Genomic DNA, 72,089 nt, shown 5'->3' on the forward strand with positions numbered 1-72,089 from the left:
TGAGTATTTTGGAGTGGGTTTTGGTAGCCTGCTGGAGATGCTCTAACAATCCAAGTATGCAATCAACTGATCCTCCTTCAACTATAAAACTTGACATAACTCCTCTATTATCTCCCGAAACCGGACATGTAACCCAATGGTCGTTTCCCTCGTAATCTTTTTTCCTTTTATGTTTATTTTGGCTAAATCTATGAAACTCGTAGTAAAACATAGAAAATAATAGAATGAAAATATAATTTTTTTGACTTCACGTGAGTATATTTACACAATGAACTTATATGATATAATATGCTTTCAATATAAAGTTTTTATTGTAGGTTTAAATTTATATTTTTCCATAATGAAGTCATAGCTGTATTTTCTACAGTGCAATTGTAGTAAAAATTTTATGGTGGCCTAATCATTGTATTCATGAGATGTAGTAAAATATCATCCTCATTGGATCATGTACGGCTAAGTTATAGATTTATCTAGGTTTATTCTTGTTAAATAGTTTTAAATAATTAAAGGTGTGTAAAAATAGAAAATATGTGTTCTCTGTATAACGTTAGTATTTTATATCTTATGAACACTTAAGGGCATGTTCGGTTAGCCATTCGTAGCTTGGAACGGCCCGGAACATTTCCAGCCCAATATAAAATATCGAATGGTTCCAGACCGTTCCAGCCCATAAACAAATGGGCTCTAACATGGAAACACATATTTTCTGTTTTTACACTATTAACTAAGAAAACTATTTAACAAGTACAAACTTAAAAAAAATATATAACCCAGTCGTACATGATCCAATAAGCATATATTTTTTACTATAGCTCAAACATGTAATGATCAACCGACCATAAAAATTTATCATAATTTGACCAAAGAAACTATAGCTATAAATTAATTACACAAAAGCATAGCTCTAAATTTACAACAAAAACTTTGTACTAGAACAAATCTCATATGTTTCAGACCTCATGTATAAATCCACTTTACTAGTGAAGTTAACTTTTTTTGTTTCAGCTCTATAAATAGCTCTATCGGTGGAGCTAGAGTCATTTTGATAAATTGTTTGGCAAAATAGCTCCACATATAGAGCTCTTTTAAACATACTTTTACCAAACCCAATGCAAAGCCCACTAAAAATAAGGTGAAGCTACTTTTTTTTGCTCCATCCCACCTCAAAACATCTATGAGAGCATAATTTAAGAGGCTTTCTGTGTCAAAACTGTTTTATTTTATCTTGTTTGGCATAAAATAGCTCCTAAAGTCATGAAAAAGTCATGCTAGACAGGACCTCAATGTAGCTTTACTCATGTCGAGTCCAACATAGTTGGATTTCCATTTTACGATTTTCCTATAATTTTAAAGATTCCGCTGAAATAAATATAAAAAAAGAAATATCAGTGAGGAAATTAGCCATGGACTCACGTGTCGATGAGCGAGGAGCTGCGTTTGTGATAGTTTGATAAGTTTATTTAGAAATTTTTGTGATAGTTGAGCAGGTAAAAATACCCTTGTCGCAAGTGCCTGCACATCATTGGACTGTATTCTGTTTGTTTCTCAATCGATTTTTTTCTAACCAGTAAAAAGAGGACACGAATACCAAATGTCCATAGCTGATCCTGAAGCAGCAAAATGCAAACCCTCCAAAAGTCTTCGTAACTTGGTAATAAGTGACACTTTTATGACAAACATCTAATACCTCATCGACACAATGATATAATGACAAATTCAAAAACACTACTAACCTGAAGTCTCAATATGACTATATGATACTTTCGTCAAAAAGATAGATAAAAAAAAAAATGAGTCTAATAATAGGCAAATCGAAAAATTGGATATCATGAATCACATAGTTGGTCATGGCGACTTGGTGAGACATTGAACACACGTCAATATATACATGTGAGCCTGCTTGCTTGGAAGTACTGTTCGCTGATTTATTGTGAGAGAAAAATAATGTTTGTCAGATAAGCTCAAACGGATAGTCTAACAGTCCCTAACTGTAAAGATATTGGTTTCATGGCTGCCTTGTTTAGTTCCTCTCTTAAAGTTTACTTCCTATCCCATCCCACCGGATGTTTGGACATATGTATAGAATATTAAATATAGACTTAAAAATAATTAATTACACAGATTCTGACTATTTCTGCGAGGCGAATCTTTTAAGTTTAATTAGTCTATGATTTGACAATGTGGTGCTACAGTAAAGCTACTGCAAATATATACTAATGATGGATTAATTAGGCTTAATAAATTCATCACACGGAGTAGTGAAAACTTCTGTAATTTATTTTATTATTACTATTCGACTACTCACATGTGACATCCCGATGTGACAGCCGATGTGATACCCGAGACTAAACCGAAAAGATGACGACAATAGCCATAATCAGCAGCTGCCTCCTGGTAGTAATATGTAAGTAAGCACTAATGACAGTGACACGGACTACAACTTGCACATGAATAAGTACCCACTGGCAGCAGCATGCACTGGCATGTAACTCATCCAATTGTATCGCAATTGACTGAGCACTACTATGCATATCAGTCATTCACTCATTTTACGATCTGAAAAGTGCAACACTTAATCAGTCATTGATACAAAGGTGCAACGCGATTCAGTCAATGTTTCTCCCCATTAGAGATTGAAAGTAAGCTACAATTTGAAGATACATTCTACATATATTACTACTATTAGAATTAGATCAGTAGTTTATACTGAAGCTATCTTCAAGAAACTTATACTGAAGGACCATGTTTTCAGATCGGACGACTAATCGCGATTAATCGTGATTAGTCGTCCTTATCGTAACTGCATGCTCGATAAGTTTTGTCGATTCGATCAGGTCGATCAGAAACCTTATCGTCCGATTAGATGCGATTAGTCACGATTAGTCGTCCGATAAGTGTAGCAGGACGATAAGTTGGGCCAGTACAGGAATATTGTATTTAGGCCTGTAGGAAGAATTAGGCCCACCTTAAGCCAGCCAATTAGGGTAAGAAAAGAACAAGAGTGAGTGAGTGAGTGTCCAGGAGGCAGGAGCTCATGTTTGTGGCCAAATCAGGCATCAGCAAGCTGGAATTACATGTAAGTGGCCAAATCACCATGATAATGATTCATTATGCCATGAATTCATATATTTACATCATATATATATAGTATATACATGGTCGATCAGGTTATCTAGGCATAAAGACGACTAAATGTCCGATCAGCCCGATCAAACCGATCAGACCGACTAATCGACCCTGATCGACGACTAATCGTGATTAGTCGTCTGATCGGTGGTCAAACAACTAGATTCGATAATACGATCTGAAAACATGGCTGAAGGTTGGGAGAAAATACAACAACTTATACTGAAATATATAGTTAAGATGCATGACATAATGATACAAACTGAACTAGAACTTAAAAACTTGATTAAAACAAAACTAGAGTTAATCAAAAACTGAACTAAAAACTATACAGAACTTGAAACTACAGTCTATATACTCTGAAACCTGAACTCTAATTGAAAACTTAACTAAAATAAAACTAGAGTGGAATAAAACTAAATTGATAACTAAAGTGAAACTAAAGTTTGGTATTCTGGAACCTGAACTCAAACTGAAAAAGTTAACTAAAACAAAACTAGAGTCAACTAGAAACTAAACTGACAACAATACTGAATCTAAAACAAAACTGAGAACTGAAATGCACATACACACAAATGAAACCTGGAGAAACCAAAACAGGACACAAGCCCCTTCAAATTTTTTTGAGGAAGCTCCTTTTAGCCAATGCCATTGCTGCTGCTAGCCTGCTACGAGTAACATACTGTAGTAGACTTTGTATGAGCTGTGCTGTGCATGGAGGGGGAAGCTCCTTTTAGCCAATGCCCTCCTGGCGTGCTGATGAGCCCCGATGTTAGCTCTTGGCGACCTGCCTCGGGAAGGAATCGCGCGTCATGAATTCGCTGTGCTGCGGCCGGGTGGTAGAGGAGTGAATGCTCCGCGGTTGGAGTACAAACAGCAGGCGTCGCTGCAGCGGCTCTGAGGCAGGATTTTGCAGAGGATTTGCCGGTGGAGGAGTAACTCTTCTGTGGAGGAGTGATGAGAGGGGAGGCGAAACTTACACGCTTCCAATTCCGAGAGCTGCCATCTGCTGGACCCTCCGCGCAGGTCCCAGAGGCATCGCCGAGGAGGATTTGCAGCCTCACGACCATGCATTTTAGGACAGGACGGCGAGGAGCTGGTGGACGGGTCGCCGGACTTCTGTTGTGATGGGTGGGCTCGATCTGCAGCTGCCGGGCTTCGTAGGCTGAGAAACTTGGGTGCGGGGGATGGCCACACGGTGGGGTCGTGGGAAGCGAGCTGCCATGGCTGGCGAGGAGGGGGGCGGTCGAAGGCGAGGGATTCAGGCGCACACACCACGGCGGCGCACGAGGCTAGGAGCAGGGCTAGGAGCCTAAGAGGGTGGTTCTAGTCTGACCGTTTACGTCCACGGAGCATCGGCTGCTGGGTGCCATAGCAATCTCCCTCCTCTCCAGATCCCGGCCACCTGGGGCGTGTTTGTGACGGTGGCTCAGCTGGGCTTTGCGCCCGTGGGCTGCAAGTGCGCGTGTTTGCGCACTTGGCCCAGGTTGCAGCCCGGCTCTGGGTGGCCAAAACTACCCTCTCCGCCTGGCTCCCGAGCGACGCCGCTAGGGTTCGCTTCCCTGGAGCTCGGCTGCGCGCGGCGCTCGCTTGGCGATTTTGGGCAGTTATGGCGGGGCTCGGGGTGGCCGCGGCGGGCTCGCGCGGGAAGATGAAACTTCCTGGTGCCATTTCACACCCTCCCCAACCCTCCTCTATAAGTAGACCCGCAGCGGTCTCACTCCGTTCGTTCTCCTCTCTGAGCTCAATCCACTTCTTCCTCGTGAGAGACCGGTGGCGGCGGCTCACTGTGCGGTGGTGGTGGTGTTCTCCTGTGGCCGACGGTGAACTCCTTCGCCGTTCCGGGTCCTTGTTCGTGTGCTGCTGCCGGGACTCCGAGGAGGCAGTCTTCTACCTCTAATTCGCCTTCTTCTTCCTCTCCGTCCGATCTGCAACCTCTTCTTCCTCTACTATCGGATCTGCAACCTCTAGTTGCAGTTCTCCTTCCTCTGTCGTCACACGACCCCGAGGCTAAGGTGAAATCCTGATTTTTTATGTGTTCTGCTTTATGATGTTCAATCTGCTAGGGTTTGCTTTCAAGATTGTTATTTTACTTTCGTATCTGCTCTGTTTAGGGTAGATCTATGAGTTGGTATTTGCTTGAGGTCTGTGAGATGGTTTCTGTGAGTTTTGATCTGTATCGTTCATTTCTGAGTTGGTATGAATGGTCGATGATGTAGTTCACAGTGTGCACTGGGAGGCATTTTATTTTGCAGCCATGCACAGAACAAATTTATCTTGATTCATGTTGCAAACAAGTTGATGCATAGCAGGGTATGATTAGCTGAACTATTCTTAATTGACATGCATGTAGATGGATCCCTCTTTGCGCCGGGAAATGATGCGTAGGCAGGCTGCTGCTATGACTATTGTGATGATGTCTTTTGTAAGCACTAGGCTAAAAAGGAAAAGTCCTGAACCTGATACTGAGCCTGACCCCTTAACCCCTTGGATTAGAGAGGAAAATGAGCTGCACAGGCAGAGAACACTGGCACTTATTTACAACTCCACTGATGTAGAGTGCATATCCATGCTTAGGATGAGAAGAGCACCTTTTTTTGCTCTCTGTGATTTGCTTAGGCACAGGCAGTTGGTGACAGATAGGGAGGGGGTGTTTGTTGAGGAGCAAGTAGCCATGTTCCTTCATGTGGTTGGTCACAACCAAAGGTTTAGGGTTGTAATACATTCTTTTAGGAGATCTATTGAGACAGTGCACAAGCATTTTCATGTGGTATTGAATGCTGTTGGTCAGCTTAGGACTGAGGTCATTAGGCCACCTAGCACAGCCACTCCTGCCAAGATCCTTGGGAGTCCTAGATGGAATCCATATCTTAAGGTAATTGTTTAGCTTGGGTTCATTATTTGTTCATAATTGTTGGATGCACTTGTATCTCACTGGTATGGTTTATAGGACTGCATTGGTGCCATTGATGGCACCCATGTGCTTGCTAGAGTTCCTAGGAACATGTAGCAAGCTTTCAGGGGTAGGAAAAAGGACCCCACACAGAATGTCATGGTTGTTGTGGACTTTGATCTCAAGTTCACTTATGTATTAGCTGGCTGGGAAGGGTCTGCTCATGATGCACTTATTCTTTCCGATGCCATTGAGAGACAGGATGGATTCACTATGCCCCAAGGTAATTTGCACAAACTACAACCAATTGTTCACCTGATAGGTAATAACATAGAGTCACTTGGAGGCATTTGTATCCCATTGTAGGTAAATATTACTTTGTGGATGCTGGGTATGCATGCAAAAATGGTTTCCTATCTCCATACAGGCGTGTCAGGTACCATTTAAGTGAGTTTGGGTCTAATAGGCCTACCAATGCCCAGGAGCTGTTCAATCTACGACACTCATCACTTAGAGTCACAGTGGAGAGGGCTATAGGTGCACTGAAGAATAGGTTCAGGATTCTTGATAACAAGCCATTTCACAAGTATAAGACCCAAGTAAAGCTTGTCATTGACTGCTGCATCATACACAACTGGATATTGGGGTTTGGTACTGATGAGCATGTCCCTTCTGAGGTAGGGTTTACTGGTACTCTGCCTGACTCAAATGAATCTGATAGCCAAGAACAAGACTCTGCACTCATGGCTGCAAAGAGGGATGCAATCTGCAATGCTATGTGGGAGGGGAGGGACACTCATAGAATTTGACACTTCATTTATGTCAGTTTTGTTTAGTCTACACTGCTATGAACTCTTGTTTGCATTGTGAACATGTAATAATCCATGCTGAGACCTATTTTTAAATTAATTTGTATATTCTTTGGTTTGTCTTTATATTTGCAATGTTGTTTGGCTTTGTTGTGTATATTTTGGGTGCTTTGTTACACTTGGGCCACCCTGACTTGTTAATGGCAAACACAACTATGTCTCCTGTTGAGATTTCTAGGTTTATGGGTGCTGCTGATGTGCTGGAAGAGATGATCAGGAATGGTTCAGATGCTGCTGTTGTAGGTGGTGCTGATGCTGCAGCACCTGCAAATGGTGTTGCAGGTTCTGGTGCAGCTCCAACAGCACCTGATGCTACTGCTGCCCCTACTGGTAGAGGGGGGCAATGAGGTGGAATAACAACACCTCTGGCTTTGTTCTTAGGAGGATGTCCCAACTGTTGAATGATGGTAGCAGACCTGACAAGGTGTTTAAGGACAAGGATGTAAACCTTGTTGCAAAAGCTATGAAGGAGTATTGTGGGGAAGTGGTAAGCCCAACTCAGGTGTACAACCACTTGAGGAAGTGGAGGCAGAAGTGGGCTAGAGTTGTTAAACTGAAGGATCTTAGTGGGGCTTTGTGGGATGCTGATGCCAATACCATCGTGCTTGAGCAGGATCACTACCTTGGCCACTGCAAGGTAGTCCTTGTCTTATTCTCTAGGTTCTAATATTCTGTCTTTGCTGTTGGCTTCTCTAATCCTATGTGTAATTCTGCCAGGACCACCCTAAGGATGCAGAGTTCCTTAACATCCCAATTAGGTTTTACACTGAGATGGAGTCCATCTTTGGGGGAAACCTGGCCACTGGCAAGTTTGTTGTTGGCTCTGATTCCCAGGGACACCATTTTGATAGTTGTGCAGGTAAGGTTGATGGTCCAACACTAACCCAGACCTACAGCAAGACTGAGATAGCTGAGGGTAGCAAAGCCACTGACCTCCCTTCTACTATTGTGGGTGGGAAGAGGAAGAGGGGACACTTCAATGAGGATGAGATGCTCTTGCTGTCTAACATGAGTGATGCTGTGAACAATGTGGCTCTAGCTCTTAGAGAGACAGGGCCTGCCTATGTTGATGGGGATCTGTACTCGGCTGTCATGGAGATAGGGGGATACACTGAAGATGCTTTGATGGCGGCCTACACCTTTCTCCTGGACAACAAGGCTCAGGCCAAAGGCTTTGTGAACATGAGTGATGGACATAAGTCCATCTGGCTAAGGACCTTCCTAGCCAAGAACTACTTTATGTAGTTCCTGTTCATTCTGGTCTACATGTCTAGGAGGGGGTTAAGTGTTGAGATGTATAGTTCTTCCACCTCCCCTGAGCCACTCTCTTCTTCTTTTGACTCCAGCTGGGATGTGGCTGTTGTAGTTCTTTTGTGCAGGCAGGTTGTAGGACTGACTGCTGACCTTTTGGTGAGGATTAGCTAAGAGGGTTGCTAACAATTTGGGCCCTTATATATTGGGCAGAACCTGTTATTGTAAAACACTATTACCAGCCTCTGTTGGCTGTTGTTTATTTCATGCATGTATTCTGTTTACTTTGTGATGTGGAGATAATTGTTTCTGTGCCAATGATGAGTATTACTAAATTCTTTTATGTCATGCTTGTCATCAAAGTATGTGATAGTGAGTTGGCCTACACAAGGTTCATCCTGACTTTTTGTGTGGCCAGCTCACTACACATTCTTCCATGGCATGCATGAGTTCAATTACATACTCTGAGGCTTGGGTTTCATCTTTGGCATGTGATGACAAATAAATGTATGAGGTGGCTAACCTGTTTTCCTTGTGTCATTCATCACATCTGAAGGAACCATAAACTTTACTTAGCAACAATTGGGTCTATGACTCAAGGTGATGGCAAGAAGTTTATGGTCCTCCAGATGCCATGGGTGCCACAAATGTTTGGATTTTCCATTAGAGCTACCAATGATTACTGAGGTGGCTTTACATTTGGCCTATGATGACATACATAACAATCAAAGGTGGCTTTACACTTGTAATTGCTCTTGTTTTGTAAGGCTAGCATTCAGTCATGGTTATCATCAGGACATGAGATACATCCATCCCCAATGCAACAGTTCTTGGTCTGACCACCTGATGGCTGAGGATGGATGTATCTCATGGCCCCATGGTACTCATGAAACAGTTCTTTGGGATCCACAAAGTTGCCACCAGTGAAGATTGTCTTAAGAATAAATTGTGCAAAGTCAATAAGGTCTGAGGCCCCCTTTATGTGCTTATGTCCTAGCCTATGATGTCACATGATGTAGTAATGAAGCACCATATGGTTGCGGCATGGAAGAACTTCCATTTGGTTCAAACCAAACTGGTGTTCTTCAATGCCGCAGTCATAGTTGTTTCAATTTGGTTCTTTATGACTGAGGCTTATTCAGTTCCATTTTAAAGACTAGCAGAATTGAAATCTAAATTGATGTTCGGGATTTTTTGAAGGAACGTGACTTGGTATGTTGTGTACAAGGGGTACAAGCCTGGAGTGTATGCAGACTGGGCTGACTGCAATGCACAGGTTGCTGGTTTTAAGAAGAACTGCTACCAGGGGTTTCCAACAAAGGAAGAGGTAGTAGCCTCTTTCTTAGAGTACATGGGCTGTGATGAAGATGCCATGGAAACCAATCTCTTTCCCAAACAACAAGGCATCACTGAGCCCAAGCAAGTTGTTGGTACAATGAACATCTTCCTTCCTATAGCTATATCTCTGATTGTGCTTTTGGTGGCCATGCTTATGTATGTATCTAAATCTTGTTGCACTTGTCCTGCAAATAAGTAGGTCCTGCAGCTGTTCCATGGTGACCTGGTATATTGTGTACCAAGGTAGGCACCCTGGTGTCTACTCTAACTGGACAGAACTATGTTTGGCACTTGCTGGAGGTGACAATAACTTGTATCAGGCTTTTAAAACAAGGGAGGAAGCTGATGCAGCTTTTCTAGCTTTCAGATTAAGTATTGTATGCTGAACTAAATTAATTGGAATTGGCAATGATGTTAAAACTGAGACCCAATTTAGATGTTGTAACAAGGAACATTTCTGTGTGTGTTATGTTTATTTTGCTGCATCTTTGCATGCTTCAGTTCAAAACATGTGAATTGCTGTATTTTGATCATGGGCCTGGCCGAGTTTCATATGTGCCAAACACAATCTCCAAAAGGTAGTTGAGGTAGTTGCTCTGTTAACCTGGCTCCCAACTGCTCCACAAACACCAGCTACGTTGGGCCAGGCTAGTTTCATACAATGACACAAACAACAGCACTTGCTCCAAACAAGCCTGGCTTGGCTGGGCCTGGGTCTGATGGGCTAGTTAGGCTGGACTGGTACACCCTCACAAACGCGCCCCTGTCTGTTCAGGTGGGCCATTTCTCTGTTGTCTATGTTCCCAATCACCACCCGGGCGCGAGGGGAATTGCTGGAAATGGGCTATTTCTCTGTTGTCTATGTTCCCAATCACCACCCGGGCGCGAGGGGAATTGCTGGAAACGAAGCTACGTCCGTCTGTACTTTTGTGTGTTTGTCTTCTTCTTTTTAATAGTGGGTAGTTCTCCTGCCGGTTCATTTTTTTTTAAAAAAAATAAAGCTACGTCCGTCAAGGCCATTGCCGCCATGCCATATATTTTTGCGCTGGCTGCAAGAGAGAACAATGGATATGCCTTGACAAATTGATTATGTAAGAGTTTTTCTTCCGAAGTCCTAACATTAATTTTTGCCTGCAAATGCAATGTTGCTTTGAGCTCGTGTGAGCATTAGTAGGTGTATTTTAGGAACATGCTAATAATTTCTACCCTGCAAGATATAAACAGATCGTCTACATGCATCAACTAAATTGAATACACTTTCTAATTAGATCATGTTTGGTACATTGCAAATTGCTAAGAAAAAAAATCTGTCTTTGTGCCTGTGGTATTTGCTATTTTCACCTTGGCCCTGATACATCTGAGGCAAGATATGGAGATGAGGAGGCTGCATTACCAGCAACACCAAAGATTGTTCGACTTCTTGCAACAAAGTTATGATCTATGTTGGTTTCCACATCCATGGTACCATCCATGACCTTGACAACATCGGACATCTGAGGGCGTCTTTTGCAATCAATCTGCAAACACCACATTGCGAGCTTCATCACTTGTATTACTTCTTGCTTGTGTACTTGCATATCATTATTATGCTTGTCTATCAACTCTGCTAACTGACCATTCTTCACCCTTTCTTCCAATAAGGTAATGAGATGTGTGCTCTCTTCAGATCTGGAGGTGTCTAAGTTCTTTCTTCCGCTGATGATTTCCATGACCACAATACCAAAGCTATATATATCAGCCTTCTCCGTGATTTGTGACGTCAGCCATTCAGGAGCCAAATACCCAGGTGTGCCTCTCATTCTGGTAATCACTTGGCTCGTATCCCTATCGATGAGCTTGCACAGTCCAAAGTCAGAAAGTTTAGCATTAAAGCTGTCATCTAGCAGGATATTTTGTGGTTTGACATCCAAGTGAGCAATTCTCTTTGTGCACTCCTCATGAAGATAACAGAGCCCCTTAGCTATGTGAGTAATAATCTTGCAACGTGTTCTCCAGTCCAGAAGAGTAGTGTTATTCCCTTGTCGGTTGTAGATCCACTTGTCCAAGGATCCTTTAGGCATAAATTCATAAACCAAGAGCCTGTGTGATCTCTCTGCACAGAAACCAATGAGCCTCACCAGATTGATATGGTGAATGCCACCAATTGTCTGCACCTCTGCCAGAAATTCTCTTTTTCCTTGACCAGTTCGATCCAAATGTTTCACTGCAATTATGTCCTCACCGAACTGCCCCCTGTAAACAGTCCCAAATCCTCCTTCCCCTAGCTTGTCTCTGAAATCCTCAGTTGCTACTTTTAACTGTCGAAATGTGAATCTCATTGGTGTTCCTTGTAGGTCCTCAAACTCTTCCATTTCCTCCATCTCCTGATGTCTGGTTCTTCGTTTACACATGAAGAAAATGGCAATGAAAAGGATCACTAGAAAGATAAAGCCACCTACCGTAGCTAGAATCACAACAACTTGGTTTGCTGAGGATGATCTTGCTGTTGTTGCCCCACGAGGTGATAGCACAAGTGATGGCGATGGTGGTGCTATCTGGATTACAGTTGCAGGAGAAGGTGCTGGTTGAGGACTTACAGTTACTGGTGTAGGTCTTAGATCAACCGAGGGGCAGAAAACGAGCTGGTAGTCGGTCCCCGCTGGACAAGTGAATGTTTTATTATCATCACTGGGATTGGTGTATGCATCCGAGCACTGCGATGTAGAGTTGCCCAGGCAGCGTGGCCCCTTGCTGCACCCTGCCCCTCCCATGAAGTCCATAGGTAGGTTGAAGCCATCGATGACGGAGATATCAAAGAAATCAGACGTTCCGCTATTGACCGTGAACTCTGCAAGCGTAACGGGTGGCTGAGGGCTCAGCTTGCAGGAAAGCACGCCACCGCAATTGCCTGTTTGACATCTCCCGCTGCCGCCTCTAAAGGAGCAGCCGGTGCGCCCCCACAAGCGCCCGGCAGAGGTGCCGGCGGGCACGTTGAGGGTCCATGTCTGCCCAGGGTTGAGCTGTGTGCCACCACCAACTGGCGTGGCAGCTGGCCACACGGTGAAGCTGCAATTGTTGGTGATGGTGAACGTGGCTGCATCATTGGTGGCAGTGAGGAGGAGGATAGGGAGGAGATGAAGAGCTATGGAGGCTTTCACTGCCACTCCCATGTTTGTTCTGTTAGCTGTGACAAGCCTGAAATGAACTTTAAGTCATGGTGGTAGCAGTAGTAGTAGGTAGGACTCTTGTGAGGATAGGGAAACCCTCAACACAAACCAAACTAACAAAATTGTAATTAATACGGAAAACGGGTACAAAATCCCAAAGATTTATAGGGAAAACGGCTGTCGGATTTCATCAGCGGTCTGAAGATTTGAACGGACAGGTGACAGTATTAGCAGGCCCAATAGGTTTCTAGTGCAATAAGTTGTTCTACCACTGCTAAAAGTTGAAATTACAATAGACATTACAGAGTCCCCTTTTTCTCCACAGTTTTTTACAATTGGGTAACAGTATTAGCATTATTGGTATTTTTTTTCTGTGGCCAACAGTGATTATGGTATAATTTTCTATCAGTACCTGCAGTTTTGGTCAATTACAAACAATGTGATCCCCACAAACCCATTACTACAGTTTAGTTATTAGTGAACAAAATAGAGTATACTACTAGTAGAACCATGCCAACTTATAAAAAGAAACTGTTGGGGGGAAATAATTAGCCTTGTATAGTGAGAGGCAGCAAATGGTGTTTAATCTTAGATCATAGGAGAATACTATTTTTTCTACTTACTTCAGCGTATAGTGAGAGGCCACAGGCTCAGGAAGCACTGATGGTTGTACTAAATCCGGTAGCACTTATAAGCAGGCCTAGCTCATACAACAGGGCAAGCAAAGTCCACTCTGTTCATGCAGCTGTCAGGAAGCACTGATGGTCTGCATATGCTGTCAAGGAAATCTTGAAAAGTTTTTGGATTTTGGGGTGAACTAAACAAGGTGTAAGGTGTTCTTGAGATCCTGCAAAACCATTATAAACCAAAGTACAAATTTAGAAGTGCGAGCAGAGAATAATGTAATAAACAATAAGGTTTGCGGCTGACAATGTTCAGAAAGGACAACATATGCAGCAGCTCTCTTGCAGCATTGGACATGCACAGAGCATTGGAAAGTAACTAAAGGGAGGAGGAAACTTATACTTAACTTGAACAGGCATTAAAAAGGACAAAGATACACCTTCTTCACGTGCAAGTTGCCATTGTATTTGCAATTCATATCAAAGGAAAAATCTATTCTGAACCTACAGCAAAGTAGAAAATAATTAGGCTTGGTACAGCCTGAATTTTCAACCTTGGTTCGATGAGAGTGATTTATAAATGGGTATAAATTCGTCTACAGAAATTTGAGCATGTCGATATGCTCAGCAGTTGTGTTCTAATATAGCAAAAAAAAAAGTTGCTGCAAGAAATACCAACTTCTATCCAATATATTTAAGGCACCTAGTCTCAGCCAACATGCTCAATCATATCTAAAATGCTAGGAATAAGACTTACCTTACTGAATCAATATAGAAAATATCAAAACGGTATGCCATCCATAAATGTGGCCTTTCTACACAGCAGACCACTCTATACAGAGAACACATTTTCAAATAGATATTATTAAAAATTCTAAGCAACACTACAATTGATGTAAGGCTCTCAGACTCTTTTATACCAGGATGAGTTTATAAAGATTTATTTGTGCTTTGATGTAACAAGAGCTCACAGGTAAAATATTACTTTGGAATTGTACAATTACTAGTTGATTAGTTTAGCATTATTATTGTATCGTACCTTGTTGTACTGCTCCTGCATGTAGCTGAAGGATCCCAATTATTAGGTGTGAGTTGCACTGATCTGAGCCTTTGAATCCTGCTTATTTACAGCGATAGCTAATCAATATTTTGGAATGTCATTGTGAAACTCTTATGTATACACACAAGGCCTTACATAGCTAATCGATATTTTGGAATGATGATAAACAACGACAATGACACTAGGAAAGCTTATAGGAGTATGTAGGGCTGAATAAAACAGGACACCATATCCACATAACACCAGCAAGGCTCACAAGGTATATTCAACCATATGTCTACCATATAGATGATTAAGTTTACAGCTATGACACCAGCTAAGCACTCTGCATGCAACTCTGACTAAACAAATTTAGAAATTGTCTTTCAAACTGTATTTAACACAAAGGAGCTGCAATCGTACAGAATAAGTATTTTGACCCATTGCTCATAAGCCATATATTGTCCATACCTGTGAAGCAGAACTTGGATCAGAACTCTTCTCCACACTCCACTAGGCTCTCGAACCAATCACTTCTCTGCCAAAAATAGTGCATCACATTCAACTACATCAAAAATTGATATTCTACAAGCTAATAAAATCTGAAATTTCTTTCACACTATCAAATGTTTGAATTCACGTATTTACAGCAGAAGTGTCTATCAGAAAATTATCTAACTGACAGCAAAAAGGCAGAAACTCTAGCTAGTCAGCTTGTACTTGTGGGATTTCAGTTCAGCTCACTTACCCGTGGGTGGCTCGCTGACTTGCGGATGCTTGTCAATCAAAGAACCCTAGCTTGCCTTCTTCCTAGACAGCTGTGTGCACCAGTAATTATTTCATCAGTGAACAACTTATGGCGCTGATCATAACACACTCAGTATCTAAAAGGATGCATAGCATGTTCAAAGTTCACGGGAAAAAGTATGCTCAGAGTTCAGAAAAGCAGAGAGCTTACACTCCAGTAGTGCTTGTAAAAAAATAAAAAAGGACAGTGAATAATGCTACTTTACTTATTAACTGAGATAAAAGAATAATGCAGAACTTAGTGCTCTAAGCACCCTTGGTGCTTTGTTCTATAACTTTTAAGTTTTTTTATTAACATGCAAGAAATTCCTATGTTCGGATAGAACATAACAAGATCGAAGCAATTTCTAGTAATAGTAATAGTAACTAGCTCAGTACAGAGTATAGCTATTCCTAGAGAGTTTGAGTAATTAGAGAGAAACCATGATCTGCATATGTACGATATCAGAAAGATAGAGTAGCAAGACATATCTTCCTAGTCAGGTTCTAGTGCTACTGCTAGTAGCCTACACCTTACAGAGTCTGATACATCAACCAAATCACTGCATCTTCAAAACTGAAAATTCTAATTCTAAGATATATAAGGCACCAATCATTGGTCTGCAATGTTCAGAAAGAAGGGGAGTATGCAGCAGCTGCTCTGTAAGATGACCAGATCATTGTCCTAACAAAAGCAACTACTAAAAAAGTGAACTAGCTCAGGCCAAAAATACCCTAAATCAAACTCACTCAAGCATGAACCAGTTTTGGGCAACCTTCACTAGTGTTTAAAGGCAAGCAATAGATGTTGGAACTAGGTAATTAATATCATCACACTTTTATAAAGCTGAAATAGAAATTTGTGGTTTTTTTTCATGTAACACAGTCAAACATGCTAGTGCTAATTTGAAGACTGAACCTATACATGGTCCAAAGAGTGATAAATTTTGTAGTGTTTCTATCATGTAGGAACGCTAAGTTCAGATTGTAGGCTTTGAAGATTGATGATCCAATCAGAAAATACTAGTATATTAATGGTCATCATCTCAGCCTGTGTCACTACTTGGTGCTTGAAGCATATAGCTCCTTAGCAATTTACAAGTAGCCATTTCTTTCCTTCTTGGAGGCTATCAACGCCTCAGGTTATATGATCTTACAGCCAAGGACAGTAATTTGATGCAAGTAAATGTCCCAACTCCCAACCATTTTGTCCTCTATGGTTTAGTTCAGAAAATCTCATCACCAGTTAAATGTTTCTTCTGTTCTCTCGTCACTTCCATCATCTCTCTATTGCCTAACTCCTACAAAAACAACTGTACAAAAAGCAGACAAGGGCCAGGTGGGAATGACATTGCATACTCTTGTATGAGGATGCATCTAATCACAACACCATCTAACAGAAGCTAGCACATAACGGTCAATTGCAAAACAACAGTCAACATGCATTGACATTTCATCAAACACGTAGACTGCATGCAGCGGCAGAGCAACAAGCACATGGCAGCAGAATAGAGCAACGAGCAGAGGATTTCCAGCGGCCAAACTCCAGATGCACAGTAGCAGTGACGCTAGGTAGAAGCATGGGGATTGAGGGTGATACTGAGGACCTCACCTGGATTCCCCATGTACGTCATAGCACGACGGCGCCGGTGAGGTAGAAGTACTCGAGGATGTGGCAGATCCGGTCTCCCTACCACGAGCGGCCATGGATCTGGCCTCTCTTGCACGAGCAGCCGTGGATCTGGCTCACAAGCAGGCCACTAATGGTCGCTCAACATCGCGACTTGGCGGAGGGTGAAGCACGGCGATAATAGTGACTGTAGACCATGGAACAGTCTTTGAACGGACAGGAGATAGAAAAATATCTCAACTGGAGTGCTTCCAGTGCATTAGAATGAACTTGTGCCATTACTAACCATTTTTGTCGATTGGAATTACTTATTTACTACTGCTGCTGCTGCTGGGTGATTTAGTAGATGTTCAGTCGTTATTAGTTTTACTTTGTTCTTTTCTAATTCGCTCTCTTTTTTGTATTGACACTCAGATTACTTGGAACTCTGGAGTTTTGAAGTACCAGTACTGCTTACGCATAATGTAAAAAGAAAAGGCCACTAAACTAAGGATTGTTTGGTTATGTGCCACCGATTAAATTGTTAGTTCGTGCATGGAAATGATTTTTTTTTTGTCTATGAAACTGATATCACTTATCTCTTGTGCTTGTTGTTCTAAAAAATACAAGTAACATTGCAAGAAACGGCAGAAATATAGCAAGAAGCCACCGGACCCACCCAGATCATATAACGGGCCGTGGCATTATTTCGTTTCCAAAGCCCAAACAAGAGAAGCCCATTGTCGGTTGCTGCAATGCTGCAACGCACCAAGCCATGGCCCAAACCACCTTTCATTCTTGCAAGGTGGAAGCACCAAATACGAAGCTCCGCGGCGGCGGAAACCTGACTGTCCCGGCGATCTCCCGCAGCAGCGGTTGCGCTTTCCGTGCTCTCCGTCGTTTGAGGGCATCTTTCAGCCAAGGGTGGCTCATCCACGATGAATCCCACCTGCCATTACTACAAGGTTAATCTTTCTGTAGCCTTCTAGTTATGCTTTCCACAGCCAGTCTGCCCTTTTTGAATTCTGATGGTAAATTAACGCAATGCTACTGCTGCCGCCGTATTTGTTTGTTTAAGAGGCGAATCTGCTAGCTATTCAACAGTGATCAGTCAATGACTTATCAGCCAAACGAACTAGTGTCTTGCCCCCTGTTCTAAATAGCGCGCTATAGCAGACGCTATAGCGCTATTTAGCGTTTGTGGAGGAGGACTGCTAAGCTATGGAGATTTTAACGCTAAATGATTGTTCCCGCTATTAGCAGCTAATAGCACGCTAATTTCGCTAAATTGGGTTAGTTTAGCGCCGCTATTTGGCCTTGGGAATCATTTCTATCGACCCAAATAACTTGGAGGCCCAAATAGCAGGGATATGCCCCTATGTGATGTATGTTATTATTGATGTATCATGTATGAACTACGAACTTTGATGTAATATGTTAGTAATCCTTTGAAATATCTATCACTATTGGTATTCATAATATTTTTCATCTTTATTATGTGTAAAATTACATGATGTTTAACATATTTTTTGCTCAGCCGCTAAATGGCTTAGCCCGCTATTAGCGCGCTATAGCTTTTCTTAGCCTTTTAGAGAGGCTGCCGCTAATAGGCTTAGCACGCTATTTAAAACACTGGTCCTGCCGTAGGTTGATTGAATTCTCCAGCTTTTTTGGCTATTTACAGTTCAAATTTGTTTGGAACCCTATGATTTTGGATTCCGGGGTAGGCTGGAAGCATTTTCCTTAATATAAAAAAATGATTTTGGATTCCGGGACTCCCTGATTTGTTCGTAGATACCAAACCACACGCTTCCACATCAGATGGGAGCTAGCGATGTCACCGGCAATTGAAGACGTTCTGAGAAAGGCCAACAAGCTGAGGTGAAGATAGGTGCAGAAGCATATCAGCATATGTGCACGTCCTTGTGTCCAGAGGACGTTCTCTGATTTTCGCATCAAGCAATTCATCTTTGGGAGGTGTGAAATCTTTCTTATGAATGGATAATCTGGTTTTGCTTCATCAGATTAGGAATTTATAGGCTTTTGAATGATCTGTTTACAAATCAACCTTGCAGGAAATTAGTATCTTTCCTTTTGCTAGGAATTGCATACAACCCTAGATGAAATCATCTTTTGCTATGCATTATTCAGATACTATCTATTAAGCTGGATGGACATGTATGGCTGTGAGGTACCGAGTACTGGTATGGTTGCTTGTTGTTGCCACGATGAGTTCATCAAAATAAGCAGGTTGCTTAGGATTGTCCAGCTGGGTGCCCTTGATGCTTAGCATCCTGACAACCTCTACCATGTCAGGCCTGTCCTCTGGGTTGGCCTGAACACATAGGAGCGCAATCTGAATGCACCTGATTATCTCTGACTCACTGTTATGTTCCTCAACACTTAGAGAGTTGTCGATGAGCTGCTTACAATTTCCATCTTCCCAAAGTCGCCAAGCCTGTTCCAAAAGTAGATTATTTGGCCTGATAGCCTTGAAAGCAGGTGGTACAGTTACTCAACAAAATTGTTCTTTTGTACAAGAGAATACTCACGTAAGCCATCAGATTGTCTGATCTTTTGTATCGACGGAAACTAGTCGCAACTTTCCTTCCACTTATTATCTCCAAAATCAAGACTCCAAAGCTAAAAACATCAGACTTCACTGAGATGCTACTCCCATGGAAGCACTCAGGTGCCATGTAACCACTGTGAAAGAAAAATATATCAGCAATTTATTCATATAGTCATACAAAAGTAAATGGCAAATTTAGTCAACTGCCAGCTTCCAATTTGAACATCTCGAGCTCCTGTTACTGGCTGCCGGGGAGGCTACTTGTCACCTCCTGGCAGGCCACCTTTTTCTTTCCAGTTTGTCCCAAAAAAAACATGTTGATCATTTATCTTTTGTGCACTATTTTCCCCTCCATTTTTTCATACAAAAATGTTCTCTCCTGCACCGATATCCTAGGCAATAAAATGCATACTGAAATGTATACTACAATATCCAATCCTGAAACAGTAAAAAATTGTAGCTTGTTTATGTTCCCTTGTATGTGATGCATCTCCATATCCCATTTTTTGCCATGGTAATTCAAGCCTACATATATATGTCCTGCTGCAATTGAGTTAAACTTTGCTATTTGTACTCTATCATTATATTGTAAGCTAAACGCCACTATTGGTAAATATTTTTTTTCTGCATCCAGCACTGATAATGATCTCTCTTGATAGTTGATATACAGATAACCTAGGTAAGATAAAATGCATATTGAAATGTACACTACATATATCCATCTGTAAAAACCTTACAAATTGTATCTTGTCTATATTCACTTTTATATAATGCATCTCCGTATCATCCCAATTTTAGGCCATGACAATACAAATTTACTTATATATGTACTGCTGCACTTGAGCTAAGCAACCCAAATTTACTTATGTACTTACAGTGTTCCCATTGGTACAGTATCTTGTGATTCTGTTGCACTTGAGCTAAGCATCGCTATCCCAAAATCAGAAATCTTTGGATTCATTTGATGGTCCAATAGAATGTTACTTGCTTTCAAGTCTCTGTGGACAATGCATGTTTCTGATTGTGAAAAGTTGTGTATGTAAAGAAGTCCTTGAGCGATGCCATCAATTATATTCTGACGCAAAGGCCATGTTAGCGATGCCCACTTCGCAACATCTGCAAGGATACATTTTTGGAATGACAATATATAACTTTCTTGATCAAAAGGGGGTTGGGGTTGGGGGGGGGGGGGTGTTGTCTTGTGGTTAACAGTTGAGCATACCTTTGAAAATGTCATCTAAGCTCTTGTTGGGCATGTACTCATAGATAAGTATCTTCTCTTTTTGTTGCATACAGAAACCAATCAGCTTGACAAGATTTAAATGTTGAAGCTTTGCTATGAATCTAATTTCATTTCTGAACTGTTCCAAACCTTGACTTGAATATGCTGCTAATCTTTTGATTGCCACAACTCCATAAGCTAATTTACCCTGTGCAAAAAGCCACTCATGTTTTTAAGGCCTTGTTTAGTTCCCAAAATTTTTCAAGATTCCCCGTCACATCGAATTTTGTGGCACATGCATGAAGCATTAAATATAGACGAAAACAAAAACTAATTACGCAGTTTACCTGTAAATCGCGAGACGAATCTTTTGATCCTAGTTAGTCTATGGTTGGATAATATTTGCCACAAACAAACGAAAGTGCTACAGTAGCGAAATCCAAAATTTTTCCCAAACTAAACAAGGCCTAAGCAGTTGGCTAACTGCACATACTGTTCTTCATATAAGTAGAAAGATGATGGCAACATTATGCTAATCATTGTGAACATTTGATAAAGATGCGGTCTACACTATGGAGATTTTAGTAATACGATCATATGACATAGAGATAAGGATGATGAGAGTTTACTATCAGTAGAATGAACTTGTTGGAGATTGCTTTGAAAGAGTTTGCTTGGTTACCCTTGTAATGCTTTTGAACATGTAACATAATGGGATGGATAATTGGAATACAACAATGGCGAGAAAAGTCAGCTCATTGGTTGTCATTTTAGGATTTGACACTGATTATCCTACTACTATTTTAGCTGCTTTACCTACACATCTTGAGACATTCAGTAGTATATCATGAATTGCCGATGAATGAAGTAACAGCTCATTGGTTGTCATTTTAGGATTTGACACTGATTATCCTACTACTATTCCTACTAGTATTTTAGCTGCTTTACCTACACATCTTGAGACATTCAGTAGTATATCATGAATTGCCGATGAATGAAGTAACAGATCTTAGCTTATTTATAGTATGTTTTCAAAACAATAGCCCACTAAACGATTTCCATCTTGGTGTGGAAAACAGGAATACACTCATAGCCAAAGGAACCAATTTCAGATCTAATCTAATGATGTGTAAAATAACTCTTCTAGCCTCTATAACCTCTACTTTTATGTGTTTCTATTTTATATGTGATTTTTATGCATCACCCAATTTTTTCTTTATCACAATTGATACTATAGTTGGGTTTCTCTTTCCTCATGTTATTTATCGTATAAAAAATAATGCTAATGTCCAACATAGTTGGCATACAGTTATAACTCACTTACCCAGTAAACGGGACCAAAAGCTCCTTCTCCAAGTTTCTTTGCTTCTGAGAAATTGTCAGTGGCACTTCTTATCTCAGATAAAGTAAAGTGTGTAAACATCGTTCCTATCTCCACAGCAACCAGTCTTGTCCATTCCTCTAGCTCATTTCTGGTTTTTGAGTCTAGTTTTGCAGTGCAAATAGCATCACAGCAAGCAGTGCAAAAACAAATAAGAAGTTGAGAAAACATTATTGTTGCTCACTTATATTATATAATACAAACTTTTGGATAACACAAAAACTCGCGTCATATTATTATACACAGCGGCAGGACTTGCAGTAAACTAAGTTAATAAGGCCATTGTTTATACTACTTTCCTTCCAAATTATAAGGGATTGCAATGCAGCTGAAGACTTGTCCAGGTGCATAGCCTAAACAATTGCACCAGTAAAGCTATACTATACTGAGGACCAAACTAATGAATATTACCATTATCTGTTAGTTTAGCATTTACACCAACAAAACCTAAATTTGAAGGCGTGGCTAGTTACTGTTTCTTATATGGACTCAGTTTGGCTTTGTTTCTCATGAAACATGAATAAGACTTCACAAATACCACACAATATATATTTTAAAAGATTTTCCAACGATCATTTACAAAGAGAAAGCACACAATCATGTTCGTTAAAATGTTTAAGTTTATGATAACCTTATGTCTTCATTCATTGAACATGTTTTGCTGGGGCAGCTAGATAGGCGGTGGGGCATTCCTCCTCTAAGAAACATGCATATGTGTTTTTTTTTCCGAGGAAGTAGAAACATGTGTTTTCTCTTCAGTACCTAATATTTTTCCAGAAGCCAAAGTAGGGCCTGTTTGGATCTCCCCCCTCTAAACTTTAGAGCTAAAGCTCTAATTAATAGATGGTCTAAAGTTAGCTCCAAACTTTAGCTCCACCTCACATTAGAGCTTTAGACTAAAAAATGAGGTAAAGTGCTCTTAAGTTTAGAGGAGGGATTCCAAACAGGCCTCTGTATACGTACCTGCTTTCCATTGTATGATCCATCCGAGTAGAGCTATAAAAAGTATGATAGAGAGAACAGCTGCAATGGTGATTAGAATGATCTCTATTTTGCCGAGGTGATCTGTAAATGATAAAAAAGTCAAAACTAATTTGTTTTAATTGTGAAAATACATGGTATATATTTGACTAATTAACTCCAATCATTCACCAACACTAAATTTCAAAAAGGATTTAGTAGGTGCATGAATGTTAAGGGCAGTCCAATGCTAGAAACTATATGTAGTTTTATACCTATTAATTTCTATAGACACTACATATAGAAACCATGATCCCAATAGATAGTTTTTATAGAATAATTTTTTATATAATCACATTCATTCTCTCTCCATTCTCAACCAATCATATTACTTCATGTCTTGGTTCTTGTGTAGACATGATTTCTAACTTAGACCTGGTTTCTATTATTTTTGCTCTCTCTTCAATAACTAACTTGTCACATTAGTAAAATGCTTAGGCAGCAGTATATTAATGTCTATAAAAACTACTCCCTTGATACCCATAAAGAAAATCGTTTTAATTTGGACAAGGTTTGAGTCAAACATTGGGAATATAAATCATGAATAACTTTTAAGTTGTTGTGTTTAAAAATATGAAAACGTACTAAATGAATAAATTTGTCTTGAAAAATACTTTCATAAAAATATACATATATCACTTTTTTTATAAATATTTTTATAAAAATAAAAAGTTAAAGTTAGACCTTGGAGACCGTATCTCCGTCCTAAACAACTTTCTTTATAGATATAAAATGCGCATGATAATTATGCACAGCCAATGCAAAAACCGAAGAACAGATGCTGGCCGGCGGGTGCGGAACACAAAGCAGCAGTTAAGTTGGCACCGAGTAGTTGTATATTAATTAATGGGTGCAACTTGGGGGACACTAGCTTTCCCAGGTCAAGGTATTGTTTAGTTGTAAATTTTTTGCAAAATAAGTATTATAACACTTTCGTTTATATTTAACAAATTGTCTAATTATATAGGCTCAAAAGATTCGTCTCGCAAGTTACAGGTAAATTGTGTAATTAATTAATCTTTAATCTATATTTAATGCTCCATACATATGTCGCAAGATTTACGGAAAATTTTAAAAATTGTGTAAAAGTTTTTGTCAACTAAACAAGCTAGGCCTTACTTAAGTGTAAAAGAATTCCGAATTTGGCTAGAACAATGTCATCCTATATAGAAATAGGTACGGTAGACACGCTTTATTATGCCCAATTTTTTTTAAAAAAACTGACTACATGCAGTTATTATTACCTAGACATCTATTGTTTTCTCTCTTAAATAAAAAAAATAAGTATATATATATTTGTACTCACTTACGTACTTACTTTTAGGCACATCGATCAGGAGCGTGGCATTGGTCTCCTGGAAGAAAAGCTCTTTCTCGTAGCGCAGGTTACACCGGGGGCCAAGAATCCTCCCGCCAACGTAGTAGTCACTGGATTCGTGGCTGAAGTGCGCCGGCATCATGGAGACGAGATCGGCGAGGCAGCTCCGGCAGTCATCCGTCTGGAGGTCAGGCGTGCACTGCAGCAGCCCGTAGGCCATGCTGACGACGTCGTTGCCTCCCACCCACGCCTCCCCCGTGCCGTACCGGGCCGGCGAGCTCGCGGCCACCTCCACGATCATCTTGGTCAGCTTCTCGACTTTCTCGCCGTAATTCTTGCCGGCGACACGAGTCACACTGTTCATGTTCAGCGCGACCCATGCCGGTCTGTTGGTGAGGTTCCGGCGGACGTCGTCGCCGGAGAAGCGGAGCATGTAGTCGTCGTAGTAGATGGTCACGTCCTTGTAGAACCGGCAGAGGAAGCCCTTGTCGACGGTGTTGCGGAACGCCATGGAGATGCTCTTGCCGCAGGTGGCGGCGCCGGTGTAGTCCCCGCGGCAGAGCACGAAGCCGTAGACCGCGTCAGGCGCCTGGCCGGCGGTGCCGGAGACGAAGTTGGCTGTGCTTGCGTTCGCCGAGAGCAACCCGGCCAGCACCTTCAGGTTGGACAAGTACGTGCTGTTTTCTCCGTACCGGCCACCATCCTCGCTGCACGTGTAGTATAGAGGAATGAACTCCGTCGTCACATTGTCGGCTGTCGCCGTCGACAAGATCAGGAGCACTGCCGTAATAAGGAAGACGAGGGACTGCATGTGGACGAGGAGCTAGGTTCCGTTCAGCTACAAAGTATAGAGAGAGCTACGTTTTGTGTCTCATAGTCATAGAGATAGCAGATCTATTTATAGAGATCGATAAAAAAAAAATCTGCCGGCTGTCTCAATAGGAGACCCATTTCGAACCCAAACCCAAAATGGGTCTCCAACACAATACCTATAGCCTCCAACAGAGTACCCAACCAAATCTAAAATGGGTCTCCAACACAATACCTATAGCCTCCAACAGAGTACCCAACCAGAAGACCCATTTTGGGTATCAGGAGAGACATAACCCAAATTTGGGTATCCTCTGTCTTCGAGACCCATTTGTAGAGAGTGTTGTCTTTTAGGTCTTATTGTTGGAGAAGACTAAAAATAAGTATGGAACCTTTTACCTGTAGTGCTACCCAAAGGACAAATGGGTCTTGTATTTTGGGTGACGATTGTTGAAGATAGTCTAAATAGATCATATATAGAGACCTGATAAAAACCCTAATAAGTCCATCTACCCTCTTGGCTTCTTCAACTAGCCTCTCTCTCATTTTTTTCCCACAGTGCCGACATTTCTCACTCTTCACCTAGCTAGCTATAGCTCTCCCCTCTCTAGCAATGGTCCTACCTATTTACTCCAGTTTTTAGAATAGACCGTGGGAAAGCCATGTCGTATGCGGTATTAACTCATATGGATTGGGATCAGGGCTGAAAGCATCCCAAAAACAGTGATGACAGCGGTATCGGCTCAAGCGTGAAGGAGTTTCTGTAGTCAATCTTTTTCGATGTCGATCAAAGCAAAAAGAAAAAAAGACTAAATGAGATATAAGAATCAAATAACTAGGAAGAATATAATTAGTATATAGCAATGTAATTGTGGAAGGTCATTTTTATTTCAATTATAGATAGAATTGATCACCTTTTCTAATCATGTTGTCCAAAAAACACATAGTACCTACTACAAATTGTTTATGCAATCCTGTTTCTTAATTATGAAAATAAATATGTAGTTTTGATCTAATTTGTACCATAAATAATCACCATGCAAGAGAGAGAAAATAAACAACCTAATTAATCAACTAATGTGTACCACTAAAGAAATATTTTTCATTTTCTTATTATGATAAATGAATTCAAAGAAAACAATTAGCACCAAATTAATATTTTACCGCTATTGTTTATGCAAACTTAATCTCATTTCGCAAACAAACATAATATGATTATTGCTAATAAAAAATTGTAATCCCAGACACCTATGTATAGATCTAGATCTAGACAAAAACCAAATCCCTGCTCAAAAACTAATTAATAGTCCATTAAAATCAAGACATGGCCACTAAATAAGTGTAGAATCATGTTCTACTAAATTTACCCTAGTACCTCCAAAGATTTGGTCATGCTTTCTTTCATAAATGCCTTAACCACCAAACAAAAGAGACAATTAAGCACTAGTCTACCAAAAAAAACTTCAAAAAAGAAGCTTGGAATAGCATTTAGTTATCTTCTAGAACCTCTTCCACCAAAGAAATCAAATCCCCCCTCAAATTTGCAATTTTTGGGAGGTAGCCTAGAAGAAGGAGGGTGATTACTATATATGCCTTGGAGCTTAGTAGGGGTGTCTCAAAAGTCAGCTGCTCCTACAAATGGATCGGTAGAGGGTCACTAGTATAACCAATCGTCCCTTCAAGTGCCCCCATTTTTAGGGGTGTAATATCGGCTGCCTCTACTGATCCATTTGTAAGTGCGGTTGACTTAGTGGAGCCCAAACCGAGCCACAATAGTGGTGGTTGAATCACTAGTCGCCCTGATTAAAAAAACATGCACCTCTATAAATAGTTTTGTACTCCCTTTATTCCAAATTATAAGATGTTTTATTATTTTTAAGGTTGGTGCACCTAGCTAGGTTTGTTTTAAGGTTAGCAAGGATACCTAGAAAGCCTCAAGTCACCATAGAGACAAAGAGAGAACATAGATTGAGGTTGAAAGTGTTTAGAGTTTGGAGGAATAAAAATAGTAAATTTTGTATGTATGATTTCATCGATTGGTTGCCCCACAATCATCCTTGGCCCTTTATATTTATGGGGTGTGGATAGGTCTTATTCTGTGGGAGGTCTAAAATCTTGCCCAAAACACGTAATAAATTGACCCAGAATGTTTCTACAACTCTGCTCTTAGACTTGCCAATCTAGATGACACCATTCGATTTTAACATCCGATGTGATATTCCGAGCATCACAACTTGTTCATCTAATGGCCGGGACATAGTAGTAGGCACTCGCGACCGCCGCCGCCGCCTGCGTCCGTCGCCGGAGGTAACCTCGACGGCCACCCCTTCCCCCTCGCTGCTTCCTGTGCACCTTCACATGGATCCCAGCTCTAGCTCCCCAAGGCCTCACTGGGCCGATGAGGTTGAGGACATGGATGCGCCTCGCTCTGCGGGCAGATCCATTGACCTTCCTCCCCTAGCGGCAGTCGCTCACGCCTCCTTCGTGTTGAGGGTGAGTTCGCTGGACCCGGAGGCGGCGCCGTTCTTCGCCTCTCCTGGCGCCTCAAAGAGGCTCCACTTCTCTGACTCCGAGGAGTCATTTGGGGACTCCGACACTGGCTGCCGGTCGCCGCGTCCAACGGCGGCATCCCGCACCAAGCTCTGTGGACGTCGCCGTAGGCCGCGTCGTCGCCATGCTCGTCGCGGGGCTCCTCAGCTTGCCTCCTCGCCCCTTCAACCCAGTGCTCCAGTCAGGCTTGTCACTCACCGGCCTCGTCTGGCCGCCGAGGCCAACGCCGACGGCTTCCGTCAAGTTCACAGTCACAGGCGTTGGAGGAGATCTACCCCGCCTCGTCGCCCGGTACCCGCGGACCTTGTCGGTAAATGCTTCAACTGTCTCTCGGATTCCCATGTCAAGGCGGACTGCACTTTTCCCTCTAGATGCTTCCACTGCTTCGAAGAGGGCCACCAAGAGCGTCTCTATCCACGCTTGGGCCGGAGGACGTGCAAACGCAGCCGCTCGCCGGGTTGTGGGGCTGATAGCCGGGGCTCCCGGCGCTTCCGTCCGGCAACCCGTCGCCCGCCCCGTTGCTCGTCGTCTGCAGACACCATCTCGGCACGCTCGGCTTCCACGGGGCGTGAACCTTCTGTTCCTCCGGTCTGCGCTCCGCCCACTCTTGTGCACGCCGCCGACGGGCCTTCCTCGGAGCCGCCCCGTGGAGGATATATCGATCTGGGGTGTGGGCGCCAGACATGGCCGGCCCCCACTCTGCCGGTGGCAACCGAGGGTGGAGCTGATGGCGCGGGCCCCTTACGCGGGTTCCCCCGCGACCTTCTTCGGCGTGTGACCGAGGTGCCTCCGGCGTCGCCACACTCGAGGGCGCACACACCGCTGCTGCAACTAGTGGTTGTTCCTCGCACGGCAAGGCTACAGGCTGCTAAGGACATGCTTTCGTCGTTGGCTCTCCTAGCACTGGTCCTGGGCACCAGGCCGGCTGTCACGCCGGCCGCCGTGACGCTCCATCTAGCGGAGTTCTACGGCATCTCGGAGGACCGTGTTTCTGTCTGCAGGACGACCCCCGACGACTTCATCGTGCGGTTCCGACAGGTGGCTGATCTGGAGCTCGTCTTCAACAACCAGCGCCCCGCAGGTGCCCCCCTAATCCTGCGGTGGCGCCGCTGGAACCGCTTGATCATGGGCTCCTCGGGCGCCTTCCATTATCGCGCGCTCGTCGGAATGAAGGGTGTTCCGTCGCACGCCCGCTGCGCGGAAGTGGCACAGTGCATCCTCGGTAATGCGGGGACGAAGATCTAGTTGGTCGACACCGATGGCCTCGATGACCCTGATGACGAGCGGGAGTTCTTTGTGTCGACTTGGTGTGCACATCTGGACCTCATACCGGACGAGGTCATCATGGCGGTGCCGGAGCCTGAGGAGGTGCACGACGGTGGACCGCCCTTATACCTAAGACCGGAAGAGGTCATCCATGACGACATCCCCGCTCTAAGGTACTTTGTCTGACTTAGAATCGTCGAATTTCAGGATTGGCACACACCGCCGCCATCGTCGTCGGATGACGACGACGGAGATGGTGGCGGCTCCGACGGTGACAGACGACAGCAACTTCAACGGTTTCCACCCTGGCTTCGAGGGGGGAACAGTCGTGGGCCGCGGCCGCGGACAACGAGGTTCGCCGGCGCTACTGGGCCGCGTCTTGGCCCGGGTCACGGGGCGCCTTTCCGGGCATGAGAAACGAGGAATTCCGTCCTCGTCGGCGCGCTACTTTGCCCCATCACGTCAGCAGTGGGGGAAGGGGCGTGTCGTACAGTGCCCATCTCTCGGCCCGCCTCTGCAACGCCGCGTGTCTACTGTTGATATTTAGTAACACAATATGGAATTGATCCGCAAGCGCACGGATATCGGTGAGCACTTCACCCGGGATGTTATCCAGAGTATCGTGCATCTGACTAACCCGGTCTATTACTACTAACCTTTAGGCTACAAAGAATGCGTCTCGATGTGAGTGATGTATAGAGAAGACTACAACTGCACTCTCGTTCTAACCTTGGTAAGGATGATCTACTGTTCTGTTGGGGAGGCTTACGGAATCTAGACACCACAGAGGATGTTCGACCCGCACCTATAAACTCTATCGATCCTACTAACGGGATATGGGCTACAAAGGTAACTCAGAAATGTCACGTTCCTGGCTACTACCATGGTTCAGCTAGTCAGGGGATATCTATGAGTATCCTAGCCCAAACACCAAGTTTACGCTAGAGATGATTACTCTAAACTCTACGTGAAGAGATCAAAGTAAACTCATAAACCAAAGAACAATAAAACAAGAACTTACTAGAATTTAGAAGTCGAAATACTGAAGAATCCTAGGAGCAAGCCTCGGGTTAGAAGACTTGATCCCGTAGGTACAACCTCGGAGTAGACAACGACAGGCCGGGCTTCCTCTGATCTACACCTCCACTCTATCTCTCTCAATCTAGTAGAACTAGTCTACTCTCACATTGGATGCTAAGCCCTAAGTCTATGTAGAGGAAAGGTTATCCTTCGAGGGCATCTCTCAACTCTATAATGAACTTGTTCTCCTCCAGGGGCCAGGGGGTCTGCTTATATAGTCCCCTCAAGTGAACGTGGGCCGTCAGATCAAACTGACATTGATTGAACGGTTATCCTTGATCCTTTAGGTCGGTGGAGCATGATCCGCGAGATTCACCGTGTTTGGCTACAGGAAGGGGGCGGGCGCCCAGGGGGGTAGGGCGGGCGCCCTGCTCCCGGGCCCGATCGTCTTCCTGTTCGTTCCCGTGGCTTCTGGAGTCTTCTAGATGATAGAAAATTGCGCGGTACGTTAATATCTCTATGTAATCCCGACATGTGGGCCTTTCTTCCTTATTTCCTGATAACCTCCTGCAGAAACAGATAAACAACAAAACTCGTGGAATTCTGTCAGATCAAACCCTAATTCTAGGTGTTGTTTGTATATTAGTCATTTCCCTTGTGTATTTGATAATTAAAATTGATACTTAAGAACTGTCAACAAACACCCCCATACTTAGGCTTTTACTCGTCCTCGAGAAAAGGATGGTTAAGAAAAATATCTGTGGTTAAAACATTGTAAAGCATTCTCTTCATACCTGCAGGGTGTTGTAAAAATTCACTGTGTACCGTAGTCAGAGAAATATATGGTCAAGAGTAGAGGTCCTTTCTTTTCAATCCTGTTACTTGGAGTTTTTGTATATTTTTGAAAAGAAATTTAGCATACCTTTATCCTCATAGGTTCTCTCAAATCACTCATTATCTTTTGTATATCTCACTGAGGCTGTTTTAATTTGCAAAAATTCTCAAGCATACTTACCTTGCATTTATTGCCTGATCAAAACAGGATCCGAGGAGAGGAATGTCATACTCTTAGATCAAAGACTTTGGAATTAAAAACTTGTCAACTCTTATTGGCATATTGCTTATTAGAGGGACCATGGGCTATCATTTTCTTTCTTTTCTCTTTCTTTTTCAGGTGGATACCGAGGTACCCTTAATTCTACTGCCGGACACTCGTCCATTTTTTCTGCGAGGTTGTCGAGCACTTGCTCCTTTTTATTTCCTCGAGATATCCTTATTTTTGCATAGCCCATGCCTCTAACGCAATAATACTTCGGAAGAGTGAATCTTTTTGAATAGATGTCTTGATCTTAGGAGCATGATAAATCTCTCAACAAGGGTCTAACTCATTTTGAACAAACTCAATATAGAGTAGATAGCTTTTATAATTATCATATTAATATTTTCAGGTTTATCAGGCATATAAAACACTGAGGATGGTAGCTAGAATTTTTAAATAAATTCTCCAAGCAACAATGATATCAAGAATAAGGAACTCATACTCTACCATCTTACATTCCACAGTGACTTAAGTAACACAGGGTTTTAAATGATTTTATAATAATTGCAAGTTTTCAGGAAATATCACAGAGTGAGATTAATCATGATTGGAAACATTTTGACCTTGTTAATTTATCATGTCGGAGATAATATTCTGCATGAACCAAGATATATGAGTATGTTTAAAGTGTGTAGAGTATGTACCTGAATCGTGGAGTGGTGAAGTCGAAGTGCTTTTGGCATGTCAGGGGATCTCCCCCATACTTGTTTTATGCTTTCTTGCATAATAAAGTAGAGACACACAAGACATAATAATAATAATAATAGTAATCTTTATTAATCTTGAGGCATTTATTACAAATGACTAGTAATGAACTGAAGCTAATAATAGATCTAAACCGAATTTAAAGATAAATAACTAAGAAGCACTGCCTCAAGATCTAATCTAGATAACTTAGCGGCGCTCTAACTCCCTGATCTTCTTATTAGCACTAGCAAGATCATGCCTAAGACCTAGTATAACAGTGTTCTAGTTAGAGAGCTGCCTAGTGACAGAGTTAACCAAGGACTGGAGCTCTATGATGACCCTGTCTAGCCTACGAACGTCCTCATCAATATCTACTATAGTCTTGCGACGCTTAGGAGGTGTCTCAAGAGCATTGAGAGCATGCTTGGGGGCTGCCTTAGGAGGGATGAAACGGACTTTGGCTGCTCAAACCCCCTCGAAGTAATTCCTCTCCTCCTCCGTAGTGTAGCGGATGCTGCTGATCTCGCCGCTCCGGTTGGTATTGACTCCAACGACCCTCTCATTGGGTCTGGGTGGCAGGATCCTTATGCCGGCTGGCACCTTGACGGTCCCTTGAGAAGTAGGGACTGTGGCGGTGCGGTGAGAACTGGTTGAGCATGGTAGGATTGGGCGGAGCTGCACTAGCGTAATGGCATGGCTTCTAGCTGTCGCTCAGTGTTGGCTGGGACGAGAGCGTGGGCGTCGGGGTCTTCCTTGGGCTTTTTGTTGAGGTCGTAGGGGACGACTTCCCAATCGTCGTGGAACTCTTCGGCCATTGGAGCAGCGAGGGACTAAGCAAGCTCTAGTTGAAGAAGGAGAGAAGGCTTGTATGAATTGGTGTTTGAAAACTGACGTCAGGGGTCTGTTTATATAGGGGTCAAAAAGTGCCTCTAGGGTTTGCTCGGGCTACTCCCGCCGTCGTGCGTGCGAAACTTTCCATCTATATGATTATTTAGTTTACCATAAATGTGTTTAGCGCGACGGAGGAAATCGGGACTGAGAGGCGACAGGGGCTAGGCGCCCGCCCTCTTCATCAGGGCGCCCGCCCTGTGCCTCGCTCCTCTGTAGGCCCGCTTCCTCGAGCGTACTTCTAGATGCAGACTTTATTCGAAAAATATATATGTGGCCCAAAAACATCAGATTAAAAAAGTTGGGCTCTAATTCTCCATGGGAAGGTAGAAATGGATCACGTCTATCTCTTCTAATTCTTTATTGGGCTCTAAAAATAATTTAAGACGTTGACCATTTACCTTGAATAACGTACCTTCGTCATTTTGAAGTGTGATAGCTCCGTGGGATGATGAATTGGTTACCTTGAATGGTCCTTCCCATTTACTCCGGAGTTTTTCATGCCCGAAAAGCTTCACCCTCAAATTAAAAAGTAATACCCTATCTCTGGGCGCGAACTCCTTCTTCTTGATCCTCTTGTCATGCCACCTTTTGACTCTTTCTTTATAGATCTTCGAATTGTGATATGCTTTCTCTCGCCATTCTTCCAATTCTGATAGTTGCATTCTTCTATGATCTCCAGCGACATCTAGGTCCATATTCCATCTCCTTATGGCCCAGTGTGCTTTGAATTCTAGTTCAACAGGTAGGTGGCAAGTCTTCCCGTACACCAATTGGTATGGGGACATTCCAATTGGGGTCTTTTATGCTGTCCGGTATGCCCAGAGTGCATCAGGTAACTTGTCTTTCCATGCCGTTCCCATCTCATTGACTGTTTTCTGAAGAATATTCTTGATTTGCTTGTTGGAAGTCTCTGCTTGACCACTTGTCTGAGGATGGTAGGGGGTAGCGACATTGTGACGTATTCCATGTTTTGATAGATAGTGCTTGAAGCGTTTGTCGATGAAGTGTGCTCCTCCATCACTTATCACTACTCTGGGGACTCTAATCTTGGAAATATAATTTCTTCAAACGTCCTCTTTGAACTGATGTTGTCGGCATGCTTGCAAGGTAGTGCCTCTACCCACTTGGAGACGTAGTCAACTGCCACCAAGATGAACTCACACTTCTTTGATGGGGGAAATGGACCCATGTAATCTATTCCCCAGACATCAAAGAGCTCAATTTGAAGGTTGTTGGTGAGTGGCATGGCATCTCTTGTGTTTATGTTTCCGTGCCTTTGACATGGCTCACATCTTCTGATATATTGCTTTATGTCTTCATACATTGTAGGCCAGTAGAATCCACACTGCCAGATCTTTGAATGTGTACGGAATGCTCCATAATGACCTCCATATGGTGATGAATGACATCTGTCGATGATCTTCCATCCTTCCTCAGTGGTCACACACCTCGTGAGTAAGCCATCAGAGCATACTCGGAAGAGGTATGGCTCATCCCATATATGTGAACGACTTTCTTGAGTAAGCTTCTTCTTGTTCGCTCCTAACAATATCTGCATACCAGGGGTCAGACCTGTTAATCTCGTAGAGCATGTCGTCCTAGAGTGAATCATTGATGGGGGTTTCCTCTGGATTCTTAAAATACATTCTAGACAAGTGATTAGCGACATAATTCTCTACTCCCTTTTTGTCTTTTATTTCTAAGTCAAATTCTTGAAGTAATAAGATCCATCTAATCAGGCGAGGTTTAGCATCTTTTTTAGTGAGCAGATATTTTAGTGCAGCATGATCAGTGTAAACAATTATTTTAGCTCCAACTAAATAAGATCTAAATTTATCAATGGCAAAGACAACAGCCAGAAGCTCTTTTTTAGTGGTTGCATAATTAAGTTGAGCTCCTGCCAAAGGTTTACTGGCATAAGCAATTGCATGATGCTTCTTATCTTTAGTTTGTCCCAAAACTGCCCCCACAGCATAATCACTAGCATCACACATAATTTCAAAAGGCAACGACCAATTAGGGGGTTGAATGATTGGTGCAGAGATGAGTGCATTCTTTAATAAATTGAAAGATGTTAGGCATGCATCATCAAATTCGAAAGGAGCATCCTTGGCTAGCAAAAGAGTAAGTGGTCTAGCAATAAATGAAAAATCTTTTATGAATCTGTGATAAAAACCAGCATGGCTAAGAAAGCTTCGAATTCCTTTTATATTCACAGGTGGAGGTAGTTGTTCAATTAGTTCAATTTTAGCTTTGTCTACCTCAATACCTCTTTCAGACACTAGGTGTCCCACCACTATTCCTTCCCAAACCATAAAATGACATTTTTCCCAATTAAGGACTAAGTGTTTTTCTTCACATCTTTGCAAAACCTTGTCTAAGTTTTCAAGACAACCATCGAAAGTTTTTCCATATACAGAGAAATCATCCCTGAAAACTTCCATAATCTCTTAAATTATATCAGAAAATATAGACATCATGCATCTTTGAAAAGAAGCTGGCGCATTACATAACCCAAAAGACATTCTACGGTAAGCATAAGTTCCATATGGGCATGTAAAAGTGGTTTTGCTTTGATCATCGGGATGGATCGGGATCTGGTGATACCCTGAATATCCATCTAAGAAACAGAAGAACGAATGGTTCGCTAATCGCTCTAGCATCTCATCTATGAAAGGTAAAGGAAAATGATCCTTTTTCGTGGCTTTGTTTGGTTTTCTATAGTCTATGCACATCCGCCACCCTGTGACGGTGCGTTGTGGAATTAGCTCGTTCTTTTCATTCGTAACAACAGTCATGCCTCCCTTTTTAGGCACAACTTGGACTGGGCTTACCCACTCACTGTGCGGCACAGGATATATAATCCCTGCATGCAGCAACTTCATAACTTCCTTTTTAACTACCTCTCTCATCGCGTTGTTTAGTCTATGTTGGGGCTCTCGAGAAGGTGAAACAGAAGGATCTGTCGGAATACGATGGGTACAAATCATAGGACTGATTCCTGTAAGATCTTGGAGTGAGTAGCCGAAAACTTAGTGATGTTTCTCAAGAATGGTCATCAATCGCAGAGTTTTCTACTGAGTGAGTTTATCACTAATGATCATAGGAATCTCTGGATTATTCTTTAGGAAAGCATAGGTCAGACCGGGTGGTAAAGTTTTAAGCTCTATGGGAGGTCTAGGTGTTTCTGCAAACTCGTCTAAGGGTTCCGGTTCAGAAGGTTCAACTTCCTCTTTTGTGAAGAAAGGAGCTTCTTCTTCTAAGTTTGGTTCATCTAAAAGCTCTAGAGATGTAGCCTTTACCTCCTCCATAGGATCGGGCAAAAGATATGACTCGGTCTTATTATTTAAGGAGTGAGAAATCGTTATTGGAAATTTAAAAGCTTTTCCAAAAGAAATGTGTAGCTTTCCAGTATGACCTTCATAAAGGAGTCTTCTAAAAGGTTGTCCTATCAACAGGTCGAAGTCCCATGTATCAAAGATATAAAAGTTCAAGTGAACCATGGAGCCTTCTACCATAAGAGGTAGGACATTAATAATTCCAAGACTGGGGACTAATCGTCCTAAAGATTCCTTTATGACCTTTGTTGTGGGGGTTAAGACTAAATTTTTAAATAATTTAAGTGCAAAATATTTAGACATGATGTTGATCCCCACAACAGGATTATAGAGAGCATCAAATTGATTAGAATCATAAGCACAACGTATAGTTATAGGAGGTGTGTCCAAACGGATCACATCAGAGGAAAGCTCTGACTCCTCCAACCATTCGCTACTCATGACTGCGATAAGCTCTCTTAATTGATGTTCAGTTGGCAAACAAATGCTAAAATGGCCGTTTTGGGGTCTGTCAATAGAATGGTAGTTTGAAATGTTTCCAAAATCGGCAAAAAGATCAGATTCTATATCCAGCATGAAATCAGGTGGTGGAATTTCTTCCTTTTGTGGCTCAGAACTTGGGATAGCTAAAGTAGATGGAGAATTTGGCAGAGTGTCTACTTCGGCTTCGTGGGTTTCATCTGAAGGGTATTATCCATCTCAGCTTCTAGGATTCTATCTAGGATCACTCTAGCGTCATCAGTAGGGATGCGAAAGAAAGAACCTCTAGACTTTGTATGTAGCATTTGTTTATGATCTTTTTGAAGACCTCGAAAAAAGTGAAATAAAAGAATAGGGTCTTCAAGATTAAGGTTTGGACCAGATTCTAAAAGATCAGACAAATGTTTCCAGGATTTTCCCAAAGTTTCATTATCTTTTTGTTTAAAGGATAGGACTTTGAGTCTAAGGTCACTGATACGGTCGAGGGAATAAAAATCTAGGCAAAAGTTAGCTCGTAAAACTCCCCATTCACCTCGTTGTTGACTTACCTTCTGATTATACCATTGTCTAGCTTCTCCCCTTAAAGAAAAAGGAAAAAGCTTCCAACGTAAAGTTTTATCAGAAATGCCTTCAATGCGAAGACAATCACATGTTTGCTCAAAATCTCTAATATGAAGGTAAGGGTTTTCGTCTTCCTTTCCTGAAAAAGATAGGTTTTGAATCATGGCAATCAACCTAGAACTTAACCTATACTGGGATGTTTGGATAGGCTATGATGACTCCCATGGTAAAAGGTCACTTTCCGAAGGTGTTGCAAATTGATAGATCGATTTACAATCTTGGTTTTCCATAAGGTAAGAATAAAGAAAATAAAGAATATAAAAAGATAAGAAAAGATAAAAGTATAGATACAAGCTAGTATTAAGACTCAAGGTTATCTCAACAAACCGTCTTTCTCCCTGGCAACGGAGCCACAAATGCTTGTTGATATTTGGTAACGCAATAAGGAATTGATCCGCAAGCGCACGAATATCGGTGAGCACTTCACCCGGGATGTTATCCAGAGTATCATATTTATATTTTTACCACTAGGAGAAAGCGTGCATCTTACTGACCCGGTTTATACTACTAACCTTTAGGCTACAAAGAATGCGACTTGATGTGAGTGATGTATAGAGAAGACTACAACTGCACTCTCGTTCTAACCTTGGTAAGGATGATATACTGTTCTGTTGGGGAGGCTTACGGAATCTAGACACCACAGAGGATGTTCGACCCGCACCTATAAACCCTATTGATCCTACTAACGGGATATGGGCTACAAAGGTAACTCGAAAATGTCACGTTCCTCGCTACTACCACGGTCCAGCTAGTCAGGGGATATCTATGAGTATCCTAACCGAAACACCACGTTTAAGGTAGAGATGATTATTCTAAACTCTACGCGAAGAGATCAAAGTAAACTCATAAACCAAAGAACAATAAGAACTTACTAGAATTTAGAAGTCAAAATATTGAAGAATCCTAGGAGCAAGCCTCGGGTTAGAAGACTTGATCCCGCATGTATAACCTCGGAGTAGACACCGACAGGCCGGGCTTCCTCTGATCTACACCTCCACTCTATCTCTCTCAATCTAGTAGAACTAGTCTACTCTCACATTGGATGCTAAGCCCTAAGTCTACGTAGAGGAAAGGTTATCCTTCGAGGGCACCTCTCAACTCTATAATGAACTTGTTCTCCTCCAGGGGCCAGGGGGTCTGCTTATATAGTCCCCTCAGGTGAACGTGGGCCGTCGGATCAAACCGACATTGATTGAACGGTTATCCTTGATCCTTTAGGTCGGTGGAGCATGATCCGTGAGATTTGTTGATATTTTGGAACGCAATAAGGAATTGATCCGCAAGCGCACGGATATCGGTGAGCACTTCACCCGGGAAATTATCCAGAGTATCGTATTTATTTTTTTACCACTAGGAGAAAGAGTGCATCTGACTAACCGATCTATTACTACTAACCTTTAGGCACAAAGAATGTCTTTCGATGTGAGTGATAAATAGAGAAGACTGCAACCGTAGTCTCCTTCTAACCTTGGTAAGGATGATCTACTGTTCTAATGGGGAGGCTAACGGAATCTAGACACCACAAAGGATGTTCAACCCGCACCTATAAACCCTATCCTTCCTGCTAACGAGATGTGATCTACAAAGCTAGCTCGGAATTGTCACGTTCCTCACTACTACCACGGTCCAGCTAGTCAGGGAATATCTATGAGTACCCCAGCCTAAACACCACGTTTACGCCAGCAATGATTACTCTAAACTCTACGCGAAGAGATTAAAGTAAACTCATAAACCATAAGAACAATAAAATAAGAACTTACTAGAATTTAGAAGTCGAATTACTGAACAATCCTAGGAGCAAGCTTCGGGTTAGGAGAACTTGATCCCGCAGGTACAAGCTTGGAGTAGACACCGACAGGCCGGGCTTCCTCCACTCTTCACCTCCACTCTATCTCTCTCAATCTAATAGAAACTAGAAGATCTATTTCTACCTTACATTGGTTGCTAAGCCTAAAAAGAAATATTAATTAGAGAAGAGGTTTTCCTTCGAGGGCACCCCTCAGTCTCTATGATAATTTCTTCATGTCTTCTCTAGGGGCCAGGGGGGCCTTGCTTATATAGTCCTCCCCTTCTATGCGTTTTTGGGTCGATAGGCGAGGTGGTACTATGTTTTTCTTGATCCAATAGGTCAGTGGAATATCCCGAGCGAAGAGAGTCCTGATCTGGCTCCAGAGGGGGGCGGGCGCCCAGGCTACCAGGGCGGGCGCCCTGGGCCTGGCCCCGTTTCGCCTCCGCTTCGGTCTCGTGGCTTCTGGAGTCTTCTAGATGATGTAAAATCGTGCGGTGCGTTGATATCTCTATGTAATCCCGACATGTGGGCCTTTCTTCCTTATTTCCTGATAACCCCCTGCAGAAACAGATAAACAACAAAACTCGTGGAATTCTGTCAGATCAAACCCTAATTCTAGGTGTTGGTTGCATATTGGTCCTTTCTCTTGTTTATTTGATAATTAAAATTGATACTTAAGAACCGTCAACAAGATTCACCCATACTTAGGCTTTTACTCGTCCTCGAGAAAAGGATGGTTAAGAATAATATCTGGGGTAAACATTTTAAAGCATTCTCTATATAATTTGCAGGGTGTCAAAAAAATCCACTGTGTACCATAGTCAGGGAAGTATATGGTTAAGAGTAAAGATCCTTTCTTCTCAATCCTGCCACTTGGAGTTTTTGTATATTTTTGAAAGAAAGTTAGCATACCTTTTTATCCTCATAGGTTCTCTCAGATCACTCATTAGCTTTTACATATATCTCACTGAGGCTGTTTTATTTTGCAAAAATTCTCAAGCATTCTTACTTTGCATTTATTGCCTGATCAAAACGGGATCCAAGGAGGGGAATGTCATACTCTTAGATCAAAGACTTTGGAAATTAAAATCTTTGTCAACTCTTGCTGGCATATTGCTTATTAGAGGGACCATGGGCTATCATTTTTCTCTCTTTTTTTAAGTGGATACTGAGGTACCCCTAATTCTACTGCCGGACACTTATCCATTTTTTTTCTGCGAGGTTATCGAGCACTTGCTCCTTTTTATTTCCTCGAAATATTTCTATTTTTGCATAGCCCATGCCTCTAATGCAATAATACTTCGGAAGAGTGAATCTTACTGAAATAATGTCTTGATCTTAGGAGCATGATAAATCTCTCAACAAGGGTCTAACTCATTTTGAACAAACTCAATACAGAGCAGATAGCTTTTATAATCATAATTAATATTTTTAGTTTTATCAGGCATATAAAACACTGAGGATGGTAGCTAGAAATTTGAATATTTTGAAATAAATTCTCCAAGCAACAATGATATCTAGAATAAGAAACTCATACTCTATCATCACATATTCCAATTGACTTAAGTAACACAGGGTTTTAAAATGATTTTATAATAATTGCAAGTTTTCAGGAAATATCATAGATTGAGATTAATCATGATTAGAAATATTTTAATCCTTTTATTTTATCATGTCGGAAATAGTAGTCTGCATAATCCAGAATAAATGTATGTATAAAGTAAAGTGTGCAGAGTGTGTACCTGAGTGGTGGAGTGGTGTGTTTGGAGTGTGTTTGGCATGTCAAGGGATCTCCCCCATACTTGTTTTCTGCTTTCTTACAAAAGTAGAGACACACAAGACATAATAATAATAATAATAATAATAATAATATTCTTTATTGATCTTGAGGCATTTATTACAAAAGACTGATAGCAAACTGATAATAATAGTAAACCTAAACCGAATTTAAAGATAGATAACTAAGATGCATTGCCTCAAGGTCTAATCTAGATAACTTAGCGGTGCTCTAATTCCTTGATCTTCTTGTTGGCATTGGCAAGATCCTGCCTAAGGCCTAGTATAATGGTGTTGTGGTTAGAGAGCTGCCTAGTGAGGGAATTAATCGAGGACTGGAGGTCTATGATAACTCTATCTAGCCTGCGAACTTCCTCATCAATTTCCATTATAGTCTTGCGACGCTTGGGAGGTGTCTCAAAAGCATTGAGAGAGTGCTTCGGGGCTGCCTTTGGAGGGATGAAATGGACTTTGGCTGCTCTAATCCCTTCAAAGTAAGGCCTTTCCTCCTCCGTAGTGTAGTGAACACTGCTGATCTCGCCGCTTCGGTTGGTCTTGACTCCAACGACCCTCTCATTGGGTCTAGGTGGAAGGATCCTTGTGCCGATTGGCACCTTGATAGTGGTCTTCGTCTTGGATGATGATCCTTTGAGGAGTAGGGGTTGTGGTGGTGCGGTGAGAACTGGTTGAGCATGGTAAGATTGGGCGGAGTTACGTTGGCGTAATGGCATGGCTTCTAGCTGTCTTTCTGTGTTGGCCGGGACGAGAGCACGGGCATCGGGGTCTTCCACAGGCTCCATGTTGAGGTTGAAGGGGACGACTTCCCAATCATGGTGGTACTTCTCGGCCATTGGAACAGCAAGGAACTAATAAAACTTTAATTGAAGTAGAGCTAATCAAGCTCTAATTGAAGGAGAGCTAATCAAGCTCTAGTTGAAGGAGAGAAAGCTTGGTGGCTTGGTGTTTGAAAACTGAGGTCAGGGGTCTGTTTATATAGGGGTCAAAAGGGTGCCTCTATGGGTTGTTCGGGTTGCTCCCGTCAATGTGCGTGCGAAACTTTCCATCCGAGGGATTATTCGGATCACCCTAAGTGCATTTTCCATAACAGAGAAAGTCGGGACCGAGGGGGAACAGGGGCTGGGCGCCCGCCCACTTGATCTGGGCGCCCGCCCTCTCTCTGGCCCCTCTGTGGGCCCACTTCTCCGAGCGCGTTTCTAGATGCGAAATTATTTAGAAAAATATATATATCACCCAAAACCATCAGACCAAAAGTGTCGGGCTCTAATTCTCCATGGGAAGGTAAAAATGGACTACGTCTATTTCTTCAAATTCTTCATTGGGCTCTAAAAATAATTTAAGACGTTGACCATTTACCTTGAATAACGTACCTTCGCTATTTTGCAGTGTGATAGCTCCGTGGGATGATGAATTGATTACCTTGAATGGCCCTTCCCATTTGCTCTAGAGTTTTCCATGCCCGAAAAGCTTCACCCTGGAATTAAAAAGTAATACCTTATCTCTGGGTGTGAACTCCTTCTTCTTGATTCTCTTGTCATGCCACCTCTTCACTCTTTCTTTGTAGATCTTTGAATTGTGATATGGCTTCTCTCGCCATTCTTCCAATTCTGATAGTTGCATTCTTCTATAATCTCCAGCAACATCTAGGTCCATATTCCATCTCTTTATGGCCCAGTGTGCTTTGAACTCTAGTTCAACAGGTAGATGGCAAGTCTTCCCGTACACCAATTGGTATGGAGACATTCCAATTGGGGTCTTGTATGCTGTCCGGTATGCCCAGAGTGCATCGGGTAACTTGTCTTTCCATGCCGTTCCCATTTCATTTACTGTCTTCTGAAGAATATTCTTGATTTGTTTGTTGGAAGTCTCTGCTTGGCCACTTGTCTGAGGATGATAGGGGGTAGCGACGTTGTGACGGATTCCATGTCTTGATAGGTATTGCTTGAAGCGTTTGTCGATGAAGTGTGCTCCTCCATCACTTATCACTACTCTGGGAACTCCAAATCTTGGAAATATAATTTCTTCAAACATCCTCTTTGAACTGACGTTGTCGGCATGCTTGCAAGGTAATGCTTCTACCCACTTGGAGACATAGTCAACTGCCACCAAGATGTACTCACACTTCTTTGATGGAGGAAATGGACCCATGTAGTCTATTCCCCAGACATCAAAGAGCTCAATCTGAAGGTTGTTGGTGAGTGGCATTGCATCCCTTGTATTTATGTTTCCGTGCCTTTGACATGGCCCACAACTTCTGATATATTGCTTCGTGTCTTCATACATTGTAGGCCAATAGAATCCACACTGCTAGATCTTTGAATGTGTACGGAATGCTCCATAGTGACCTCCATATGGTGATGAATGACATCTGTCGATGATCTTCCATCCTTCCTCAGTGGTCACACATCTCCTGAGTAAGCCATCAGAGCATACTCGGAAGAGGTATGGCTCATCCCATATATGTGAACGACTTTCTAGAATAAGCTTCTTCTTGTTTGCTCCTGGTGGTACATACCCTGAAACCATAAAATTAACAATATCTGCATACCAGGGGTCAGACCTGTTAATCCCGTAGAGCATGTCGTCCCGGAGTGAATCATTGATGGGGGTTTCCTGTGGATTCTTAAAATACATTCTAGACAAGTGATCAGCAACAGAATTTTCTACTCCTTTTTTATCTTTTATTTCTAAGTCAAATTCTTGGAGTAATAAGATCCATCTAATTAGGCGAGGTTTAGCATCTTTTTTAGTGAGCAAATATTTTAATGCAGCATGATCAGTGTAAACAATTATTTTAGCTCCAACTAAATAAGATCTAAATTTATCTATGGCAAAGACAACAGCCAGAAGCTCTTTTTCAGTGGTTGCATAATTAAGTTGAGCTCCTGTCAAAGTTTTACTGGCATAAGCAATTGCATGATGCTTCTTATCTTTAGTTTGTCCCAATACTGCCCCCACAGCATAATCACTAGCATCACACATAATTTCAAAAGGCAACGACCAATCAGGGGGTTGAATGATTGGTGCAGAGATGAGTGCTTTCTTTAATAAATTGAAAGATGTTAAACATGCATCATCAAATTCGAAAGGAGCATCCTTGGCTAGCAAAAGAGTAAGTGGTCTAGCAATAAATGAAAAATCTTTTATGAATCTACGATAAAAACCAGCATGGCCAAGAAAGCTTCGAATTCCTTTTATATTCACAGGTGGAGGTAGTTGTTCAATTACTTCAATTTTAGCTTTGTCTACCTCAATCCCTCTTTCAGACACTAAGTGTCCTAGCACTATTCCTTCCGTAACCATAAAATGACATTTTTCCCAATTAAGGACTAAGTGCTTTTCTTCACATCTTTGCAAAACCTTGTCTAAGTTTTCAAGACAACTATCAAAAGTTTTTCCATAAACAGAGAAATCATCCATGAAAACTTCCATAATCTCTTCAATCATATCAGAAAATATAGACATCATGCATCTTTGAAAAGAAGCTGGTGCATTACATAACCCAAAAGACATTCTACGGTAAGCATAAGTTCCATATGGGCATGTAAAAGTGGTTTTGCTTTGATCATCAGGATGGATCGGGATTTGGTGATATCCTGAGTATCCATCTAAGAAACAGAAGAACGAATGGTTTGCTAACCGCTCTAGCATCTCATCTATAAAAGGCAAAGGAAAGTGATCCTTTCTCGTGGCTTTGTTTAGTTTTCTATAATCTATGCACATCCGCCATCCTGTGACGGTGCGTTGCGGAATTAGCTCATTCTTTTCATTCATAATAACTGTCATGCCTCCCTTTTTGGGCACAACTTGCACTGGGCTCACCCACTCACTGTGCGGCACAGGATATATAATCCCTGCATGCAGCAACTTTATAACTTCCTTTTTAACTACCTCTCTCATAGTGTTGTTAAGTCTACGTTGGGGTTCTCGAGAGGGTGTAACAGAAGGATCTGTTGGAATACGATGGGTACAAATCATAGGACTGATTCCTGTAAGATCTTGAAGTGAGTAGCCAAAAACCGAGTGATGTTTCTCAAGAATGGTCATTAATCGCAGAGTTTGATCCTGAGTGAGTTTATCGCTAATGATCACAGGGAACTCTGGATTATTGTTTAGGAAAGCATAGGTAAGACCGGGTGGTAAAGTTTTAAGCTCTATGGGAGGTCTAGGTGTTTCTGCAAACTCATCTAAGGGTTCAGGCTCGGAAGGTTCGTCTTCTTCTTCTGTGAAGAAAGGAGTTTCGTCTTCTAAGTCTGGTTCATCTAAAAGCTCTAGAGATGCAGCCTTTACTTCCTCCATAGGATCAGGCAAAAGATATGACTCGGCCTTATTATTTAAGGAGTGTGAAATTGTTATCGGGAATTTAAAAAATTTTCTAAAAGAAATGTGTAGCTTTCCAGTATGACCTTCATAAAGGAGTCTTCTAAAAGGTTGTCCTATCAACAGGTCAAAGTCCCATGTATCAAAGATATAGAAGTTCAAATGAACCATGGAGCCTTCTACCGTAAGAGGTAGGATATTAATAATTCCAAGACTGGGGACTAATCGTCCCGAAGATTCCTTTATGACCTTTGTTGTGGGGGTTAAGACAAGATTTTTAAATAGTTTAAGTGCAAAGGATTCAGACATGATGTTGATCCCCACAACAGGATTATAAAGAGCATTAAATCGATCAGAATTATAAGCACAGCGTATAGTTATAGAGGGTGTGTCCAAACGGATCACATCAGAGGAAAACTCTGATTCCTCCAACCATTCGCTACTCATTATTGAGATAAGCTCTCTCAATTGATATTCACTTGGTAAATAAATGCTAAACTGGCCATTTTGGGGTTTGTCAATAGAATGGTAGTTTGAAATATTTCCAAAATCGGCAAAAAGATCGGATTCTATATCCAGCATGAAGTCCGGTAGTGGAATTTCTTCCTCTTGTGGCTCAGAACTTGGGATAGCTAAAGTAGATGAAGAATTTGGCAGAGTGTCTACTTCGGCTTCGTTGGTTTCATCATGAAGGGTATTATCCATCTCAGCTTGTAGGATTCTATCTAGGATCACTCTTGCTTCATCAGCAGGGATGCGAAAGAAAGAACCTCTAGACATTGTGTGTAGCATTTATTTGTGATTTTTATGAAGACCTCGAAAATAGTGGAATAAAAGAACAGGGTCTTCAAGATTAAGGTTTGGACCAGATTCTAAATGTCGACGAAAGCTAGTCGGCAGTCTACCTTGGGGTATACCCACGGTAGTAGTTTATCGGTAGACGGTGCGCAAACTACGAACTCGATGGTGACGCAAGACACGGACAAGCTTTTTATCCAGGTTCGGCCGCCGAGTTGGCGTAATACCTACGTCCTGCGTCTGGTTGTATTGATTTGTGCTGAGAGAATATGATGTCCTAGGGGGGTCCCTTGCCCCTCCTTATATAGTCTGGAGGGCAGGGTTACAGATCTGGAAACTAATCCTAGTCGGTTACAATTGCCATGGATAATTCGATATCAATTCCTATTCTAACCGACTGGAATCCTGCTTGATCTCCACATCTTGTTTCCTTGCGCGAAACTTCAGGTTGTCAGATCAAGCCTTGAACTCGTCTCGTAATGGGCCAAGCCTCCTGGCCGAAGTCTAGCCGTAAGGGTATAGGGGTTTATACCCCCACAGCTAGTCCCCGAGCACCATGTATTGTGATGTAACACGCCGTCTTGAGCTTCTTCGATCAGTGAGACTTGACGTCTTCAATAAGTGGGAAAGTCGCCCAAACAGTTGCAACGGTTCTTTGACCAACTCAAAAGACAGTTGATCAACATTGACATCGAAGAAGCGAGTTGTTCGAAGAATGCATGGTGCTCTAAATTAAAAAAGATTTCTTTCCTGGTGAAGTGTGCCCACTTTACTTTTTTGAAAGGTATAAACATCAAAAAAAGCAAGCATATTCACCGCAAGGTGAAGTGTGCCCACTTAGTCCCCGAGCCTGGTAGTAGGTGACGTAGGCACGTGGTGCCAGGGTCAAAAGAAATTCTGAAACTGAGATGCATCGCCAGATGCATCGTACCGATGTAGTCCCCGAGCTTGCTGGAAGGCGAAGTATGAGCCTTGTAGCAAGGTCTAAAAAGTTGAATCTACCGGTCCCCGAGCATATCATGCTCGTATGCAATTTGAATAGACTAATCGACCAGTCCTCGAGCATAGAACGCTCGGCGGTCGGTACAGTCCCCGAATCCTCAAATTGGTGGGCTGGTCGACCAGTCCCCGAGCGTATAGTGCTCGGTGGTCGGTGCAGTCCCCAAGTTCACAAATTGGTAGGCTGGTCGACCAGTCCCCGAGCGTATATTGCTCGGTGGTCGGTGCAGTCCTTGAAGGTCCGAGCTGATAGACTGGACGACCAGTTCCCGAGCGTCGAGTGCTCGGTGGTCGGTGCAGTCCTTGAAGTTCCGTGCTGATAGACTGGACGACCAGTCCCCGAGCGTCGAGTGCCCGGTGGTCGGTGCAGTCCCCGGATTGTTGACTCGCTGGCTTATGTGTCTTCTTATTTTTGAAAAGATCTGCCCAGTTAAAGTTGACGTGACGAGGCCTCCTGACGGGGTGTCAGACGGATGCATGAAAAGTTGCACCTGACAACTGTACAGCCGCCCTTTGCATGGTTTGAGAAAAGGAAACCATCAATTGGTACGAAAACTCCGCCGCATTAACTGTCTATAATCATTGTAAACCGAAACGCCGCATCCGCCGCATGGCCTGCCCACTTCCCGAGAATACAGGAAGTGGGAGAGGTGGAGTTGCGGGCTTATAAGAGCCTAATAGGTCCGCCTGTACCGCTTTCGCTGCCATTGCCATCAAACCTTCCGCTCTCATCTTCTTCAATCTCCTGCATCTCCCTAACTCAAGCCCACATTCTCACCTCTAATGGCGAAGAGCGACTCCAGGAAGAGGGCCGAACTGATGGCCAAGGAGTGGAAGAAGTCTCGCAGCACCACAAAATCTCTTGGTGACCTTGTCGATATGGGGCTTCTGCACGGCCCAGAGCTCGGCGGCTGGAGGGCACCGGAGGGGGAGAGCTACCCCGACCCTCGCGCCGGTGAGATCGTCGTATTTGAAGATTTCATCAAGAGAGGTTTTGGTGTTCCTGTTCATCCTTTTCTTCAAGGTCTTCTTTTGTATTATGAGATCGGGACTTGCAATCTGCACCCGAACTCAATTCTCCTCATTTCCACCTTTATCCACCTGTGCGAAGCCTATGTTGGCATAGAGCCGCACTTCGATCTTTTCCGGTATCTTTTCTGCTTGAGGAAGAAGGGAGCAGTTGGAGGCTCCAAGGTTGCAGGTGGAGTATACCTCAACCTTCGTGATGGAATGAAGAATCGCTACCTGCACTGTCCATGGAACACTTCCTTGACCGAATGGTACAGGAAGTGGTTCTACATCAGGGAGGAACCGGGCAGCTCCACGTTCTGCGACGTGGGATACATTCCTGAGAAGAGGACGAGCTGGACCGACCGCCCGGAGTTCGACAGTCCAGTGGCGGATCTCATGAGGCTGATCGACTGGTCGCGCCTGGACGGGCTTGGCGTGGTCGGCAACTTCATTTGCCGCCGAGTGATGCCCTGCCAGAAGAGGGTACACTCGGCGTACGAGTATGCCGGAAGCGCAGACCCGACCAGGATGCGGTCGGAGATCTTGGAGAAGGCGGAGGTACAACAGCTGTTGAACGAGCTGTTTAACTTCGCAGACGGAGGCTTCAACCGTGGCAGTGATCGGGTGCAAGCCTTCAAGTTAGGACGACCAGCACCAAAGGTATGTAGCAGACTCTGTTTTAGCATTCGTATATCGTCGGCAGTTGACTCATCTCTGGTGCTTTTGCAGATCGGCGGTGTCGACCGGTGCACAGTGTATGTATCACTGGCACCGGGGATGGAAAATCCTGCGGGAGAAAACCCGCCAGAGGAGGACGCTGCTCGGTGTACTCATTACACCAGCAGTGAAGAGGACCAAGCCCGCCCCATCCCGACCTCCGAGGAGAGGGTAGCCGGGAAGAGGCCATTTCCGGCAGATCCTTTGCCGTCGGATCTTCCGGCGGAGAGCAGCCAAGCGCCGAAGCGTCGTCGGCTCGTGCGGATTGTCGACGACGACGACGACGAGGAGGCTGCGCCGTCGTTGGTCCGACGGCCTCGGAGCCGCCCAGACACTGCGCCGGTCGCCACTGATCGAGTGGCCAGCGGCGCCGCTGCCCCGCAAGGTGTCGAGACGGGGGCACAGGTGCCGACCGGACGGGCGAGGAGGAGGTTCACCGCGACCCACCGTCGGTCAGACCTGTAAGTGTTCGACTTACGTATTTTGGACTCCTTTTTTTTTGTTAACTTTTGTTCCTGTAGTGCGGCATCGGATGTCGACCCTGGTCAAACTGCCAGCCAGGGAACGGGCGAGCCTGCCCGCGGTTCTGGGGATGCGGCCCCCCAGACCACAGAGCAGCCTACAGCTGCAGTCGCGCCTGGGAGCACTGAGGGGCTCCCGAGCGCGGCGCCGACTACAACAAGCAGCCCGACCAGGGCTGGAGAGGCTCCCCCAACTGACTCCTCGGAGAAGGGAAGATCTCCGACCGCTCCTCCTGCCGGGAGGAGTGAAGTCCCCCCGCCGCCCCGAGCAGGAGCCTCTTCGGCTGCGGGCTCCCCAGGTCTGGTCCAAGGGCCAGTAATGCCTGGGACCACCACCGGGGGTGACGCAGCACAGGAGGAGGAAACCCGGGCGGCCTCCGACGACGAGGTGGAGGAGATCGAGGGTCGTCCCCGTGATGGCCGCCAACACGTGTATGTGTGGCGCCAACGCGGGGATCACTTTATCGGTCATGAGGAGGTCGCCGAGACCGAAGAGGCCGCCAAGGTGGAGCGCGCGGCCAAGCGCCTTGTCGACGAAGTCAAGGTAAGCGGCTTTTTGTACTGCTGCGCATTCTTTTGCCTTGTCTTGCTTGATCGTTATATGCTTGCTTTGTAGGACGTAATGAAAACGGCGAAGTACCGGAAACGGTGCTTTGACCAGATAGAAGGCGTCATGGCCGAGAACAAGGCCCTTGCCGCGGAGGTAGACCGGTTGCGGGCGGAGGTCGGGGAGAAGGTGGTCGAGATGAGCGCCGAAAAGGAGCGTCGTCTCGACCTCGCTCGTCGTTTGGCCGACCAGTACCGGCTGCAAGAAGGTTAGTCACACGCTCCGAGCAGCTTCGCGTACTTGTATAGTTTTGCTTTGCTGACCAGTTTAGGATTCACGCAGACTTGGAGGAGGAGGTGACGAGCCTCCAACAAGAGAAGGAGCAGCTCAGCCAACAGCTCGCCGGTGCGCTGGAGTCCGGGCGGCGAGCAGAAGAGGAATTGGGTCGAAAAGACCGGGAGCTGTCTGGTAATGGGTGCCGCCTTGTTGGTTGCTGCCTGCCCCTTTGTTTGTTTGGTATGCTGAAAATAACGCTTCGTTTCCTTTGCAGTGCTCAAGGTGAACGCCAAAAAGCACCTGGATGATCTGATCAAGGACCGGGACTCCTGGAAGGTCAACTGTTGCAGGATCTGGAAAGGAGTGTCCCCGGTCCTAGACCTGATCAGTCCCGAGCTCCCGGAGAGCCAGCCCCGCGCGCCGCAGTTGACCCCGGTCGAGAAGGCGCAACGGGCGTGGGACTGGCTCCAGCAGTTTGTGAAGGACGCCGGGGAGTTTGCCGGCGCGCACGTCCTCAGCATGGTGCGCGCCCACTACCCCCTGGTCGACTTGAGCAGGCTGGAGAAGGGGTACCCGAAGGAAGTCGGCCCACAGGAAGCGGACGAACTTTGGGGTAGTCTGCTGGACTTGTCGTCGACAGTGATCGGCGACATCAATCTGTGCGGAACGGCCACTCCTCCAGACCAGCCGAGCTCAGATAGGTCGGCCAGGGAGTTGTCGGGCGCGTCCGTTGCTGGAGATGGGCGGTCGACGCCTGCGGTCTCGACCAGCCAGGCGCCGGTGGCCCCGACCCCTTCGTCCGGGCAGCAGGGCCAGGCGGGTGATCAGCCCGAGCAGCTAGGCCAATAAAGTAGTCTGTAGGAATAGACTAGTGTCTGCCCGTCAGGGTATTTATTGTAAACTTTGTATGTAAAGTTTGTAATAAAGTTTACTTTTTGTCATGACTGTTGTTTTGAGCGCTGTAAAAATATCTGAGTGACGTGTCACCGTATTTGTCTTGGTTGTCGCTAGGAGCATCCATTGCAGGAGTTTTGCCGAGTGCTGTATGTGACAAGGTATAGGCAAAAAATAGAGAATTTCATTATCAAAAATTATAAGATACTTACAAAAGAAAGTCATTAAAACTTTATGGATAGAAGCGTCGCAGTTTGTCGATGTGCCAAGAGTTAGGCACTCGTGTTCCGTCTGGGTATGCCAATCTGTAGGACGTAGGTCGTGTGACCTCGGTCACCACGAAGGGTCCTTCCCAGGGAGTGGATAGCTTGTGCATTCCCTCCTGGCTTGTTTTCCATCGAAGCACCAGATCGCCGACCACGAAGGAACGGTCCTTGACGTTCCTGTTGCAGTATCGCCTGACTGCCACGAGATATTTTGCTGTTCGGAGACATGAAACTAAACGCTTTTCCTCCATGCAATTGATTTCGAATTCTCTGGCGTTGTCGGCGGTCGTCTGGTCGAAATGCTCAATTCTAGGGGATCCGAAGTGTATGTCAGACGGCAGGACCGCCTCTGCACCGTATACCATGAAGTAGGGAGACACCCCTGTGTTTCGACTGGTCTGGGTTCGGAGGCCCCAGACCACTGCCGGCAATTCTTTCATCCATCGACCGGGTGCTCTGTCGTTTTCGGTGTACAGCCTTTTCTTTAGGACGTCAACGATCATTCCGTTAGCACGTTCGACTTGACCGTTGGCACGTGGATGTGCCACTGACACATATTTTATGACTATGCCTCTGTCATCGCAGAAGTCCCAAAAAGTGGTGCCAGTAAACTGAGTGCCCAGGTCGGTGATTATGCTGTTCGGGATGCCGAATCTGTGTATGATTTGATTGAGAAACTCCACAGCCCTCTCGGAGGTTGCCTTGACCAGGGGCATGTATTCAATCCACTTGGAGAACTTGTCGATTAACACGAAGACAAACTTGAAATTGCCCGGGGCTGGTTTAAATGGTCCGATCATGTCAAGCCCCCAGCAAGCAAAGGGCCAGGACGACGGGATGGTTTGAATTTCATGGACAGGTACGTGGGTCCTCTTAGCGAAAAACTGACATCCTTCGCAGTGCCGAACCAGTTTTTCTGCGTCGCCGACCGCGGTAGGCCAATAAAAACCTGCTCGGAAAGCCTTCCCGACCAGCGTTCTAGATGCGGCGTGATTGCCGCAGGATCCAGCGTGTATGTCCTCCAAGAGCTTGATACCATCATCTTGGGGTATGCACTTGAGCAGTACTTCGGAGCTGGCGTTTTTCCGCATGAGTTTTCCGTCGACCAGGATGTAGTTCTTTGATCGTCGGATGAGGCGCTCGTTCTCTGTTTTGTCCTGAAAGCCTGTCCAGTCTGATATGTATTTGATGAACGGGGTACGCCAGTCACGCCCACCGGTTGTCGGAGTGGCGTCATCTATGAGCATTGCCTCGGTGGGTTGCTTGTCGACCAGGGGGGGGCTTACGCTCGGCTCATGGATGTCCTGGACGAAAATACCCCGCGGGATTTGGGCCCGAGATGAGCCTAACTTTGACAACGCATCTGCTGCTTGGTTCTTGTCCCGGACCACGTGGATGTACTCTATGCCATAGAAGTTAGTTTCCCATTTGCGAATTTCTTTGCAGTAGAGATCCATCTTCTCGTGGGTTGCGTCCCACTCCTTGTTGAGCTGGTTGATGACCAAAGCGGAGTCGCCGTAGACATAGAGGCGCTTGACCCCCAGTTCAACGGCTAGTCGTATGCCATGTAAGCATGCTTCGTATTCGGCGACGTTGTTTGACGCCGGAAAAAGGATCCGAAGGACGTAACGGAGTTTGTCCTTGTTAGGTGATACGAACAATATCCCAGCGCCTGCACCGTTGATGTTCAAGGACCCATCAAAGAACATTGACCAGTGGTCTGAGACATCGGGAACGGAAGGCTCGTTGAGATCCGTCCATTCGGCAATGAAATCGACCAGGGCTTGAGACTTGACAGTGGTGCGACTCTGGAACTCTAGGGAGAATGGACATAATTCCATTGCCCATTTCACGATTCTGCCATTGGCGTCTTTATTGCGCAGGATGTCCCCGAGAGGAAAGCTGGTTGTCACCAGGACTCGATGACCGTCGAAGTAGTGCTTCAGCTTTCTTGACGTTATCAGGATGGCGTATATAAGCTTCTGTATTTGTGGGTACCTGGCCTTGGACTCGTTTAAGACTTCGCTTATGAAGTAAACGGGTCTCTGGACCTTGAAGACGTGACCCGGTTCATCTCGCTCGACCACTATTGCCGTGGAAACAACCCTGTCGGTTGCAGCAATGTAAAGGAGTAGGTCTTCATTGGGCTGAGGCGCTGTAAGGACAGGTGGTGAAGTGAGGAAGGTCTTAAGCTGAGTGAACGCAGCGTCGGCTTCCTCTGTCCAAGAAAATTTTTCTGACGCTTTCAATAGTTTGAAGAAAGGGAGGCCTTTTTCTCCCAGCCTTGAGATGAAACGACTGAGGGCGGCCATGCATCCGGTTAGCTTCTGAATATCCTTGACATTTTTCGGTGGTCGCATGTCGAGTACGGCTTTGACTTTTGAAGGGTTTGGTCGTATGCCGTCGCGACTGACGACGTTGCCGAGCAGTAGACCGGAAGGAACGCCGAAAATGCATTTCTTGGGGTTGAGCTTCCACTTGTACCTATTGAGTGCCTTGAAGGTTCGGTCTAAGTTGTCGATTAGGGTACTCGCGTCCCTTGTTTTTACGACCACGTCGTCCACATAGGCCTCGACGAGGTCATCGCGAATCTCGTCGTGGAGGCATTGCTGGATGGCCCTTTGATAAGTGGCCCCGGCGTTTTTAAGTCCGAAAGACATGGTAGTGTAGCAGTATGCGCCGAAGGGTGTGATGAAGGATGTTTTGATCTGATCTTCTTCCTTTAGCGAGATCTGGTGATAACCAGAGTAGCAATCTAGAAAGGAGAGGAGTTCGCATCCGGCCGTTGAGTCGACCACCTCGTCGATGCGAGGAAGACCAAAAGGATCTTTAGGACAGTGTTTGTTGAGATCGGTGTAATCAACGCACATTCTCCATTCATCATTCTTTTTGCGTACAAGAACCGGATTGGCGAGCCAATCGGGGTGATACACTTCTTTTATGAATCCGGCTGCTAGAAGCCGTGTTATTTCTGTCCTAATAGCCTCCTTTTTGTCACGAGCGAACCGTCGCAGTTTTTGCTTGATTGGTCTTGCGGTCTTCGAGACATTTAAGGAGTGCTCGATCAGGTTTCGTGGGACACCGGGCATGTCTGCGGGTTTCCATGCGAAAACGCTCACGTTGTCCCTTAGAAACCTGACGAGCGCGTCTTCCTATTTTGGATCCAGGTTAGCCCCGATGAGGGCTGTCTTCTCGGGGTTGCCTTCGACCAGCTGCACTTCTTTGTACTCCTTGGATTTCGAGTTCTTTCTGGCTGTCTCCTGCTCAGGTAATCGGAGCTGGTCGGGAGGCAGCTGTGCGGCTTGGTTTGCTGTTTCCGCCATGCGGATTGAGAGGTCGATTGCCTCGGTGATCTTGAAGCTTTCTTCTTCGCAGGTGTACGCGGTGTAGACGTTGCCTCTGATGGTGAGGACACCTTTCTCCGTGGGCATCTTAAGGACTAGGTATGAGTAGTGCGGGACTGCCATGAACTTTGTCAGCGATGGGCGGCCCAGTATGGCGTGATAGGTCCCGTCGAAATCCGCGACTACGAAGTTGATGAACTCCGTCCGGAAGTGATCGGGTGTGCCGAATTGGACAGGCAATGTTATCTGTCCGAGGGGCACCGAACTTTGACCTGGCAAAACCCCCCAGAATTGGGCGTCGTAAGGTTTTAGTTGTGCCGGTGATATCTTGAGGGCGGGCAGGCTGTTGCGGAAAAGGATGTCGATGGAGCTTCCCCCGTCCACGAGCACGCGCTCGAATCTGATGCTATTGATGCAGGGATCAAGAATCAGTGGGAAACGACCCGGCTCTAGGATAGCGGCCCACTGGTCCTTCCTGCTGAACGAGATCTCCCTGTGGGACCACGCGGGAAATTTCGGATCTGCAATCAGCCCGTCCGTGCTGTCTATGTTGAGGCAGGCTCTCTTTAACAGCTTTCTTTCTCGCTTGGACTCAGTGGAGACCTTGCCCCCGAAAATGGAGTGGACCACGTCGGTGGGGCTGACGTATTGGTGTCGGGGGTCCCTGTCTTGGTCCTCATCCTCATCTTCGTGGTCGTGCCCGTCGCGCTTGTTATTTTTCTTGGCGGAGTCCTCTTGGGCGGCCCGCCGTGTATAGATACTTTTGAGGACGCGACACTCTTCCATGGTATGGTTAGACTTTGGGTGTAGCTGGCACGGTCCCTTCAACGTTTTGTTGTAGTCGTCTTGGTAGTCCCGTCGTCCATTGGGACGTTTGACCGTATTTACTTCGTGGTCGTAGTCGCGGGGGCGTTTTCCTCTGAAGTCGTCGCGCCGCCGATCCCAACCCTCACGGTGATCGCGGTTGTCGGAGCGGCGGTGATTTCTGCCGTCGTAGCGACCACGACCGTCATCTCGCCGGGGAGGCTGGTCGGGACCTCTCGCATCGTCTCGGATTAGTTTTTCTGCGTCGTCGGCATCGGCGTAATTTTTAGCCGTGGCGAGGAGCTCTGCTACCGTTGTTGGACGTTTACGCAACAGCTTGTTCCTCAGCGCTTCGTGGAATCGCAGGCCCTTGATGAAGGCTGAGATGGCCTCGTCGTGAGAGATCTTCGGGATTTTGAGGCGCATATCCGAGAATCGTCGGATGTAATCGCGCAGAGGTTCGTTCCTCCTGTCCCTTATCCTTTCAAGGTCATACTTGTTTCCAGGCTGCTCGCATGTGGCGATGAAGTTGTCGATGAAAGCCTGGCGCAGCTCTTCCCAAGAGTCGAAGGAGTCCTCGGGCAAGCCGAGAAGCCACTGATGACCAGCCTGGTCGAGAACTACGGGGAAGTAGTTGGCCATGACGTGCTCATCCCCTGCCGCTGATCGGACGGCGATTTCATAGAGGGTGATCCAGTTCTCTGGATTTTCCTTGCCGTCGTATTTTTTAAGTTTTTCGAGCTTGAAATTGCGGGGCCACACGACCTGGCGGAGGTGTGAGGAGAACTGTCTTAGGCCCGGAGGACCGTGCGTTGCATCGTACTCGATGCGGCGCAGGTTTTCGTGGACTGCCCTCTCTGCGGCGCGCCTGTTGATGCGGTCCCGGGCATCTTTGTGAGGGATGTTGTGGCGGAGATCCCTGAGTTGATTTTCTTCTTGGCCGCGTGCGCGGTTCTGCTGGCGGTGGCCATCGGCGTCTCGACCACCATCATCGCGCCGTGAGTCCCCTCGACGGTTGTCGGGGGAGCGGCTGCGGTGACGCCTGCTGGGTGAGGCCCGGCTACGATGAGTCTGGTCGGAGGCGGCTTCCGTATAAGAGACGTCCTGGACTCTCTTGAGCAGAGTGGCTGTCTGTCCCATCGCGGCGATCAGGTGTGCTCGGATACTGGTCCGGACTCCCTGGCATTCGGGGGTGTCAGGAAGCCGATCCAGGTTGGCCATGGCGACAGCCACGTTGGCGCTTGGCGTTTTGTAGACCGGCTGGTCCCCGACCATGTCAAAGGCATCGTTGAGGTTACCTGGTGGCGTCTGTTGTTGCTCGTCCGCACGCCGTCGGGCGCGATCGGCGTTACGCTGTTCGCGGAGTTGCCTCTGGTCGTCTGTTTCTCCGTCAACAGCCGGTTCGTCGGCGCTGACATTGAATACAATATCCCCTCGCCCGGGGGGGGAATATCGGGAATCGGTCGAAACCCGGAGGGTGTGAGGGAAAATCCAGGTCGTAGTCCTCGTCTTCGGTGTTCACAACCTCGGTGGGGACGGAGCCGGTGCTTGAGTTGGTGCTGGAAACCTGGCCGTCCCGTAGCTCTCGGATGGTCACCATGTTGACATGGTGACGATTGTTCCTTGTCGGCGACCAGCCCGCTTTGCTGAAAACGGATTGGACATGCTGTGAGTAAACAGAGGCCGAGTTGTTCAGGCCGCAAGGATAGTCTTCCTTTTTGAGCTCGACGGATCGTCCTGAGGGGGTTGAGGTTATCGTCAGGGACGTTCCCAGCCGTTCGTGTGTAGCGACACGAGTTGGCAGGCGGAATTTCGAAAAATCCGCTCGAGCAGCTTGGTCGGGCCGGCGCAGAACTCCATCTATTAGTTGGGAGACTTCGAGTAGCTTGCCGTCATGCGTGTGGTCGGAGACGGCGTGATCTCAGATTGGATCTGGATCTCTTTCGGAACCGTGGTCGCGAAACCGCCACTGCACGTCGTCCACGTGATCTGGCCGACGGTGAACGTGAGGCCTTCGGGCACGGTCGCGGAAGCTGGGATCGTGACCATCTTGTTCGCCGGAAAAGTTGCACGCACACCCCCTACCTGGCGCGCCACTGTCGACGAAAGCTAGTCGGCAGTCTACCTTGGGGTATACCCACGGTAGTAGTTTATCGGTAGACGGTGCGCAAACTACGAACTCGATGGTGACGCAAGACACGGACAAGCTTTTTATCCAGGTTCGGCCGCCGAGTTGGCGTAATACCTACGTCCTGCGTCTGGTTGTATTGATTTGTGCTGAGAGAATATGATGTCCTAGGGGGGTCCCTTGCCCCTCCTTATATAGTCTGGAGGGTAGGGTTACAGATCTGGAAACTAATCCTAGTCGGTTACAATTGCCATGGATAATTCGATATCAATTCCTATTCTAACCGACTGGAATCCTGCTTGATCTCCACATCTTGTTTCCTTGCGCGAAACTTCAGGTTGTCAGATCAAGCCTTGAACTCGTCTCGTAATGGGCCAAGCCTCCTGGCCGAAGTCTAGCCGTAAGGGTATAGGGGTTTATACCCCCACACTAAAAGATCAGAAAAACGTTTCCAGGATTTTCCCAAAGTTTCATTATCTTTTTGTTTAAAAGATAGGACTTCGAGTCTAAGGTCGGCTATACGGTCAAGGGAATAGAAATCTAGACAAAAGTTGGCTCGTAAAACTCCCCATTCACCTTGTTGTTGACTTACCTTCTGACTGTACCATTGTCTAGCTTCTCCCCTTAAAGAAAAAGGAAAAAGCTTTCAACGTAAAGTCTTATCAGAAATGCCTTCAATGCGAAGACAATCACATGTTTGCTCAAAATCTCTAATATGAAGGTAAGGGTTTTCGTCTTCCTTTCCCGAAAAAGATAGGTTCTGAATCATGGCAATCAACCTAGAACTTAACTTATACTGGGATGTTTGGATAGGCTGTGATGATTCCCATGGTAAAAGGTCAGTTGCTAAAGGGATTGCAGACTCATGGATCGATTTAGAATTTTGGTTTTCCATAAGGTAAGAATAAAGAAAATAAATAAAGGATATAAAAGATAAGAAAAGATAAAAGTATAGATACAAGCTAATAGTAAGACACAGGTTATCTCAGCAACCGTCTTTCTCCCCGGCAACGGCGCCAGAAATGCTTGTTGATATTTGGGAACGCAATAAGGAATTGATCCGCAAGCGCACGGATATCGATGAGCACTTCACCCGGGAAATTATCCAGAGTATCGTATTTATTTTTTTACCACTAGGAGAAAGAGTGCATCTGACTAACCGGTCTATTACTACTAACCTTTAGGCACAAAGAATGTCTTTCGATGTGAGTGATAAATAGAGAAGACTGCAACCGTAGTCTCCTTCTAACCTTGGTAAGGATGATCTACTGTTCTAATGGGGAGGCTAACGGAATCTAGACACCACAAAGGATGTTCAACCCGCACCTATAAACCCTATCCTTCCTGCTAACGAGATGTGATCTACAAAGCTAGCTCGGAATTGTCACGTTCCTCACTACTACCACGGTCCAGCTAGTCAGGGAATATCTATGAGTACCCCAGCCTAAACACCACGTTTACGCCAGCAATGATTACTCTAAACTCTACGCGAAGAGATTAAAGTAAACTCATAAACCATAAGAACAATAAAATAAGAACTTACTAGAATTTAGAAGTCGAATTACTGAACAATCCTAGGAGCAAGCTTCGGGTTAGGAGAACTTGATCCCGCAGGTACAAGCTTGGAGTAGACACCGACAGGCCGGGCTTCCTCCACTCTTCACCTCCACTCTATCTCTCTCAATCTAATAGAAACTAGAAGATCTATTTCTACCTTACATTGGTTGCTAAGCCTAAAAAGAAATATTAATTAGAGAAGAGGTTTTCCTTCGAGGGCACCCCTCAGTCTCTATGATAATTTCTTCATGTCTTCTCCAGGGGCCAGGGGGGCCTTGCTTATATAGTCCTCCCCTTCTATGCGTTTTTGGGTCGATAGGCGAGGTGGTACTATGTTTTTCTTGATCCAATAGGTCAGTGGAATATCCCGAGCGAAGAGAGTCCTGATCTGGCTCCAGAGGGGGGCGGGCGCCCAGGCTACCAGGGCGGGCGCCCTGGGCCTGGCCCCGTTTCGCCTCCGCTTCGGTCTCGTGGCTTCTGGAGTCTTCTAGATGATGTAAAATCGTGCGGTGCGTTGATATCTCTATGTAATCCCGACATGTGGGCCTTTCTTCCTTATTTCCTGATAACCCCCTGCAGAAACAGATAAACAACAAAACTCGTGGAATTCTGTCAGATCAAACCCTAATTCTAGGTGTTGGTTGCATATTGGTCCTTTCTCTTGTTTATTTGATAATTAAAATTGATACTTAAGAACCGTCAACAAGATTCACCGTGATAGGCTACAGGAAGTGGGCGGGCGCCCAGGGGGTAGGGCAGGCGCCCTGCTCCCGGGCCCGATCGCCTTCCCGTTCGTTCCCGTGGCTTCTGGAGTCTTCTAGATGATAGAAAATTACGCGGTACGTTAATATCTCTATGTAATCCTGACATGTGGGCCTTTCTTCCTTATTTCCTGATAACCCCCTGCAGAAACAGATAAACAACAAAACTCGTGGAATTCTGTTAGATCAAACCCTAATTCTAGGTATTGTTTGTATATTAGTCCTTTCTCTTATGTATTTGACAATTAAAATTGATACTTAAGAACCGTCAGCATCTACGGACCGGTGGACTTTGGGGTGGACTTCGCGTCCGCGCGCTCTGCCCCAGGCTCACCCCCTCCTGTCCTTGCGACAGAGGTCGACCCAATGGTGGACGAGGCCTCTCTGCACACGCCTCTGCTCGGTCGAAAAGTCTACAGGGATGCTCCCCACTCCTTCGACAGAGTCCCTTGGCGCCCATCCTCGCCGCGTCGCTGCTCCCACGGGATGGTGGGCTCCGCAATTGTTGTCGGGATCGATCTGTTTGGTGCTCGCGCCCTAGTTGGGCCTTGCGCCTGGCAAGGCGACTGGGCCGTCTTCAACAACAAAAGTTTCGTCGCTGACCAAGACAGTAAGGCCCAGTCCTACGATGTCATGGACTTCAAGGCCGACTTGGGTATCCCGCGGCCGCTAAACTCGGCTTTGGACGGTGCATGCGTTGGCATGCGGGATGCGGCTCCGATCCATAGTGCCCCTAGCTTGGCTATTGACGTCGGGAATGAGCAGTGGGTCATGAGGGCCATGGTGTCCTCTGATGAGTTCATCGCCGCGTTCAAGAAGCCCTTGCAGCCACCGCTAATCAACTCTTCGCTGATTCGCCGGTAGATTTGTGCCATGCTGGTGGCAGCAAATGAATTGACAGATGATGAACTCATCCCGAAGCGCAGTGCAAGGCTGGCGGCGAAGAGCAGGCATAGGGAACCAAGACCGGAGGTACAAGCACGCAAGGTCATGATGAAGAAGCTCGGTGTAGAGGTCCCCACTGAACATCTAGATGAGGCCTCCTTCAATGAGTTCCAGACGGCGTTCACTACTCCTCTCCCTGACGCAACCAGGGAGGCAATGCAGGTCCTTGTGCCGTGTAGGAAGTTGCGGACCTTCGGGTCTGCCTCCGCGGCTTTGGTGGTCTGTCGCGTGTCGTTAACCTGTTTTCTAATGTTAGGACAAAACATCTTTACCTGGAACGTGCGTGGCCTGAACTCCCGCGCCCGCCGTGATGTCGTGCGCTCGTTCTTGCTACAAGAACGTGTTTTTGTCGCTTGTCTTGTGGAGACAAAGGTTGATGTAATGGACCGTGTCATGCTGCTCGACTTGATGGGAGCGGGCTTTGATTATTTTGTCTTGCCAGCCGTGGGAGCTTCTGGGGGTATCATTGTTGCGTGGTTGTGTGGGGACTGGTCAGTTGCCCGACACTCTATCAGGAACTTCACGCTGACGATTAATATCCATGCGGTTGATGGTTCCTCTCAACCTTGGTCGTTGTGTGCTGTGTATGGCCCTGTTGATGATAACTTGAAACCTGATTTTCTTGCTGAGATCCGGGAAGTGGGGGCTGATTTCCCGAGCCCGCTGCTCTTCTCTGGGGACTTTAACATGATTTATCGGGCCCAGGACAAGAACAACAACAGGCTCAATTTGGCGGCTATGCGCAGGTTCAGAAGGGCTCTTGATGCAATGGCTCTGGATGAACTGTATCTTCATGGCAGGCTCTATACTTGGAGCAATGAGCGTGTTAGGCTGACTCTGGAGCGACTCGATCGGGCATTCGCCACCCTGCCGTGGCTTGAGCTGTTCCCGGATCATAGGCTGCGTGCTCTGTCATCTGAGTGCTCGGATCACTCACCTCTTCTCCTACAGCTCCACTCGGAAGCACGAGCCACACCCAGTTCCGGTTTGAATCCTTCTGGGTGCGCTTTGATGGATTCCTGGAAACTGTTCAGGAGGCCTGGGAATCAGTAACGGTGGATGTAGATTCTTGCAGACGGCTTGATATTAAGCTAAGAACCACTGCGAAGGCGCTTAAACGTTGGAGTTCGTGTACTATCGGGAGTGTCCGTCTTCAACTGTTTATGTCTAGGGAGCTCATCGCACAGTTCGACAAAGCACAGGAATCTAGGCAACTCACTGCCGAGGAGCGCTCGCTGCGGGCTGAGCTAAAAGGCCGGAGCCTAGGTCTTGCATCGCTGAATAGGTCAATCGCCAGACAACGCTCCAGAATCAGATAGCTTAGTGAAGGAGACGCCAACACAAGATTCTTTCACCTTCAGGCATGTCACCGAAGCCGCAACAATTTCATCCCAGCACTACAACAAGAGGGGACCTATTTCTCGGCTGAAGAAGCTAAGCAAGACACAGTTTACAATCATTATAATAACTTGCTGGGTACCCCCTTCCAGCGCCAACACACGATACATCTACAGGACCTACTACCACAGATCAACCTGACTGGTATTGATGCTTGCTTCTCGGAACAAGAAATCTGGAACACTATGAAGGACATGCCGTCCGATCGAGCCTCGGGGCCAGATGGGTTCTCTGGGCTATTCTACAAGATATCCTGGCCAGTCATTAAGCAAGACATCCTCGGCGCCTTCAATGCTCTCTGGTCGCTCGATGCAAGGAGTTTCTACCTCCTAAATGATGCTCTCATGGTGCTGCTTCGAAAACACAGTGCACCCACACAGCTCAAGGACTACCGACCGATCAGCCTAATGCATAGTTTCAGCAAGCTTTTCTCCAAATGTTTGGCAAAGCGTTTAGCTTCAAAACTGAAGGACATTGTCGCGCCCAATCAAAGTGCTTTCATCCAAGGTAGATGCATACACGACAACTTCAGAGCTGTGCAATTGGCCTGTCGATGGTTGCATTCCAAAAAATTTCCAGCAGTCCTCTTGAAGATCGACATAGCGAAGGCCTTCGATTCGGTGGCTTTGCCTTTCTTGCTGGAGGTTCTTCAGCATATTGGGTTCCCAAGTCGCTGGACTAACTGGATCTCCATTCTGCTGTCCAGTGCAAGCACCAAAGTGCTAGTTAACAGAAGGGCAGGCAAGAGGATTGCTCATGCAAGAGGTTTGAGACAAGGGGACCCCCTGTCCCCCATGCTTTTTGTAATTGTTATGGAAGCCCTGAACTCTTTAATCTGGGAGGCTGATCGGCAAAGGGTTCTTTCCCCGCTGCCTGGGAACGCGGTTGCCCACCGCGCGTCGTTATACGCCGATGACTTGGTACTCTTCGTATCTCCTCAGACGCAGGATCTGCTATCTATCTTGGGGGTTCTACAGCTGTTTGCTGGTGCTTCGGGCCCTGCCACCAACGTTGAGAAATGTGTCGCCTCCCCAATTCAGTGCACTGAAGAAATGCTGCTCACTGTACAACAGACTTTTCCATGCGTGGTTGCCCAGTTCCCATGTAGGTACCTTGGGGTTCCTCTGTCGCTGCGACGGCTCTGGCACGCTGAAGAGCAGCCGCTCGTTGATGCGGTCGCTGCCAGGATTCCAGGGTGGAAGGCGGGCCTCCTCAATCTTGTTGGGCGGGTGGTGCTTACTAAGGCAACCCTGTCCTCAATCCCAGTACACATGAGTATCTCATGCTGTTTGTCTGCATGGGCGTTGAAACAGATCGACAAGTACCGACGAGCATTTTTGTGGTTAGGTTCTCTCTCAACCGCAGCTAGCAAGTGCAAGGTCGCATGGCCGCTGGTCTGTAGGCCATCCAATTTGGGTGGCTTGGGGGTTCTTGATCTGAAAATCTTTGGCTTCGCTCTGAGGCTGCACTGGGAGTGGCTCGCTAGAACTGACGTAAATGCACCATGGTCCAGGTTACCGTCTAAGAGTGAAAAGTCTGTGAAAGCCATGGCCACAGCAAGCATCAACATCACCGTCTAGGACGGAAGCTCCACATTGCTTTGGACCGACAACTGGTCTCATGTTGGCCCGCTATGCCACTTTGCGCCCAACCTTTTCGATGCGGTGTCAAAAGCGGGCAGGAAGCGCATCCTGAAGGACGCTGTCCACCAGAATAGGTGGGCACGGGACATCATTGGGGCTCTAACTACACAAGTTATCTGTCAGTTTCTGCAGGTCTGGGACATCATCCGCGAGGTTAACCTCGACCCGTTGCTTCATGACCGGTTTGTGTGGAAATGGACAGCTGATGGGAGTTTCTCGACTTCATCGGCCTACAGAGCTTTCTTCGCTACCTCCTCCTCCTTACTGGGTGCCAAGGAGCTATGGCAAATGAGGGCGCCACAGAAGACCAAGTTCTTCTTTTGGCTCGCCCTTCATCAACGTCTTTGGACGGCGGACAGGCGCTGGAGGCATGGTTTGCAGGAGGTTGTTCTCTTTGCGGACAGGAGCCTGAGACTGCAGATCACCTCTTTTATGGTTGTGTGTTTGCTCGCCAACTATGGTACTTGCTGCTTCATCCCCTCGGCTTGTCTGGTTGCTTACCGGGACAAGCGGACTCGCTGGTGAACTGGTGGCTTCGACAGCGGACCTGCCTGATGCCAGAGGTGCACCCAAGCTTCGACACCATTGTGCTGCTAGCCGCCTGGAAGCTTTGGAAGGAACAAAACAATCAAACTTTCCGGCGACAAGCTGCCAGCGCCCCCGAAGTGTTTCTCAGGTTGAAGCAGGAGGCGGGCGAGTGGCTGCTTGCCGGCTACAATTCGTTAGCGTCAACGCTCCAATTCTATTCGCTTCCTGGTGTATTCCTGTAATTAGCTTTTGGCTGTGCTGTTTGTAACCCCTCCCCGGTCACTCTGGCTCCTCGCCGTAGTGTGCTGGGAACTCTTGTATGTTCGCTGTTTGCTTCCCTCTTAATGAAAAACGGGTGAATGACCCGATCGCGAAAAAAAACTTGTTCATCTGAACTCTGAAGAGGATTCATGTCTATTTTGATGGTGTCAACGAGGGCTACTTTATACATACTGAACTCAAATATGCAATTTGTATTACTTTTGACGCTGTTCCAAAGATTTCCTTATGCTTTTGGTGCAAATTAGCCAAAATGCAAAAGAACAATGAATATAACCTGCAAAATATGTCCACATACCAAACTTAATTATGTATATAAAACAAATTTTATAGTTTTGTTGATGCAAAACTTGATATGCAAACACAAAGGGCTAATACCCGATTTAAACGTTAAGGCGTGCCAGCCGATTTGACCTTACTATCGGCAAAGGTGATAACTCGAACACTTTGGCCCCGACAACAGCGATGCGCCCGGATGTCACGGCCAAGAGGTGCTCACGCGGAACTCAAGAATATGCCGAGCTTAAGTTGACGAATTCCTAAGAACTCGTAGTAAAAGGAAAAGAAAAGATGTGACGAAGTCGTCGAAAAAGTAGATGCTGGAATATGAGTAAAAACTTGTGTTTGATTGATTGATAGATATCTCATTACAAGGCCCTAGGGTCTACATTTATACCCTGCTCAAAGAGCTACAATCAGACACGACTAGGACTCAAATTCCAATTTAAACGGAGTCCGTATACAAAACGACTTTAAATAACTAAGGAAAACATAAAACTACCTCTTTGCAACCGACCGGGACACCAGCATGGATCAATCGGCAACTTCCGCGCTCCCCTCCATAGTCATCGGCAGCTTACTGTTATGACCATTGGCAAACACCAATACGGATCATCGGTATAAACATGTCACCACCCTCTGGACTTAGTCACATTCAATTGCCTCTCTCATCGGCAACCATCTCCATCGGCAATCATTCCTCCAGATTAGTTACCATTGCTCCGCCTGCCGATCCGTACTTTGCTGACCCCCAGGTACGTGTCTAAAAATGGTGTCAACACATGCCCCTCCAGTTTTGGAGTATAAAATCATTAATGCTCCGAAATTCTCTGCAGTAATGACGCCTTTCCGCAATTAACTCTCCCAATTTGGCAACCGATCGTTAAAGCCGAACAACCTTAGCCCGATTTTCCTGCAGATTCCTCGAATTCCTCAACCTCCCAACCTGGACATCCCCACTTTATTCGCCCATCGGCAATATTACCGTTAGAAAGAGCTGCCGATGGACCAACCAGGAGATCTTGCACTGTGAAATATCTCCAAAATTACGACCGCTTGCTGTCAAATCACCTGTGCAATCCCTTGATTACCGTGCGAACAGTTACCATATCCACCTGAACACCCTCAGATTTCACGGATGCGGCAAAGAGATAAGTCAGATTTGCCCCTACCCATTTCGTCCTATAAATACTTCCTTCTCGGATACTCCTTCTCCATCTTGTCATTCTTTAGCCCAAAATCTACTTTCCTGGTGGCGGCACCATCCGATAACTCCAAGAACTTCATCGAAGGTTTTCTTCATCATTCCCCAAGGCTTCAACCTTCATTCGTGCGAGGAGATGGCCATCAACTTCGTCGTTCCTGAGGTCAGCTTACCACTCTTTCTTCTGCACTTTTACTGTACTCCTGTTCATCCGCAATCTGTCTTACCGAATCCATTTTCTTTTTGTTCTTCTTTTTACCCCCAAAAATCTCTAGGATTTGGCCGACAAGATCGTTATTCCTACCGATCAACCCCATCTCCAATGCCTTGGTCCACTAGGAAACTTAGATCCCACCGATCTTATAAACACAGAGACAAACAAGATCCCCTTTAGGGCCGAGAATTTTTCTCTAGATCTGTGGAAGGACGCCTTCTGTTCCTGGCCCAGTCCTACCAAGGGATGGAAGGACTGGTTCCTGAGAGTCAGTAACTCAAATGAAGTCCAATGGGGCGAACGGAAATTAGATCAATGCATTAGATTGTCTCTTACCGATATGGAGAGAAATGAGTCACTACTGATAGTTGCCTCATACTTTTGGTCAGACACACTCAATGCTTTTATGTTCGGCCATGGCCCTGCTTCTCCTACACTTGCCGATGTGCTCATGCTAACCGGCTTAGATATATCCACTGCCGATAACACTCACCTGTTTGACACCAAACCCAGTGCTAAGGTGGAAACTCGTTCTATTGGCGGTTGGTCAGGGTACATTCAGAAGTACCGAAGAACAGGTCCTGTCAATGCAAAGGAACAGACCACTTTTCTGAACATGTGGCTAGATAAATTTGTATTCTGTGGCCGATCGACAGGACCAACTTCTGTTTACTTAGCAGCAGCAGAAAGATTAGCTAATGGTGGCCGATTTCCCCTCGGCCGATACTTGCTTGGCTCGGCTTACCACCTCCTCCACCAAGTAGCCAGGAAACTCCTGCTCGGCCAACCCATCGGCAACTTAGGGGTCCCTGGTGGTTTATCAATATGTGGCTTAGTCTCCACATGCACAAGCGCCTTGAGTTCGATCTCTTCGCACAGCGCTTCCCCAGGGATATAGCCGATGATTATGAACTGGATGAAGAAGAATCGGCAACTCGTTCTCCTCTGAACTTTGGCGAAGCTGCCGTAGTTTTGCCTGGCACAGGTGGTAACGCAGACCAGGTTAGCAAATTCTTTCATACTCTATACGAGGGTCTGACCAGAGAACAGCGAGCATGGATGCCTTATGAAGATCCAGACACCAGATTTCCTTTGATCTTCCATCCCTTCAATGATGCTCTCAACAAGGATCACAACGTGATGATGGCAATTATCACCCCAAGAGCCATACCAGTGAACTTCTTTGGTAGTGGAAAAGCCTCCAATCTGACCTATGAGTTTTATAACCCATCGGCACTAGCTCGCCAACTCGCTTTCGGTCAACTGCCGATTGCACTCTGCTACGCCAATGTGATAAAGCCGAGGGAGATCATTACCAACAATCTGGAATGGATCAGGGTAGCCCAACTTCCACCAAACGCCAATACAGATGTCGATCTATCGGCTTGGATCCTGGCTCTCTTCATCACTCAGGCATACAAACAGTGGTGGGAAGAATGGAAAGAACACCTGTTCTGCAGATCGGCTCTCACATACCGTGGCATGATCGATCCCCAGTACAAAATCCTTGATAACACTGTAAGTATTTTTATACCGATGCTTCAATTTCTTCACTGTCCTTTTTAATCGGTAACTCACTTTCTTTGTCACATACAGGTTGATGACACACCACCATTGGCCAAATCTCCTCGATCGGCAGGAGTGGTAAACCGATTGAGCTTCTTCCATCGGGCCCGATCTCCTCGATCGGCAACAACGCTCCAACCTTGGCTGCTATAATGCATCGAGGTGTGCGTCTCAAGAAAGTCACCACCAAGCGAATGAAGACATCCCCATCGGTAGCCGCCACTACCTTAGCACAAGCTTTCAAGGTAAAGTTTTTAATTCTTCAACTTATACCGATTCCATTCTTATACTTGTAATCATAAACCTTTTCATCATTGTATCAGCATACCGGTACATCGGCAAAGACCAGAAGTACGACTGCTGATGCCCCCCAGTCCAGTCAACCGAAGAGAAAGGGTCCCAAGAGTACCAGAGCACAAGCAAAGCGCCAGAGAACAACAACACCTTCTCCAAGGTCACCGATCCCGGTGGAATCATCTCCTTCTTCCCTAGAAGTCCAGACACAACAAGCACCATCTCCTCCTCAGCCACAAGAAGAACTCCACACAGAAGAACTCCAGCCAGAGGAACCTCAGCCAGAAGACACATCGGCTGACGTGCACGAGCAAACCGCCGATCCCGTAAGCTCAATCATAGCATCGGTAGTTTCCCCAATCCAAACAAGCACTGCACCCCCCTCAAGGTAACACTCTCTATGAAATCATCGCCGATGAACCTACTTTTCCATCTTATAATTACCTCTGTTAATCTTTCAGCTGACATAGTCTCATCGGTAATCCCAGCCGATCAGCCTGTGGTTCCATTGGCTTCAACTAGTCAGAGGCGATAGATAGCTCTGAAGCAAGTAAGTTATTCGATCTTCATCTTTATTGTTATCAGTACTTGATCACAAAATAACTTATTTTGTCTGCTTCTTCAGGAACAGGATTCTCCCGACAGCCTGTTCTCCTTCGCCATCGAGATCTCTGAGGATGAAGGAGAGGAAGCAAGTTCTTCTCAAGCAGTTGGAATCTCATCGGCAGAGATTAGAGCAAAGCTGGCGGATCTCTCAGCCCTTCTTCATCAAGACACAGCGCAATTGGTCGATGATTCTGATCCAGCCAAAGTTCTGTTCAGGGCTCTCAGAGGTCAAATCCCTGCCGATGCTGAGGAGGTTCTTTTTTAGGCTGCACACTTATAGAGTCGTCAGCTGCAGTATCAAAAGGCTGCCCAATGTCTTGCCGATAGAGCTGCTCACGCTCAGCTCTCAGAGGAGATGATGAAAGTGATGCTCCTTGCCGATGAGAAGCATAAAAGCATCGACACTCTGAAATCCTCAGGAGACGCACTGAAGCAAAAGATCTCTGATCTATCGGCGAGAAGGGAAGCTCTATTGGCTGAACTCAGACAAGTGGAAGAAGCTCTGTCCCAAGCCCAACAGGAAGAAAGCCAGCTGCCTGAAGCAATCAAGATTCTTGAACAAGAGCGAAATCTCCAGGCCCATAAAGCACTGCAGATGAAGAAGAAACTGAAGCCAGTGGAAGGTTCTGCCCATGATGACGTGAAGGAGATAGAAGAAGCCAACCAGATCCGCCTGCGCGCCATATCGACGATCCAGGCTCTGTTAAACATGTGAACTCTTCATCGGCGACATACTCTGCTCTTTTCTTTTAAATACTCCTGATATTTTGGTCTAGCCGATAGAACTGTTATCGGCCCCTTTTAAAACATTGAGTTTGGCCCTAGATACACTTTGATCCAGCCGATAGGAATCTTATCGGCACTCTAAACTTTTATGCATCAACCCATATGCTAGGATAATATTTCTTTAGATATTTGCCATTCAATGCCCTGGGAAATTCAACTCCCTCGAGAGTTTCTAAAATATAAGCATTGCCAGGAGCAGATCGATTTATCCGATAAGGACCTTCCCAATTGGGAGACAACTTCCCAAATTTTGAATTTTTAGTCCTGATCGGTAATATTAGTTTCCATACTAAGTCTCCATCGGCAAACTCCTTAGCCTTTACTTTCTTATCATACCATCTAGCAACTCTTTTCTTATTTTCTTCTATGCTTATCAAAGCCCTTAGCCGATGCCCTGCTAAATCATCCAACTCGTCCTTTATCAAAGTAGCGTAATCATCGGCAGCCAATTGGTCCTGAAAAGATAGTCGCCTTGATCTAGTCTTAATTTCCCAAGGTAGCACTGCATCATGTCCATATACCAACTGATAACGTGAATCTTTGGTCGACCCATGACAAGCCATCCGATATGACCATAAAGCTTCATTTAACAATGTATGCCACCTTCTAGGATTTTCTTCAATCTTCAGTTTAATAAGTTTAATAATCCCTTTGTTAGATGCCTCGGCCTGTCCATTAGCTTGAGCATAATAAGGGGAAGAATTTAACACTTTAATCCCCATACCGATTGCGAACTCATCAAACTCCCCTGATGTAAACATAGTACCCTGATCGGTAGTAATTGTTTGAGGAATACCAAATCGGTAAATAATATGCTCTTTCACAAAATCAATCATATTGGCCGATGTAACTTTCTTCAAAGGAATCGCTTCAACCCATTTGGTGAAATAATCGGTGGCAACGAAGATAAACTTATGCCCTTTGCTAGATGGTGGATAAATTTGGCTGATTAGATCAATAGCCCATCCCCGGAACGGCCAAGGTTTAATAATGGGATTCATGGCCGATGCGGGTGCTCTTTGAACATTGCCAAACTTCTGACATCCTTGACATCCCTTAAAATATTTAAAACAATCCTCAAGTATATTCGGCCAATAATACCCATTTCTCCTGATCATCCACTTCATCTTAAATGCGGACTGATGTGCTCCACACACTCCTTCATGGATTTCTCCCATCAAACTCTTAGCTTCATCATCACCTAAGCATTTGAGAAGAATTTCATCGATTGTCCGATAATATAGCTCATCCTCGAGCAGCACATACTTGGTAGCTTGGAACCGAACATGCCCCTCAACCTTCTTAGATGGATCCTTTAAATAATCAACGATTTCTTTTCTCCAATCATCGGCACTGATTGCCGATATTGTATTTAATATGAGCTGATATCCCGAGGCATGCTAAGCCAACCGATTAGCCTCCTCATTATGCAATCGAGGAACATGCTCTAATCGGAAATCTTTGAATTCCTTTAGCAATTGCATACTCTTTTCGTAATAAGTTATTAAAACTTCACTTCGGCATTCATAACTTCCAGCTAATTGATTTATAACCAGCATAGAATCCCCGAAGATCTCAACAGCATTAGCATGATTAGAGCTTGATATTCAGCTTGATTATTTGTTGACGTGGCAACAATCGGTAAAGAGAACTCATACTTCCTTCCCTAAGGGGAAATTAACACTATGCCGATTCCTGCCCCCCGGTCACACGTGGATCCATCAAAGAAGAGCATCCAAGGCACAATTTCCAAAGTTTCCACTGTACCGCAATGTTGAGTCACAAAATCGGCCATAATCTGTCCTTTAACTGCTTTAGCCGATTCGTAATGCAGATCAAATTCCGATAGCGCCAAAATCCACTTACCGATCCTGCCGCTCATGATCGGCATAGATAGCATATACCGGACCACATCATCTTTGCATATAACAGTGCATTCGGCCGATAGAAGATAGTGCCTCAACTTAATGCAGGAGAAATATAGGCATAAACATAATTTTTCAATGGCCGAATACCTAGTCTCAGCATCAATCAACCTTCTGCTCAAATAATAAATCACACGTTCCTTCCCTTCGAATTCTTGAACTAAGGCCGAGCCGATGACCATCCCATCGGTAGATAGATATAATCTGAAGGGCTTCCCATGCTGAGGTGGAATCAAAACTGGAGGATTTACCAAGTAACTCTTGATTTCATCTAGAGCCAACTGTTGCTCTTTCCCCCATATAAACTCTTGATCGGCTTTCAATTTAAGCAAAGGACTGAAAGCATGAATTTTACTAGACAAATTAAATATAAACCGCCTAATAAAATTTACCTTGCCGATCAAGGATTGAAGTTCAGTCTTGTTAGTAGGGGCAACAATTTTGTTGATAGCATCAATAGATCGTCTACTAATTTCAATTCCCCTCTGATGCACCATGAAACCAAGAAACTGTCCTGCCGATACACCAAATGCACACTTATTGGGATTCATCTTTAAACCATGTTTTCTTGTGCATTCCAACACCTTTCGCAAATCGGCAAGATGCTTCGTGAAATCCCCAGACTTAACCAATACATCATCAATATAAATCTCCACCAACTTTCCGATGAACTCATGAAAGATAAAATTCATGGCCCTCTGATAAGTAGCACCAGCATTTTTCAAACCAAAGGTCATGACTATCCATTCAAACAACCCAACATGACCAGGACATCTAAATGTAGTCTTTGGAATATCTTCTTCAGCCATAAATATTTGATTGTATCCTGCATTGCCATCCATAAAGCTGATGATCCGATGCCCAGCCGCAGCATCAACCAGTAGATCGGCAAGTGGCATGGGGTAACCATCCATCGGCGTAGCTTTATTAAGATTCCTGAA

At 45.1% G+C, this 72,089-nt stretch overlaps 2 protein-coding genes and 1 pseudogene across 4 annotated transcripts; 1 reads left to right on the top strand and 2 right to left on the bottom strand.

Moving 5' to 3' along the window:
* LOC8078612 lies at positions 5,504-6,828 on the top strand (annotated as a pseudogene).
* LOC8078614 (G-type lectin S-receptor-like serine/threonine-protein kinase SD2-5) lies at positions 10,695-17,087 on the bottom strand. 3 transcript variants are annotated; one of them, XM_021456812.1, is made up of 7 exons: positions 16,684-17,087; positions 15,034-15,103; positions 14,757-14,823; positions 14,286-14,363; positions 13,655-13,744; positions 13,247-13,470; positions 10,695-12,651 (listed from the first exon to the last, which is right to left on the bottom strand). In XM_021456812.1, the coding sequence occupies exon 7, from the start codon at positions 12,624-12,626 to the stop codon at positions 10,815-10,817; it is 1,812 nt and encodes a 603-aa protein (XP_021312487.1). In that variant the 5' UTR covers positions 12,627-12,651; positions 13,247-13,470; positions 13,655-13,744; positions 14,286-14,363; positions 14,757-14,823; positions 15,034-15,103; positions 16,684-17,087; the 3' UTR covers positions 10,695-10,814. The 3 variants fall into 3 exon arrangements, with proteins under 3 accessions (XP_021312487.1, XP_021312486.1, XP_002458028.1); XM_021456811.1 differs by having other exon boundaries at positions 13,655-13,750; XM_002457983.2 differs by lacking the exon at positions 13,655-13,744.
* Positions 20,124-25,004, bottom strand: LOC8078202 (cysteine-rich receptor-like protein kinase 25). Its single transcript, XM_021456230.1, has 4 exons — positions 24,194-25,004; positions 21,799-21,959; positions 20,475-20,682; positions 20,124-20,368 (listed from the first exon to the last, which is right to left on the bottom strand). Exons 1-4 carry the CDS (start codon positions 25,002-25,004, stop codon positions 20,124-20,126), a joined length of 1,425 nt encoding a protein of 474 aa, XP_021311905.1.

This window comes from Sorghum bicolor, chromosome 3, assembly GCF_000003195.3.
Source record: "Sorghum bicolor cultivar BTx623 chromosome 3, Sorghum_bicolor_NCBIv3, whole genome shotgun sequence".
In the NCBI taxonomy this organism is placed as follows: domain Eukaryota; kingdom Viridiplantae; phylum Streptophyta; class Magnoliopsida; order Poales; family Poaceae; genus Sorghum; species Sorghum bicolor.

Coding starts and splice junctions, on each gene's coding strand:
- LOC8078202 (XM_021456230.1), bottom strand. CDS start 25,004: ATGCAGTCCCTCGTCTTCCTTATTACGGCAGTGCTCCTGATCTTGTCG. Junction 21,960..24,193: donor CCTGATCGATGTGCCTAAAA/GTAAGTACGTAA, acceptor CTGCAAAACTAG/ACTCAAAAACCAGAAATGAG. Junction 20,369..20,474: donor CTTAGATGACATTTTCAAAG/GTATGCTCAACT, acceptor GTATCCTTGCAG/ATGTTGCGAAGTGGGCATCG.
- LOC8078614 (XM_002457983.2), bottom strand. CDS start 12,626: ATGGGAGTGGCAGTGAAAGCCTCCATAGCTCTTCATCTCCTCCCTATC.